Source organism: Stigmatopora nigra, unplaced genomic scaffold, assembly GCF_051989575.1.
Source record: "Stigmatopora nigra isolate UIUO_SnigA unplaced genomic scaffold, RoL_Snig_1.1 HiC_scaffold_33, whole genome shotgun sequence".
Taxonomy (NCBI): Eukaryota; Metazoa; Chordata; class Actinopteri; order Syngnathiformes; family Syngnathidae; genus Stigmatopora; species Stigmatopora nigra.
The window spans coordinates 25,433-96,171 of record NW_027551612.1 but is presented as its reverse complement, the minus strand read 5'-3'; the positions used below and the strand labels follow the sequence as shown (position 1 = coordinate 96,171).

Sequence of the window (70,739 nt, the reverse complement as noted above, 5' to 3'; positions counted from 1 at the left end):
TATTGTTAGGGGTTAGGGGTTATGTTTTGGGTTATGGTTATGGTTTGGGTTATGGTTATGGTTGGTTATGGTTGGGGTTATGGTTTAGGTTAGGGTTATTGTTAGGGGTTGGGGTTATGGTTTGGGTTAGGGTTATTGTTAGGGGTTAGGGGTTATGGTTTGGGTTATGGTTATGGTTGGGGTTATGGGTATGGTTTGGGTTAGGTTTTGGGTTAGGGTTATTGTTAGGGGTTGGGGTTATGGTTTGGGTTAGGGTTATTGTTAGGGGTTAGGGGTTATGGTTTGGATTATGGTTATTGTTAGGGGTTGGGGTTATGGTTTGGGTTAGGGTTATTGTTAGGGGTTATGGTTTGGGTTAGGGATATTGTTAGGGGTTAGGGGTTATGGTTTGGGTTAGGGTTAGGGTTATTGTTAGGGGTTGGGGTTAGGGTTTGGGTTATGGTTGGGGTTATGGTTGGTGTTATGGTTGGGGTTATCGGTTAGGGTTATGGTTATGGTTGGGGATATGGTTGGGGATATGGTTGGAGTTATGGCTATGGTTGGGAATATGGTTTTGGTTGGGGTTATGGTTATGGTTGGGAATCTGGTTATGGTTGGGGTTATGGTTTGGGTTAGGGTTCTTGTTAGGGGTTTGGGTTAGGGTTATTGTTAGGGGTTATGGTTTGGGTTATGGTTATGGTTATGGTTGGGGTTATGGTTATGGTTGGGGTTATGGTTGGGGTTATGGTTTAGGTTAGGGTTATTGTTAGGGGTTGGGGTTATGGTTTGGGTTAGGGTTATTGTTAGGGGTTGGGGGTTATGGTTTGGGTTAGGGTTATTGTTAGGGGTTGGGGGTTATGGTTTGGGTTATGGTTATTGTTAGGGGTTGGGGGTTATGGTTTGGGTTATGGTTATGGTTGGGGTTATGGCTATGGATGGGATTATGGTTTGGGTTAGGGTTCTTGTTAGGGGTTAGGGGTTATGGTTTGGGTTATGGTTATGGTTTAGGTTAGGGTTATTGTTAGGGGTTGGGGTTATGGTTTGGGCTAGGGTTATTGTAAGGGATTAGGGGTTATGGTTTGGGTTATGGTTATGATTGGGGTTATGGTTTGGGTTAGGGTTATTGTTAGGGGTTGGGGTTATGGTTTTGTTGAGGGTTATTGTTAGGGGTTAGGGGTTATGTTTTGGGTTATGGTTATGGTTTGGGTTATGGTTATGGTTGGGGTTATGGTTTAGGTTAGGGTTATTGTTAGGGGTTGGGGTTATGGTTTGGGTTAGGGTTATTGTTAGGGGTTAGGGGTTATGGTTTGGGTTATGGTTATGGTTGGGGTTATGGGTATGGTTTGGGTTAGGTTTTGGGTTAGGGTTATTGTTAGGGGTTGGGGTTATGGTTTGGGTTAGGGTTATTGTTAGGGGTTAGGGGTTATGGTTTGGGTTATGGTTATTGTTAGGGGTTGGGGATATGGTTTGGGTTAGGGTTATTGTTAGGGGTTATGGTTTGGGTTAGGGATATTGTTAGGGGTTAGGGGTTATGGTTTGGGTTAGGGTTAGGGTTATTGTTAGGGGTTGGGGTTAGGGTTTGGGTTATGGTTGGGGTTATGGTTGGTGTTACGGTTGTGGTTATCGGTTAGGGTTATGGTTATGGTTGGGGATATGGTTGGAGTTATGGCTATGGTTGGGAAAATGGTTTTGGTTGGGGTTATGGTTATGGTTGGGAATCTGGTTATGGTTGGGGTTATGGTTTGGGTTAGGGTTCTTGTTAGGGGTTTGGGTTAGGGTTATTGTTAGGGGTTATGGTTTGGGTTATGGTTGGGGTTATGGTTATGGTTGGGGTTATGGTTGGGGTTATGGTTTAGGTTAGGGTTATTGTTAGGGGTTGGGGTTATGGTTTGGGTTAGGGTTATTGTTAGGGATTTGGGTTATGGTTTGGGTTAGGGTTATTGTTAGGGGTTGTTGGTTATGGTTTGGGTTATGGTTATTGTTAGGGGTTGGGGGTTATGGTTTGGGTTATGGTTATGGTTGGGGTTATGGCTATGGATGGGATTATGGTTTGGGTTAGGGTTCTTGTTAGGGGTTAGGGGTTATGGTTTGGGTTATGGTTATGGTTTAGGTTAGGGTTATTGTTAGGGGTTGGGGTTATGGTTTGGGCTAGGGTTATTGTAAGGGATTAGGGGTTATGGTTTGGGTTATGGTTATGATTGGGGTTATGGTTTGGGTTAGGGTTATTGTTAGGGGTTGGGGTTATGGTTTTGTTGAGGGTTATTGTTAGGGGTTATGTTTTGGGTTATGGTTATGGTTTGGGTTATGGTTATGGTTTGGGTTATGGTTATGGTTGGGGTTATGGTTTAGGTTAGGGTTATTGTTAGGGGTTGGGGTTATGGTTTGGGTTAGGGTTATTGTTAGGGGTTAGGGGTTATGGTTTGGGTTATGGTTATGGTTGGGGTTATGGGTATGGTTTGGGTTAGGTTTTGGGTTAGGGTTATTGTTAGGGGTTGGGGTTATGGTTTGGGTTAGGGTTATTGTTAGGGGTTAGGGGTTATGGTTTGGGTTATGGTTATTGTTAGGGGTTGGGGTTATGGTTTGGGTTAGGGTTATTGTTAGGGGTTATGGTTTGGGTTAGGGATATTGTTAGGGGTTAGGGGTTATGGTTTGGGTTAGGGTTAGGGTTATTGTTAGGGGTTGGGGTTAGGGTTTGGGTTATGGTTGGGGTTATGGTTGGTGTTATGGCTGGGGTTATCGGTTAGGTTATGGTTATGGTTGGGGATATGGTTGGAGTTATGGCTATGGTTGGGAATATGGTTTTGGTTGGGGTTATGGTTATGGTTGGGAATCTGGTTATGGTTGGGGTTATGGTTTGGGTTAGGGTTATTGTTAGGGGTTATGGTTTGGGTTATGGTTATGGTTATGGTTATGGTTGGGGTTATGGTTATGGTTGGGGTTATGGTTGGGGTTATGGTTTAGGTTAGGGTTATTGTTAGGGGTTGGGGTTATGGTTTGGGTTAGGGTTATTGTTAGGGATTTGGGTTATGGTTTGGGTTAGGGTTATTGGTAGGGGTTAGGGGTTATGGTTATGGTTGGGGTTATGGTTTGGGTTAGGGCTATTGTTAGGGTTTAGGGGTTATGGTTTGGTTTACGGTTATGCTTAAGGTTATGTTTGGGGTTATGGTTAAGGTTAGGGTTATTGTTAGGGTTTAGGGGTTATGGTTTGGTTTGCGGTTATGGTTAAGATTATGGTTGGGGTTAAGGTTTGGGTTAGCGTTATTTTTAGGGGTTAGGGTTATTGTTGGGGTTATGGTTATGGATGGGATTATGGTTTGGGTTAGGGTTATTGTTAGGCATTTGGGTTATGGTTTGGGTTAGGGTTATTGGTAGGGGTTAGGGGTTATGGTTATGGTTGGGGTTATGGTTTAGGTTAGGGTTGTTGTTAGGGGTTGGGGTTATGGTTTGGGTTAGGGTTATTGTTAGGGGTTAGGGATTATGGTTTGGGTTATGGTTTGGGTTATGGTTTGGGTTATGGTTTGGGTTATGGTTTGGGTTATGGTTTGGGTTATGGTTTGGGTTATGGTTTGGGTTATGGTTTGGGTTATGGTTTGGGTTATGGTTTGGGTTATGGTTTGGGTTATGGTTTGGGTTATGGTTTGGGTTATGGTTTGGGTTATGGTTTGGGTTATGGTTTGGGTTATGGTTTGGGTTATGGTTTGGGTTATGGTTTGGGTTATGGTTTGGGTTATGGTTTGGGTTATGGTTTGGGTTATGGTTTGGGTTATGGTTTGGGTTATGGTTTGGGTTATGGTTTGGGTTATGGTTTGGGTTATGGTTTGGGTTATGGTTTGGGTTATGGTTTGGGTTATGGTTTGGGTTATGGTTTGGGTTATGGTTTGGGTTATGGTTTGGGTTATGGTTTGGGTTATGGTTTGGGTTATGGTTTGGGTTATGGTTTGGGTTATGGTTTGGGTTATGGTTTGGGTTATGGTTTGGGTTATGGTTTGGGTTATGGTTTGGGTTATGGTTTGGGTTATTGTTAGGGGTTGGGGGTTATGGTTGGGGTTATGGCTATGGATGGGATTATGGTTTGGGTTAGGGTTCTTGTTAGGGGTTATGGTTTAGGTTAGGGTTATTGTTAGGGGTTGGGGTTATGGTTTGGGTTAGGGTTATTGTAAGGGATTAGGGGTTATGGTTTGGGTTATGGTTATGATTGGGGTTATGGTTTGGGTTATGGTTATGATTGGGGTTATGGTTTGGGTTAGGGTTATTGTTAGGGGTTGGGGTTATGGTTTGGTTGAGGGTTATTGTTAGGGGTTAGGGGTTATGTTTTGGGTTATGATTATGGTTTGGGTTATGTTATGGTTGGGGTTATGGTTTAGGTTAGGGTTATTGTCAGGGGTTGGGGTTATGGTTTGGGTTAGGGTTATTGTTAGGGGTTAGGGGTTATGGTTTGGTTCTCTTATTTTCTCTTTCTCTTTTTTTCTCTTTCTCTCTTTTTCTCTTTATTTCTCTCTTTTTTCTCTTTTTTTTCTCTCTCTCTCCCCCCGACCGCCGCCTCTCTCTCTCCCTCCTCTTCTTCTCTCTCTCCCTCCTCTTCTTCTCTCTCTCCCTCCTCTTCTTCTCCTCTCTCTGTCTCTCCCTCCTCTTCTTCTCCTCTCTCTCTCTCTCTCTCTCTCTCCCTCCTCTCCTTCTCCTCTCTCTATCTTTCTCTTTCTTGTCGAGCTACCACTATATATTGTCAATTTTAAATGATAATATATATTGTTGTGCCTTGTATTTTTTTCAAAGTAAAAAGTACTGCAGCAACACGTTCTCAATCCATACCACTTTACAGGTTCTTTTGGGCGCCAACGCAAGTTGTCTCAAGATGCCGTCTTATGTAAGTTTCTTCTAATTGATTTGACTTTTAATTGACTATAACCCTAACCCTGAAACTAGTTTATTCGTAGGCAAGATTAATGACATAACCCGCAATTGGTCTTGAAAACCAAAATGCCTCCCATACGCTTTGATTTGAAAATTACTTCCCAGTAATATGATCTCCTGCTACCATCTTGTGGCCGTTTGGAAAAAGTGCACCCTGCAATTATTTTTTCCGACCCAAAAACCCTGCAATATTGTCCAGTAATGTGGCGCCCCAAAAGAGGTGACCCCCCACCCCCCACCACACACACAGTCGGTCATAAAAAGGCTTTCGGTTTATATGTGATAGATGGCACTTTTTTCCCCCATTTTCTCATCCAGAGTGGGACGAGTTGTCGTCAGACGAAGAATTTAAAGACCGGGACGATTCCCGGTAGGCGTGCCGGGAGGCCGTCTATCCGTCTGTTTTCCAGAGAAGTTGGAACCGACATCTCCCCCCTCCCCACAGGTCATTTTCCACTTTGACCAACAAGGTGAACCGAGCCCTGCCTGTCTTCAACAAGGTATTCACCTGGCGCGCCGAGGTCCTCTGGCAGCACGTGGTGAAGCTCCGCGCCCTGGCCGGCCACCTGGCCACCTTCCACCAGAAGGCCAAAGTAACCGGCGTGACGGCCATCGCCGGCCTGGCCCTGACGCCCTTCACCTTTGGGGCCTCGCTCATCGCCACGGCCGGAGGGATCAGATCAGCTTCCGCCAGCATCTCGGACAACGTCAATGTCTTCTCCTCCCCCCGGCCGCCCCCCTTCTCCTCCCCCCGACCGCTGCCCCCCCTCTCCCTCCTCTTCCCCCCCTCTCCCTCCTCTTCCCCCCCTCTCCCTCCTCTTCCCCCCCTCTCCCTCCTCTTCCCCCCCTCTCCCTCCTCTTCCCCCCTCTCCCTCCTCTTCCCCCCCTCTCCCACCTCTTCCCCTCCCTCTTCCCCTCCCTCTTCTTCCTCTTCCTCTTCTTCTTCTTCTTCTTCTTGTTCCTCTTCTTCTTCCTCTTCTTCTTCCTCTTCTTCTTCCTCTTCTTCTTCCGCTTGTTCTTCTTCCTCTTGTTCTTCTTCCTCTTCTTCTTCTTCTTCTTCTTCCTCTTCTTCTTCTTCTTCCTCTTCTTCTTCTTCTTCTTCTTCTTCTTCTTCCTCTTCTTCTTCCTCTTCTTCTTCCTCTTCTTCTTCCTCTTCTTCTTCCTCTTCTTCTTCCTCTTCTTCTTCTTCTTCTTCTTCTTCTTCTTCTTCTTCTTCTTCTTCTTCTTCTTCTTCTTCTTCTTCTTATTCTTCTTCTTCCTCTTCTTTCTCTCTCTCTTTTTTTCTCTTTCTCTCGCACTCGTTCTCGCGCTCGTTCTCGCGCTCGTTCTCGCGCTCGTTCTCGCGCTCGTTCTCGCGCTCGTTCTCGCTCTCAACCATAACTCTCGCGCCCGCCCGTTCGCTCTCGCGCTCGTTCTCGCGCTCGTTCTCGCTCTCAACCATAACTCTCGCGCCCGCCCGTTCGCTCTCGCGCCCGCCCGTTCGCTCTCGCACCCGCCCGTTCGCTCTCGCGCCCGCCCGTTCGCTCTCGCGCTCGTTCTCGCTCTCAACCATAACTCTCGCGCCCGCCCGTTCGCTCTCGCGCCCGCCCGTTCGCTCTCGCGCCCGCCCGTTCGCACTCGCGCCCGCTCGCTCTCGCGCCCGCTCGCTCTCGTTCGCGCTCGTTTGCTCTCGCGCTCTCTCTCTCTGTCGTTTGCTCCCGCGCTCTCTCTCTCTCTCGTTTGCTCCCACGCTCTCTCTCTCTCGTTTGCTCCCGCGCTCTCTCTCTCTCTCATTTGCTCTCTTGCTCTCTTGCTCTCTTGCTCTCTTGCTCTCTCGCTCTCTCTCGCTCTCTCTCGCTCTCTCTCGCTCTCTCTCAGCCGCCGCCTCTTTCCGTCTCGTCTCACTTACGCCCTTCCTTCCTTTCTTCTTCACAGGATACGGACAGTTTGATGGGGTGGTGGAATACAGTGAAACGTGAGTAATTGAAACTTAAATGTACAAGATGTTATTTTTTTCCATTTTGGAGCCAGCCAAGGCAAGGTTAGAGTCGGTAATTGGCAGATGCTCAGTCCATTTTTAACCGAGAGGGCCGGCCTGCCGGTCGTGTCTGGGACGTTTACTAGATAGTCGGTCATTAAAAGGCTTTCGGTTTATATGTGATAGATGGCACTTGTTTCCCTATTTTGTCATCCAGAGTGGGACGAGTTGTTGTCAGACGAAAAATCTAAAGACCAGGACGATTCCCGGTAGGCGTGCCAGGAGGCCGTCTATCCGTCTGTTTTCCAGGAAAGTTGGAACCGACATCTCCCCCCCCCCCTCCCCCCTCCCCACAGGTCCTTTGCCACTTTGGCCAACAAGGTGAAACGAGGCCTGCCTGTCTTCAACAAGGTATTCACCGGGCGTGCCGAGGTCCTCTGGCAGCACATGGTTATGGTTGTTTGGGTTATGGTTTGGGTTAGGGTTATTGTTAGGGGTTGGGGGTTATGGTTTGGGTTATGGTTATGGTTGGGGTTATGGCTATGGATGGGATTATGGTTTGGGTTAGGGTTATTGTTAGGGGTTGGGGGTTATGGTTTGGGTTATGGTTATGGTTGGGGTTATGGCTATGGATGGGATTATGGTTTGGGTTAGGGTTCTTGTTAGGGGTTATGGTTTAGGTTAGGGTTATTGTTAGGGGTTGGGGTTATGGTTTGGGTTAGGGTTATGTCAGGTTCATTAATAATTACCTTCGTCCGTAATTATCAATAACTGCAGGAAGACATCTTATTCAATTATTGACATTTAATTAAATAGAAATGGATACAACAGGTAAAAGCCTCCGGAAGGGAGAGTTACAGCAAGTGTCCCTTACAACTTCCGAACGTCTCCTCGAATAGACGTTTTCGTCCCATTCTTATGGTCACAAGTTACAGAGTTGTTGATCATTCCATCACGTATGAGTAAAAACAACATCTGGGACTACAATAACAATCAAAGTATTTTACTAATAACAAAAACAGGGACTAGACCTAACAACATTTAGATTAGAGTAATTATACAACCTCCTTGACCTAAGAATCATATAATATAATCATAATCATATAATCGTTACATACAGAAAAACCCGAAGTGTACGGTTACATAACGATAACAATATTCTTGTTATTGTCCGAATAGCCCTGTCCTCGTCACCAAGGGCCCACCAAATCTCAAGGACCCAGATTGGGTGGATTGTTTGTATAACCATCCTGGAACAGGCTGTCTAGGTTAAAGATGACTTGGTGTGACCTCAAGACTTTTGAAAAACAGAAAGAGAATGATTTAACAAAGTAATGAATTAATACAAAGAAAAGAAAGAGATTGATTTAATAAAGAAATGAATTAATATAACTATTATAATAATAAAACAGAATAAACCCAACATTCCCCCATTTTTATAATATGTATGTTATTAGTCATTTCTTAGTAATCACTAAATGGAAATGTCGGTGACTGCGATTTTATCCGCCTACTCCTTACTCCCATGGCTGGTCTGAAAGAGAAAAAACATAATTATATTCGTCCAATTGGTCCTCGGATTTACCGTACTCCTGGACCTCACTGCTTTCCCCAAACCGTCCCATAAGATACAACTCATGTACTTTAGAATTTGTAGGGGCAATTTCAGTAGTTATAAGTCGGCTTAGCAAGGAGCGCAAACAGGGGATACTACATCACCCACACAATGTTAGGATAGCGGTAATTGTGCCTATAGTCCAAATCTTTAGATTTTCCAAAGGTCTTATCCCACCAATCTGACAATGCGGACGTATCTACTCCAGAGTGCTCTTGCATATTGCGGTTCAGTGTTTGCAGGCCAGTAATGGCCCTGGTGAGAGATCCACTGGGTGACGCGTTGTTCGGTATGAAGGTGCAACATTGTTTTCCAAACATTGCACACACGCCCCCTGTTTCAAGGATCATATCCACCGCTATGCGATTCTGGAACGCCATCAGACTGGTAGCTGCCAGTTGTTCCTTCATGGCCACAAATCCCTGTTCAGTATAATTTCCAAGTTTTGAACATTGTAATGTAAGTAATTTATTCTATCCACATTTTTGTTTGGGGTGATTAGAAGGAAGATAGACTCCCAACCTGCTGCGATCTGATTAGCCAGCTTATACTCATCTGGTACGCCCCGGGGGATGCCAATCGCATCAATGTATGTTGGATCTCCTTCCCTCCATGCCTCTCGACGATGTCGGGAGGGTCGACCCTTCACCTCCGAATTATGAGCCGCCAATTGTATCTCCTCCACTGTGGATGGAAAAACAGACATCGGTAAGAGCAGTGAGACCAAAGTACCTAGTCCTGCCGCGTGTCGGCAGGAGTCGTATAATTTATCTACCACCCCGCCACCATAGGCCAGAACGTGGTATCAGGGGTGTAGTTTGTTTTAGAACGCCGGTACACCACGTCTCATTTATCGCCCCCAGCTTCAGACCATGCCCTGTAAGGTTTAAGCAGGTAAAATGATTAAACAGTGGAAAAATTGACTTCCTATTTACCGCGTAACAGGATAAACACTGCTTCAATATTTTTTCTTGCCAAGTAGGACACGTTTTTTCATTTGTAAAAACACTTTTCCCCAAATGAATGGTGATTGAGGGAGTTGTTAGATCCCATCGTATTTTCCCTTGTCTGGTAGGTTATCCTAATCCTTTGTAAGATGGTTTAGTCTCAATTGAAACCATATGGAGACGTCAAACCCAATATAAAAGAGTTCCCTATAGTTTTATGGTATTGCTTGCTGAGCAATAATCTTTTCAATTAATATTGGTGTTTCCCGTATCTTATTAAGTCAGAAAGTTTATCTTACCCGTCCCCTCAATGTTTCAATTGAGACCACCCTTTTACCAAAGTAGCTCCACATAGTGCTTGCCTTCTTTACACTCCATTAACAGCGCCCAATTATCCCCCGTTTGGGAAATCCCTGTTTCAGAAATAAATTTCACAGGTTAATATGTCAGTCCAAGCTTTCCAATCTTGACCAATTTCTGCAACAAGGCTTTTCCCAATCTTTAATTTTTTGCTGTTAATGTACCACACATATTTCCCACCATCTCTTTTTGTATGGCAACCGGGACGTCGCCGAGTCCAAATATATATTTTCAATGTGGAAATTTGATTTAGTAGGTAATGTTAATTAAATGTAAATGTGTATGTTTCTCGGTTTACCCTCCCGTAAGAAGGTGTATCCTCAATTGAAACGCCTCCGCCTTTTTCTCCAACTGGAGAAAACAACCCTACTGTGGAAAGGAATAGAATCACAATCATCATTAATCTCATTGCCCCAAAAGCAATAATTGTTTTCAACATGACTTTTTGTCTTTGTTTAGGGAGTTTTCCTCTTGAAACGTTTCAATTTAGACAACCTTCTTACTGTGGGAAAGGTGCATCCGTGTCCCCTTTCAGTAACAAGGACCCTCCCACTTTGCGTTGCTCCGATGTTTCTTCTTTTATGCTGCTTATCAGCATCCAGTCTTCAAGAATCACCGTCGCTTCGTCCGTTTCCTGTTGAGAAGCAAAATCTCCCTCTGATAGTCTAAATTTGGTGTGTGCGTTTTTTTTTTTCTCTGATAGATTCGCCTCATCATCCAATTGTCATTGTGTAGTGAATAATAACAATTTGTAAGGTCTACCAAACAGGACTTCATATAAGGTCCGCCAATTGTGGATGGTAGACAACTATTATTTTAACAAAATGGGAGCCATTATCACTATAAATAGTTTCTGGAATTCCATATCGTGGAATGATATCCATATGATCTAATAAAAATAAAATAAAATCTATATGTATTTTTTGAAATGGATATGTGGGTATGCATATAGATTTAAACCCTAAGCCTTGTAGTGCCGTTGTAGCAAGGCCACCTCCCCCTTGTCGAGACATAGGTCTTCCCTTGACTCAAGCCCAAATTATTTTCTTTATTGATCTTTTATTGATAGATTATGTCTCGGTGGTCTGCCAATCAAAAAACACAAAAAGACAAACTATCATTCACGCTCACACTCATAAACAGAAGAATTTAGTGTGTTCAACCAGTCTAGCATCCATAATTTCATTTTGTGGGAGTAAACTGGAGTACCCGGAGAAAATCCACAAATTCTCGAGGACGCCATGAATACCCCACATTCCGGAAAGTCTGGATCCACCCCGCATTCATTAGTAGATCCTTTAATATACACACCCCCACTCTAGCATTTTAACCGTTTGTAAAAAATTACCTTCAAGTTTCACACAAAGTTATATCCTTTTTAATGCTATCCGTTTACCTGTTTGTTCCCCGAATTGAGGTGGGAATAGTTTCATATCTAAAGTTTTTATTTTTTACAGCCGCCATGACCTAATGGCCCCCTATCATGTTTTTGGAAAATCCCAATTCCCTCTAATAGCATGCCAATCACCTTTTAGTGCGGCCATCCAATTTTGTTTCTACTTGTTTCAGGTGATAAGATAATCTCCCCCATTTGTAAAACAAATTCATCCACGCCTAATTTATACAACATGACGCCTATGGCCTTTATTACGTCGCCTTGACTCCAAATTCTATGAACCAAGATAACACGCCTAATTTGTAAGCGAATTTCGCCCATCCCATTTTGTTCATAGACAACCCATCTACCTAAAGCGTCACTTGTTTCAAAACATGAAAGGCCCCACTAGAATTCGTGCATCCAGCGCCAAATAGAGCCTATTTACACATTTGTCTCAAACTTGTTTTAGATATGGGGTCCCCAATTTCCCAAAATTTCCCAGAATTTATGTACTACCACATCCTGTCAAAAACCCAAAACGACTAACATAACCTGTTTCTAAGCCAGATTCTGGAATTTGGAGAATTTCTCCTTTCCCTCCCTTATCTAAGCTTGTTATTGTCACTCGTTATCACTGTAACATTCAGGCGTATTAACCCCATCGTTGCTAAAGTTCTAACCAATTTGCATGCCCTTAAAGCCGTAAAAGCAACGTTATTTGGTTGTATCAATTGACCAATGCTTATCCAATCCGTAATATCCTTAAAGTCATCAATATGACCTGTGACAAAGCATATTTCCTCCTGCCAGGACAACAGACAATGTTCTTTCAAGTGCACTTTGAAAAACATTCCATGTTACTCCATTCTTAGGGAAAATATGCTCATCCTAAATCAATTATTTTATTTACAATTCACCTAATTATTTGGATGAATGCCATGAATTTTATCATGCCACTATTGCATTGTAAATTTCCCATCTGATGTCGTTAATCAGCCAAATAATTCAATACCTACTATACTTTGTAAATCACCTCATATGATGTTTACTTAAGACACGAGTCATTTCCCATAGCCTGTTACCAAAACAAAAATCTTCAACAATTAAATGAGACAAATCAACCTTTTGTTAGACAATTCCTAATTACAAACTTTAATGTTTTAAAAACCTTATCGTCACCAATATACCATAATATTGTAAATTTTGTCATCCTGGCCTTTTATTCTTTTAAACAGCCAACCTCCTGGATTAAAGTATTTTGAATAATCAAAAAATTCTGAAATAGTATTAATATTATTTTATCCTCCAAAAGCTAGTTTCCTTTAACTAAGAGCCCTTTGAAATCCACAATTGCTCAAAAATGACTATTTTGGTCTATTACCCAAATCCAAAGCTTTTTACCAAATCAACCTTTTACTGAACAGATTTTTTCTATCCTCTTAATACATTTCATTTTAAAACCCAAAATATCAATGCGAAAGCATTCGCATAACCTTGCATTTCTTGCAGCCCATGTATTGTTCTTATTCTGAAAAGTCCAAACAGAAAACGCAATTAGCCGTTAACTATGACCTCCACTCTTGCTGCGAAAACAGCATTGTTATCTTATGTTTACAAACCAGCTTTTTCCCTGTGCCCAAATACAACGCTTTTTAGAGAAGACAACCATTAAAACGTCAAATTAACCCCTCTTCCGATATTTAACTACATCACAATATTTTTCCAAGACCCCATATATCCAGAATATGTATGCTGCAAGCACAACAATATGGCAAAAACCCATTTTCTGCCCTCAAGTTTGCTTCAGCACCCCCAAGGCCAATTATTATTATTATAATGTCTTCACGGAAGGGATCACAAAATTTTAGTCGTTTACACGGTCCGAACGCTCCCGAAAGCCCAACACAGTTAAATCGTCTGCTCCGCGGCCCACATGTTTCACTCCCATCTAATCAGCAGCCGCTGCACCAGAAACGCTTCCCCCGCAGTTGACACATTTTTTGGCAAGTCTAGAGCATAATAAAAACACAGGTGACATTCCCTGCTAAACATTTAAATGATCATTTTGTATATATTCTTTTGTCTTTTTAAACACCATCTTCCCGCTAGCGGACGGGATCAAAAACCAAGCTGCAATAAGCCATCACATTGCTGTAAATTGACAGTACATATAGGTTGTATTAACAAAGCACCACCAGCACTTGGAAATAACCATTCTAATTGTTGTTATACAAGCCCAAGCATCACAAAAAAACCCAATTTAATTGTAATCACAAAACGTCATACCTGGATTAACCAAATCAAATACCAGTGTCCCCATTAATTTTCTAGCTCCCTTTATTTTTTTTAAACTTCCTCCGCGCCCGTCACCTATCTCGGTAAATATTTTCCCCGTCAGCCGAGGAGGCCCCGGTATTTTTTCCTTACCAAACAGTACTTTCCCGCCGCCACGGTCTTAAATATATATCCCCGTTATCCGAGGGAGCCCCCACTATTTTCCCAAAATAGTATTTTTTAACTTCTCCCCGGCCTTATTTCGCCATTAGTGTCTGTGGAACAAGCTGTTACACTTTTATCCACTCACATATTATTTATATATGTATATTACCTCCATTAGTGTCTGTGGAACAAGCTGTTACACTTTTATCCACTCACATATTATTTATATATGTATATTACCTCTATGCATTAGTGCATATATTATCCTGCATTTTATGCATTTTAAGCTGGCCAGCAAACCCATATTTATTTATCCATAAATATAGCTGTGTAATATTTTTAAAGCGCTTTGTCTTTCCAATTTTTTCCAATCCTTACAAGTTAGACGTATTTTTTGGATCGTCATCCAAACCCGCCTTACAACACGTGTTTCCCATATTTTACTTTTTTGTAGTGAGTTCGTGTGCCTCACACAGTTAACTCTTACCAATTTTTTATTATTATTATTATCTATTCGACTGTATCGACTGTATCTCCTAGGCCTTTCCTAATTTTACTGCAGAAACCACACAAACAACATACAACGTATATTCGTGCCTACCCTATAGACACAGGACACTCCCCGGCCCCAATATTGTACCTCTAGTACAATATATTCGTGCCTACCCCTGAGACACAGGACACTTTCCAGCAAAGTGCCCCACCGTACCTGCCATTGACTAGTATAAACACAGGGTTTTATCGCCGTCACCCAGGACGCGAAACCAGCCCAACAATGGGCCTCACATACAATGTCCCTTTAACGCATTTGTAAACACCTTCACAACATGCAGACATTAATGTGGACTTACCCGAGATCCATCAGATGTCTCCCTCCAGCAGGAAAAGTCTTCAACCGCCGAGAATCCAGGCGCCCCCGTCGAAAAACTCCGGCCCACCAAGGGTTTTGAAGACGCCGTGCGCACGGTCACTTACCAGATGTCGAACAGCAGCGCCTGGGTTCTCGCTCCGGTATATTGACCTCCATGGCTCAGAAGGACCAAAATGTCAGGTTCATTAATAATTACCTTCGTCCGTAATTATCAATAACTGCAGGAAGACATCTTATTCAATTATTGACATTTAATTAAATAGAAATGGATACAACAGGTAAAAGCCTCCGGAAGGGAGAGTTACAGCAAGTGTCCCTTACAACTTCCGAACGTCTCCTCGAATAGACGTTTTCGTCCCATTCTTATGGTCACAAGTTACAGAGTTGTTGATCATTCCATCACGTATGAGTAAAAACAACATCTGGGACTACAATAACAATCAAAGTATTTTACTAATAACAAAAACAGGGACTAGACCTAACAACATTTAGATTAGAGTAATTATACAACCTCCTTGACCTAAGAATCATATAATATAATCATAATCATATAATCGTTACATACAGAAAAACCCGAAGTGTACGGTTACATAACGATAACAATATTCTTGTTATTGTCCGAATAGCCCTGTCCTCGTCACCAAGGGCCCACCAAATCTCAAGGACCCAGATTGGGTGGATTGTTTGTATAACCATCCTGGAACAGGCTGTCTAGGTTAAAGATGACTTGGTGTGACCTCAAGACTTTTGAAAAACAGAAAGAGAATGATTTAACAAAGTAATGAATTAATACAAAGAAAAGAAAGAGATTGATTTAATAAAGAAATGAATTAATATAACTATTATAATAATAAAACAGAATAAACCCAACAGGTTATTGTAAGGGATTAGGGGTTATGGTTTGGGTTATGGTTATGATTGGGGTTATGGTTTGGGTTAGGGTTATTGTTAGGGGTTGGGGTTATGGTTTGGTTGAGGGTTATTGTTAGGGGTTAGGGGTTATGTTTTGGGTTATGGTTTGGGTTATGGTTATGGTTGGGGTTATGGTTTGGGTTATGGTTTGGGTTATGGTTTGGGTTATGGTTTGGGTTATGGTTTGGGTTATGGTTTGGGTTATGGTTTGGGTTATGGTTTGGGTTATGGTTTGGGTTATGGTTTGGGTTATGGTTTGGGTTATGGTTTGGGTTATGGTTTGGGTTATGGTTTGGGTTATGGTTTGGGTTAGGGTTATTGTTAGGGGTTGGGGGTTATGGTTTGGGTTATGGTTATTGTTAGGGGTTGGGGGTTATGGTTTGGGTTATGGTTATGGTTGGGGTTATGGCTATGGATGGGATTATGGTTTGGGTTAGGGTTCTTGTTAGGGGTTAGGGGTTATGGTTTGGGTTATGGTTATGGTTTAGGTTAGGGTTATTGTTAGGGGTTGGGGTTATGGTTTGGGCTAGGGTTATTGTAAGGGATTAGGGGTTATGGTTTGGGTTATGGTTATGATTGGGGTTATGGTTTGGGTTAGGGTTATTGTTAGGGGTTGGGGTTATGGTTTTGTTGAGGGTTATTGTTAGGGGTTAGGGGTTATGTTTTGGGTCATGGTTATGGTTTGGGTTATGGTTATGGTTGGGGTTATGGTTTAGGTTAGGGTTATTGTTAGGGGTTGGGGTTATGGTTTGGGTTAGGGTTATTGTTAGGGGTTAGGGGTTATGGTTTGGGTTATGGTTATGGTTGGGGTTATGGGTATGGTTTGGGTTAGGTTTTGGGTTAGGGTTATTGTTAGGGGTTGGGGTTATGGTTTGGGTTAGGGTTATTGTTAGGGGTTAGGGGTTATGGTTTGGGTTATGGTTATTGTTAGGGGTTGGGGTTATGGTTTGGGTTAGGGTTATTGTTAGGGGTTATGGTTTGGGTTAGGGATATTGTTAGGGGTTAGGGGTTATGGTTTGGGTTAGGGTTAGGGTTATTGTTAGGGGTTGGGGTTAGGGTTTGGGTTATGGTTGGGGTTATGGTTGGTGTTATGGTTGGGGTTATCGGTTAGGGTTATGGTTATGGTTGGGGATACGGTTGGAGTTATGGCTATGGTTGGGAATATGGTTTTGGTTGGGGTTATGGTTATGGTTGGGAATCTGGTTATGGTTGGGGTTATGGTTTGGGTTAGGGTTCTTGTTAGGGGTTTGGGTTAGGGTTATTGTTAGGGGTTAGGGGTTATGGTTTGGGGTTAGGGTTAGGGTTAGGGGTTAGGGTTAGGGTTAGGGTTAGGGTTATGGTTTCTTTCTCTCTCTCTTTTTTTCTCTTTCTCTCGCACTCGTTCTCGCGCTCGTTCTCGCGCTCGTTCTCGCGCTCGTTCTCGCTCTCAACCATAACTCTCGCGCCCGCCCGTTCGCTCTCGCGCCCGCCCGTTCGCACTCGCGCCCGCTCGCTCTCGTGCCCGCTCGCTCTCGTTCGCGCTCGTTTGCTCTCGCGCTCTCTCTCTCTGTCGTTTGCTCCCGCGCTCTCTCTCTCTCTCGTTTGCTCCCACGCTCTCTCTCTCTCGTTTGCTCCCGCTCTCTCTCTCTCTCTCATTTGCTCTCTTGCTCTCTTGCTCTCTTGCTCTCTTGCTCTCTCGCTCTCTCTCGCTCTCTCTCGCTCTCTCTCGCTCTCTCTCAGCCGCCGCCTCTTTCCGTCTCGTCTCACTTACGCCCTTCCTTCCTTTCTTCTTCACAGGATACGGACAGTTTGATGGGGTGGTGGAATACAGTGAAACGTGAGTAATTGAAACTTAAATGTACAAGATGTTATTTTTTTCCATTTTGGAGCCAGCCAAGGCAAGGTTAGAGTCGGTAATTGGCAGATGCTCAGTCCATTTTTAACCGAGAGGGCCGGCCTGCCGGTCGTGTCTGGGACGTTTACCAGATAGTCGGTCATTAAAAGGCTTTCGGTTTATATGTGATAGATGGCACTTGTTTCCCTATTTTGTCATCCAGAGTGGGACGAGTTGTTGTCAGACGAAAAATCTAAAGACCAGGACGATTCCCGGTAGGCGTGCCAGGAGGCCATCTATCCGTCTGTTTTCCAGGAAAGTTGGAACCGACATCTCCCCCCCCTCCCCCCTCCCCACAGGTCCTTTGCCACTTTGGCCAACAAGGTGAACCGAGGCCTGCCTGTCTTCAACAAGGTATTCACCGGGCGTGCCGAGGTCCTCTGGCAGCACGTGGTTATGGTTGTTTGGGTTATGGTTTGGGTTAGGGTTATTGTTAGGGGTTGGGGGTTATGGTTTGGGTTATGGTTATGGTTGGGGTTATGGCTATGGATGGGATTATGGTTTGGGTTAGGGTTATTGTTAGGGGTTGGGGGTTATGGTTTGGGTTATGGTTATGGTTGGGGTTATGGCTATGGATGGGATTATGGTTTGGGTTAGGGTTCTTGTTAGGGGTTATGGTTTAGGTTAGGGTTATTGTTAGGGGTTGGGGTTATGGTTTGGGTTAGGGTTATTGTAAGGTATTAGGGGTTATGGTTTGGGTTATGGTTATGATTGGGGTTATGGTTTGGGTTAGGGTTATTGTTAGGGGTTGGGGTTATGGTTTGGTTGAGGGTTATTGTTAGGGGTTAGGGGTTATGGTTTGGGTTATGGTTATGGTTGGGGTTATGGTTTAGGTTAGGGTTATCGTTAGGGGTTAGGGGTTATGGTTTGGGTTATGGTTATGGTTGGGGTTATGGTTATGGTTTGGGTTAGGTTTTGGGTTAGGGTTATTGTTAGGGGTTGGGGTTATGGTTTGGGTTAGGGTTATTGTTAGGGGTTAGGGGTTATGGTTTGGGTTATGGTTATTGTTAGGGGTTGGGATTATGGTTTGGGTTAGGGTTATTGTTAGGGGTTATGGTTTGGGTTAGGGATATTGTTAGGGGTTATGGTTTGGGTTAGGGATATTGTTAGGGGTTAGGGGTTATGGTTTGGGTTAGGGTTATTGTTAGGGGTTGGGGTTATGGTTGGGGTTATGGTTGGTGTTATGGTTGGGGTTATCAGTTAGGGTTATGGTTATGGTTGGGGATATGGTTGGAGTTATGGCTATGGTTGGGAATATGGTTTTGGTTGGGGTTATGGTTATGGTTGGGAATCTGGTTATGGTTTGGGTTAGGGTTATGGTTTGGGTTAGGGTTATGGTTTGGGTTATGGTTTGGGTTATGGTTTGGGTTCGGGTTCGGGTTATGGTTTGGGTTAGGGTTATGGGTATGATATGGGTTATGGTTTGGGTTATGGTTTGGGTTATGGTTTGGGTTATGGTTTGGGTTATGGTTTGGGTTATGGTTTGGGTTATGGTTTGGGTTATGGTTTGGGTTATGGTTTGGGTTATGGTTTGGGTTATGGTTTGGGTTATGGTTTGGGTTATGGTTTGGGTTATGGTTTGGGTTATGGTTTGGGTTATGGTTTGGGTTATGGTTAACGGTGCGCCTGAAAATTCCCATTGCGGGGAAGCCCACCCCCAAGGTGTCCTGGAAGAAGGGCGAGGAGGAAGACTTGAGCGACGGCGGCCGCGTTTGCGCCGAATCCTCGGCGGTCAACACCACGCTTCTGATCAGGGATTGCCAGAGGAGCGACGCCTCCAAGTACACCGTCGCCCTGAGGAATAGCGCCGGCAGCAAGGAGTCCACCGTCTTTATCAGGTAACGGGTCGGAGGAAACTCCTCCTGGCCGCCACGCCTGTGCGCTGGCCTTGCGCTGGCCATTCGCTGACCACGGTCTGTCTTTCTTGCAGGGTGGTGGGTAAGCCCGGCATCCCCGTGGGACCGGTCAAGTTCAAGGACGTGACGGCCGACGGGGCCACGCTGAAGTGGGCCGCCCCCAAAGACGACGGGGGCTCGGAGATCACCAATTACATCCTGGAAAAGCGCGACTCAGTCACCAACATGTGGGTGACCGTCTCCTCGGCGGTGGACAAGAATGCCTTCAGGGTGACGGCTCTCCACGAGGGCACGGAATACGTCTTCCGCGTCTGTGCCGAGAACAAGTACGGCGTGGGCGAGGGACTCAAGTCGGAGCCCGTGGTGGCCAAACATCCCTTCGGTGAGTTCTTCTTTCCCTCGGCTCCCCTGAACTTGACTTTGAAGGCCGGCCCCTGAGAGCCTCTCTGTGTATTTTCTTCCTCCAGACTTGCCCGACGCCCCGCCTCCGCCGCAGGTCGTGAGCATGCGTCACGACTCGGCCTACCTGGCCTGGTCCGACCCCAGGAAGACCGGCGGCTCACCCATAACAGGTAGCGTGCCACCGGCAGAATTTGGGCCGGCTTGCGGCCTAGTGGCGCTCCTTTCTTTGGCAGCCCCTCCGTTGCTATTTGCGTTGATAGGTGGAAAATCTAGTCCTGCGTGGGTACCCACAACGTGACACCTAAATGCCATTTAATGGCGGGACTGTCGCATTGCGCCGCGTGGGTTGCCTCGGTAGGCTTGGCAGTTGTTTGTTTTAACCGAGTCATCTGAAAAATGCTAAACATACCATACGCTAACTGTACACGAGTAATGCCACAGATCACCTCGCGAGTATTTGCCGAGGGCCACGCCGCGGGTTGGCCCCCGGCCGTGCCGCACGTCGCCCGTCTGACCCTCTGACACGTTTCAACTGGTCGCACAGGGTATCACGTGGAGTTCAAGGAGCGGAACAGCATGTTGTGGAAGCGCTCCAGTCCCACCGCCCTGAGAATGAAGGAACACAAGGCCACGGGGCTGACCGAGGGCCTGGAGTACGAATTCAGGGTCACGGCCATCAACTTGGCCGGCATCGGCAGACCCAGTCCGCCCACCGAGCCCGCCGTGGCCCTGGATCCCATCGGTGAGTGAGCCCAGTCGGCCTAAACTGCCGCTATTGTCCTTCCGGCTAAACGCGTCGCCGTGTGTGTGTGTCCAGACGCTCCGGGCAAACCCCAACCCGTTAGCGTCACCAGAAGTGCGGTGACCCTCCAGTGGGCGGAGCCGCAGTTTGACGGCGGCCACAGGCTGACGGGCTACATCGTGGAGAGGCGGGACCTTCCTTCCAAGATCTGGGTGAAGAGCAACAGCGGCAACGTGGTGGAGCCCGCCTACACCGTCACCCAACTCCAAGAGGGCTGCAAATACGAATTCCGAATCCGGGCCAAGAACGCCGCCGGAGCCCTCAGACCGCCGTCCGAGCAGACGCATACCATCGTCTGCGTGGACGAATACGGTGAGTCGGACTGGCCAGCCGGCCGACCGGCACTCTCCGGACGGCGAATCGTGACCCCCTTTTTCCCTTCCCGTCCAAAACCGCCCCCACCATCCTCATCGACGCTCAGGTGAGGGAGGCCGGGGTGACGGTCAGAGCCGGCGAAACGGCGGTGATCACGGCCACCGGCATTCTGGGCAAGCCGCCGCCGGCCTCGCGCTGGTCCAAGGGAGGAAAGGACTTGAAGCCCTCCGAAGTGGTCCACATCGAGCAGACGGCCGACGACGGCGGCGGCGACATCCTCGGCTACGCCGTGGAGAAGAAGGAGAAGAAGGGCAGCAGGTGGCTCAGGGTCTCCAAGAAGTCGCTGACCGAGCTGAACTACGCCGTGACCGGCCTGACCGAAGGCTTGCAGTACGAGTTCCGCGTCTCGGCCGAGAACAAAGCCGGCTACGGGGAGCCCGGCGAGCCCTCGCTACCGGTCACCACCGTCGTCGCCACCTGTGAGTCGTAACCGAGGCCCGCCCGGCCGGGCAAAATGCCCAATGGAAAAATGTCCGCGCCGTCGCTAATCTTCCACTCCTCCCGGCGGCAGATGTTCCCGGTCCGCCCGTCAACCCCAGGGTGACGGACACCGGCCAGACCACGGCCACTCTCAATTGGGGAAAACCACTGGACAACGGCGGGCTCCACGTCACCGGCTACGTGATCGAGCACCGCAAAGAAGGCGCGGAGGAATGGATCAAGGACACGGCGCCCTCGTCCCCCCTGAGAATCACCGAGTTCGTGGTGCCCGGACTGGAAAACGCCGGCAGATACCACTTCCGGATTAGGGCCGTCAACCCCAAGGGTACGGGCCCAGCGGCCCAAACGGCGGAACTGGTGGAGGTGGCGGAGCGCGCCGCCCAGCCGGACCTGGAATTGGACGCCGAGCTGAGGCGCACCCTGGTGGTCAAGGTCGGATGCCCCGTGCGCCTCTTTGTGCCCATCGGGGGACGTCCCGCGCCACCGTGCCCCGCGCCGTCATCGACAGCACCGAGTCCTACACCATGCTGCTGATTCCCGAGAGCGTCCGGACGGACGCCGGCAGATACCAGCTGACCCTGGAGAACTCGGCGGGGAAGAAGAGCGGCGATATTCACGTCCGAGTGCTGGATTCGCCCGGGCCGCCGCTCAACCTCAAAGCGGCGGGCGTGGACAAGGAATCCATCGTCCTGGAGTGGGAGATGCCGCTGGTTGACGGCGGCACCAAGGTCACCAATTACATTATCGAGAAGAGGGAGTCCACACGCAAGGCCTTCGCCACCGTGGTGACCCACTGCCCCACCACCCGGGTCAGGATGGGCGATCTGGGCGAGGGCTGCGAGTACTACTTCCGCGTCTACGGCGAGAACGAGTACAGCGTGGGCGAAGGCGCCGAGACCCCCGATCCAATCCGCGCCTCGCAGGCGCCGGGCCCCCCGGCGAGCATCGTGCCCGTGGACGTGACCAAGAACTCGGTCAGCCTGGCCTGGACCAAACCCAAGCACGACGGAGGCAGCCGGCTGACGGGCTACGTCCTGGAAGCCCAGAAGAGGGGCACCGATCAGTGGGCCCACGTCAGCAGCCTGAGAGGCATGGACTTTACCGTCAAGAACCTCAACGAGAAGGAGGAATACACCTTCCGCGTGATGGCCGTCAACTACTCGGGCAGGAGCGCCCCCCGCAAGAGCAAGCCCGTGCTCGTCCGGGATTCCTCCTCCCCGCCCGACCTGGACCTGCGCGCCCTCTGCCAGGCCACCGTGGTGGCTCGGGCCGGAGAGGACATCAGGGTGGAGATTCCCGTGGCCGGACGCCCCAGGCCGGCCGTCAGCTGGCAGAAGGACGGCGGCGCCCTGAAGCTGACCCAGAGGACCAACGTGGAGCGCACCCCGACCACCGTGGTCCTCAGCGTCAAGGAATGCACCAGGGCCGACAGCGGCACCTACGCCGTGACGGCCAAGAACCTGGCGGGTACCGTCAGCGACGACGTGTGGATCAGAGTGCACGACGTCCCGGGCCCGCCCAAGGGACCCGTGCTCATCACGGAAATCTCTCGCACCTACTGCGTCTTCGCCTGGGACGCGCCGGAAAACGACGGCGGCGTCCCCATCAACAACTACGTGCTGGAGATCCGAGACACCGCCACGCAGACTTGGAGCGAGCTGACCTCCGCCGCCATCCGCACCACCTTCAAGGCCACCCGCCTGACCACGGGCTCGGAGTACCAGTTCCGGGTCAGGGCCAAAAACCGCTACGGCGTGGGCCCGGCCATAACCTCCGAGTCGGTGGTGGCCGCCTACCCCTTCAAAGTTCCGGGACCGCCCGGCACGCCCCGGGTGGTGGCCTTCACCAAGGACTCCATAACCGTCGGCTGGAACGAGCCCGTGTCCGACGGCGGGGACCAAGTGGCCGGCTACCACGTGGAGAGGAAGGAGCGGAGCAGCATCACGTGGCAGAGAATCAGCCTGGGTCTGGTCAAAGGGAACCTCCTCAAGTCCAGCGGCCTGGAGGACGGCGCCGCCTACGAGTTCCGCGTCATGGCGGAGAACAAGGCCGGCATCGGCAAGGCCAGCAAGGCCTCGGAGCCCATCGTGGCCCTGGACCCGGTGGACCCCCCGGGCGCGCCCGTGCCCACCTCGGTCACCGACAACGCCGTCACCGTGTCCTGGACCAAGCCCGAGTACGACGGCGGATTCAAGATCACCGGCTACACGGTGGAGAGGCGAGAACTGCCCGCCGGTCGCTGGACGAAGGCCAACTTCACCAACGTCACGGAGAGCGCCTTCACCGTCAGCGGACTGACCCGCGACGCGCTCTACCAGTTCCGCGTGACGGCGAGGAACTCTGCCGGAGCCGTGAGCGCCCCGTCGGAGCCCTCGGAGCCCGTGGCCTGCAAGGACGACGGGGTGGAGCCGCGCATCATGGTGGACGCCGTCTTCAAGGACGTGCTCCTGGTCAAGGCCGGGGAGTCCTTCAAGCTGGACGCCGACGTAGCCGGGCGACCCGCCCCCCGCCTGACTTGGACCAAGAACCAAAAGGAAGTGGAGAACACCTTCAAGCTGGACGTCAAGCACGGCGAGCTGACCTCCACGCTGACCAACAAGGACTCTGTCCGGGCCGACGGAGGAGAATTCCTCTTGACGGCCGCCAACGCCGGCGGCTTCTGCAAGCACGTCTTCAGGGTCAAAGTACTGGACAGGCCCGGCCCGCCGCTGGGACCCCTGGCCGACGACCCGTACCGGGTCCCCGACGCGCCCCGGAACCCGCTGGTGGCCGCCACCGCCGAGGATTCCATGCTGGTGAGCTGGCAGGCGCCCGAGAGCGACGGCGGGGCGCCCGTCGACAACTATCACGTGGAGAGGAAAGACCGGCAGGGCCTGCGCTGGGTCAAGTGCAACAAGAGGAAGGTGAAAGACCTGCAGTTCAAGGCCACGGGCCTGGTGGCCGGACACGAATACGAATTCCGGATCAGTGCGGAGAACGCCGCCGGCGTGGGCCCGTCCAGCCCCTCCAGCCCTCTGTACAAGGCCAGCGACGCCCTGTACAAACCGGGGCCCCCCTGCAACCCCAGAGTTCTGGACACCACCAGCTCGTCCATCACCGTGGCCTGGAACAAGCCCGCCTACGACGGCGGCTCCGACATCACCGGTTACGTGGTGGAGTGCTGCGTCCCCGCCGCCGGCAAAGAGGAGGAGGCGGAGGATTGGCGAATCGCCACGCCCAAGGAGGGACTACTGGCCACCTCCTTCACCCTGATCAATCTGACGGAGGACGCCGAGTACAAGATCAACATCTCGGCCGTCAACGGCGAGGGGATGGGCCAGGCGGCCGGCGTGCCCGGCCGGCCCAGGGCCGAGGACCGACTCCTCCCGCCGGAGCTGGACTTGGACGCCGAGCTGTGCAAGACGCTCACCCTCCGCGCCCGCTGCACCCTGCGACTCTTTGTTCCCATCAGGGGACGGCCGGCCCCGCGAGCCAAGTGGACCAAGGGAGACGACGAGCAGGCGGTGGAGAGGGCCACCGTGGACACCTACACCTCGGTGGTGGTGGGAAACGTCAACCGTTGGGACAGCGGCAAGTATAACCTGACGCTGGAGAACAGCTCTGGCTCCAAAGCCGTCTCGGTGCAAGTCAGGGTACTGGACACTCCCGGCGCTCCGCTGGACCTGAAGATCGCCGGCGTGACCTGTCGATCCGTGACGCTGAGCTGGGAAGCGCCGGCCAGCGACGGCGGCTCCGAGATCAAGAACTACATCGTGGAGAAGCGCGAATCCACCCGGAAGGCTTACGCCACCGTCAGCGCCACCTGCCACCGCACCACCTTTACGGTGGAGCCGCTCCTGGAAGGCTGCAACTACTATTTCCGGGTCTTGGCCCAGAACCAGTACGGCGTGGGCCCGCCCGTGGAGACGGGCGAATCGGTCAAAGTGTCGGAGAGACCCCAACCTCCCGGCAAGATAAGCCTGAAGGACGTCACCGAGAACAGCGTCACGCTCACCTGGGAAAAGCCCCAGCACGACGGCGGCAGCCGGGTGGGCTGCTACGTGGTGGAGCTGCAACCCAGGGGCGCCGACAAGTGGACGCAGGCCGTCGTCGTCAAGGAAACGGAAGCCACCGTGGGCGCCCTGGCCACCGGCCAGGAATACACTTTCCGCGTGGCGGCCAGGAACGACCAAGGCACCGGCGACCCCCGTCAGATCGGCGTCCCCGTGAAGGAGCTGGTGATGGCGCAGGTCGTCAAGACGCCCTTCCACACCTTCAGCGTGTTGGCGGGCCAAGACCTGACCCTGGAGCTTCCCTACGTGGCCCGGCCCAAGGCGGACGTCTCCTGGCACCGAGGCGGCCAACCGCTCAAGAGGACCACCCGCGTCAACTTTGCCGCTTCGGAAACCTTGCTGACCCTCGCCATCAAGGAGGCCCGCGGGGAGGATTTCGGAGAGTACCGGGTGGCCCTGGTCAACACGGCGGGCCGGGCCACCGCGCAGGTCGCCGTGGTGGTGCTGGACAAGCCCGGTCGGCCGCTGGGTCCCATCCGGGTGGAGGAGGTCACCTCGGACAGCGTGACCGCCTAGGGACCGCCGGAGTACGACGGCGGTTGCACCATCAACAACTACACCGCGGAGAAGAGAGACACCTCCACCACCAATTGGACCCTGGTGTCCGCCAACCTGGCCAGGTGCAAAGTGAAAGCCTGTCGCCTGAAAGCCGGCGCCGAATACCAGTTCCGGATCACGGCGGAAAACCGCTACGGCAAAGGACCGGCCCTCCAGTCCGAGTGCATCGTGGCCCAGTACCCGTACAAAGTCCCGGGCCCCCCGGGAACTCCCAGCGTGGCCTCCTCCACCAAAGACAGCATGGTGGTGACCTGGAACGAACCGGTCAGCGACGGAGGCAGCGCCGTTTTGGGCTACCATCTGGAGCGCAAGGAGAGAACCAGCATCCTCTGGGTCAAACTCAACAAATTGCTCATCAAGGAGCAAAGCTCGAAGATCTCCGGCCTGGAGGCGGGAATGGAATACGAGTTCAGAGTCTACGCCGAGAACATAGTGGGCGTGGGCAAAGTCAGCAAAGTCTCCGAGGGCCAGGTGGCCAGAGACCCCTGCGACCCCCCGGGCGCGCCCGAGGCCACCGAGATCACCGGCCATTCGGTCCGCATCGCCTGGACCAAGCCCGAGTACGACGGCGGCGCCAAGATCACCGGCTACACGGTGGAAAAGAAGGAGCTTCCCGAAGGACGCTGGTCCAAAGCCAACTTCACCAACGTCACGGAGACGGAGTACGCCGCCACGGGACTGCTTCCGGACGGCCGCTACGAGTTCCGAGTCATCGCCAGAAACGCCGCCGGGGTCGCCAGTCTCCCCTCCTACAGCAGCGGCCCCATCACCGCCAGAGATGACATCCGGCCCCCCCGCGTCAGCATGGACCCCCAGTACACTCAGACCCTGGTGGTGAAGGCGGGGGAGAGCTTCAAGATCGACGCCGACGTTCACGGAAAGCCCCCGCCCTCCATCGCCTGGCTGAAGGACCGGCAGGAAGTGGCCGACACCCCGCGCCGAGAGATCAGGAACACGGCCACCCGCGCCTGCCTGGCCGTCAAAGAAGCCCGACTCCACGACGGAGGCCTTTATACTCTCTTGCTGAAAAACCCGGGGGGTGAAAAGGCCACCCCGGTCAAGATGGTGGTCCTGGACAGACCGGGACAGGCGCAGGGCCCCCTGGCCGTGACGGACATCCTCAAGGACCGTTGCCGCCTCACGTGGCGGGAGCCGCTCCAGGACGGCGGCAGCAAGATTAGCCACTACGTGGTGGAGAGGAGAGAGAGCAGCCGGCTGGTCTGGACGGTGGTGGAGTCCGACGTGGCCGACACCTGGTTGGACGTTGCCAAGCTCCTGGAGGGCAACGAGTACGTCTTCCGAGTGCACGCCGTCAACGAGTTCGGCGCCGGCGCGCCGCTCCTGTCCGAGCCGGCCACCATCAGAGACCCCAACATGGTCCCCGGATCGCCCAGAGCTTTGGAGGTCTCGGAGGTGAAGAAGGATTCCTTGCTCCTGACCTGGGAGGCCCCCACTGACCACGGAGGCACTCCCATCACCACCTACGTCATCGAAAAGCACCGGCGGGGCGCAGACGGAAGCCACCGAGGCGTCGGCCCCCGAGGAGGACTGGGTCATGTGCACGCCGGCCACCGGTGTCAAGAAGACCAAATTTGAGGTGGCCCAGCTGACGGAGAATCGGGCTTACCACTTCAGAGTGTGCGCCAGCAACAAGGTCGGACTCGGCGAGGCCGCCCAGGTGACCGGGGCGGTGGTGGCCCAAGAGAGGCAGGAGCAACCCGACCTGGACATCGATCCGGAACTGCGGAAGACCGTGAGCGTCCGGGCCGGACTCACGCTCCGACTTTTCATCCCCGTCCGGGGAAGACCGGCCCCCGCCGTCCGGTGGGACAAGGACGAGGCGCCGCTGAAGGACAGGGCTCAAGTGGAAGTGACCGGCAGCTACACGGCGCTGACCATGGACCACGCGAGCAGGACGGACAGCGGCAAATACACGGTCACGGCGGTCAACGCCAGCGGAAGCAAGTCGGCCGGCGTGGCGGTGCGGGTACTGGATACGCCCGGCGCACCCGTCAACTTGAGCGTGAAGGAAATCACCAGCCAGTCGGTGACGCTGGCCTGGGACGCGCCTCTCTTGGACGGCGGCTCCAAGGTCAAGAACTACATTGTGGAAAAGAGGGAGAGCACGCGCAAAACCTACGCCGCCGTGGACACCAATTGCCACGCGCTCTGCTGCAAGATCGAGCCGCTGCAGGAGGGCTGCTGTTACTACTTCCGCGTCCTGGCGGAGAACGCCCACGGCGTGGGCCCGCCCCGCCGCCACCCTGGACCCGCTCAAGGTCTCGGAGGTGCCTCAGGCCCCCAGGAGCCTGAGCGTGACGGACCAGACTGACACTAGCGTGTCTCTGGCCTGGGAACGTCCTGAATACGACGGCGGCAGCCGGGTGGCCCAGTACCTGTTGGAGGTTCAGCTCAAGGGTCAGGAGAAGTGGTCCGGCGTCAACACCTACAAGGGCACGGCCGCCACCGTTTCCAATCTCAACCCGGGAGAGGAGTACCTCTTCCGAGTCACGGCCATCAACGACAAGGGCAAGAGCCAGCCCCGGGTCCTGTCCGGCCACGTCGCCGCCAAGAACTTGGTGTTCCAGCCCGACGTGCGACCGGCTTTCAGCAGCTACAGCGTCCACGTGGGCAAAGACCTCCGGGTCCGAGTACCCGTCTTCGGGCGGCCCAAGCCCACCGTGGCGTGGACCAAGAATGGCGCGCCCCTCAAGTTCACCACCAGAGTCAACATTCACAACGAGCAGAGCCACACCAGTCTGAGCATCAAGGAGGCGGCGGGCGACGACGGAGGCATGTACGGCATCCGGGCCACCAATCCGGCCGGCGAGAAGGAGGCCACGCTGGAGATCGTGGTACTGGACAAACCCGGCCCGCCCACCGGCCCCGTCAAGTTCGACGAGATCACCACGCAGAGCGTGACGCTGTCCTGGGCTCCGCCCCAGCGCGACGGCGGTTGCCAGATTTCCAACTACATCGTGCAGAAGAGAGAGACCGTCGGCACCACTTGGGAAAACGTCAACGCCAACTACGCCAGGACCACCATCAAGGTGCCCAGGCTGAAGGCCGGAGCCGAACACCAGTTCAGGATCGTGGCGCAGAACCGCCACGGCAAGAGTCACGGCCTGGACTCGCCCGCCGTGGTGGCTCGGTACCCCTACAGGGAAGCCGGGCCGCCGGGCACGCCCTTCGTCACTTCGCTCTCCAGAGACCACCAGGTGGTGGAGTGGCACGAGCCCATCTCGGACGGGGGCACTCCCGTCCTGGGCTACCACCTGGAGAGGAAGGAGCGGAACAGCATCCTGTGGGTGCGGATCAACAAGACGCTCATCCGCCAGACGGACTACAAGAGCCACCCTCTGGAGGAAGGCGTGGAGTACGAATACCGGGTCTACGCCGAAAACATTGTCGGCGTGGGACGCTGCAGCAAGCTCTCGGAGGGCCGCGTGGCCAGGGACCCCTGCGACCCCCCCGGCATCCCCCGGGCCGTCCACGTGACCAAAGACGCCATCGTCATCCGCTGGACCAAGCCCGAATACGACGGCGGCAGCAACGTCACCGGCTACCTGGTGGAAAGGTGCGACCTGCCCGAGGGCCGTTGGGTGAGGGCCAACTTCACCAACGTGATGGAGACCCAATTCACCGCCACGGGCCTCAGCGAGAACTCCCAGTACGACTTCAGGGTGGCGGCCAAGAACGCCGCCGGCACCGTCAGCAAGCCGTCGTACAACAGCGGGCCGATCACGGCCGGCGACGGCACCGAGGCGCCCACATTCTCCGTGGACCCCGCCTTCGCCAAGGCCGTGGTCCTGAACGCCGGCGAGACCTTCAAGCTGGACGCCGACGTGGGTGGCAAGCCCCCGCCGGCCATGCGCTGGTTCAGGGGCGAAGTGCCGCTGGAAAATACCCTCAGGCTGGACATCAAGAACACGGAGAGTCGCGCCCTGATCCTGGTCAAAGACGCGGCCAGGGAGGACAGCGGCACCTACACGCTCCAGTTGACCAACCAGGCCGGCAGCCAAAGCGCGCACTTCCAAGTCTCCGTCTTGGACCGGCCCGGTCCTTGCCGGGGGACCCCTTCACGTGGCCGGCGTGGCCGAGGATCGCTGCTCGCTGGCTTGGCGTCCGCCTTCCTCCGACGGGGGTTGTCCCGTCACCCATTACGTCATCGAGAGGAGAGAGACCAGCCGTCTGGCCTGGACGGTGTTTTCTCCCGCCTGCACGGCCACCTGCTACAAGGTCACCAACCTGCTGGAGGGCAACGAATACATTTTCCGCGTGACGGCAGTCAACCGGCACGGCGCCGGCGGCCCCCTGGAGTCCGAGCCCGTGCTCTGCAAGACTCCCTTCGTACTCCCCGGTCCGCCTCACGTGGAGGACGTGGCCGACATCACTCGCGACGGCATGACCGTCAGGTGGAGCCCCCCGGAATCCGACGGCGGCAGCCAGACCTCAAACTACGTGGTGGAGAAGAAGGACAGGGCGGGCGTCAAGTGGACCAGGTGCAACCGCCAGAAGGTCACAGACCTCTCCTTCAGAGCCACCGGCCTGAGCGCCGGCCACGACTACGAGTTCCGGGTGAGCGCCGAGAACGCGGTGGGCTCGGGAGAGCCGTCCCTGCCGACCTCCTACTACAAGGCGGCCGATCCCAAGTACAGGCCGGGCTCCCCCGCCTACGTGAGTGTGGTGGACTCCACGGCCAGCTCCATCACCGTCTCCTGGGGCAAGCCGCCGTCGGACGGGGGCAGCCCCGTCCAGGGCTACCTGGTGGAGGTCTGCGAGGCCGAGACGGAGCAATGGACCATGGTCACCCCCCTGACCGGCCTGCGTCTCAACAAATACCAGATCCCCCGGCTGAAAGAGGGCCAGGAATATCGAATTCAAGTGTGCGCCCTCAACAAGGTCGGCGTGGGCGAGCCGGCCGTCCTCCCGGGAACCGCCAGAGCGGAAGAGAGGCTGGAGGCGCCTCAGATCCACCTGGACTCCGAGCTGCGCAAGGGAATATCCGTGAAGGCCGGCGGCTCGTTCAGGATACACGTTCCCTTCAGGGGCAGGCCCGCCCCCGAGGTGAAGTGGTCCAAGGACCAGGGCACCCCCACCGAAAAGGCGGTGGTGGAAAAGGGCCCCACCTTCACCCAGCTCTCCGTGGACTCCTGCGACAAGCCGGGGGGGCCCCGCTCAACCTGGCGGTGAAAGACGTGAGGAAGGACTCGGTCACCCTGGTCTGGGAGGCGCCGCCCAACGACGGGGGTTCCAAAGTCAAGAGCTACGTGGTGGACAAGCGGGAATCCACCCGCAAGGCCTACGCCAACGTCTCGGCCAAGTGCGCAAAGACCACCTTCAAGGTAGAGAACCTGACGGAAGGCGCCTCCTACTACTTCAGGGTCATGGCCGAGAACGAGTACGGCGTGGGCCAGGCGGCGGAGACCAAGACGGCGTCCAAGGCTTCCGAGGTACCGCTCCCCGTCGGCAACGTCTCCTTGGTGGACGTGACCAAAGTCAGCGTCTCCTTGGCCTGGGACAAACCCGAGCACGACGGGGGCAGTCGCATTGCCGGCTACCTGCTGGAGATGCAGCCCAAGGGTACGGACAAGTGGGGCGTCGCCGCCAACACCAAGACCTGCGAGGGCACGGCGACCGGCCTCACCGCCGGCACCGAATACCTCTTCCGCGTCCTGGCCTACAACGAGAAGGGCAAGAGTGAGCCCAGGGCGGTGGCGGCGCCCGTGGTGGCCGCCGACGTCAACCTGGAGCCCGGCGTGGCCGTGCCCTTCGACACCTACAGCGTGCCGGCCGGAAAAGACCTGACCCTGAGCTTCCCCGTCCTGGGCAGGCCCAAACCACGAATCGGCTGGACCAAGGACGGCCAGCTCCTCAAAGTCACATCCAGGGTCCACGTGCTCAACACTCCCGCCACCACCGGCATTCAGATCAGCCAGGCGTGCAAGGAGGACTTTGGCCAGTACACCGTCACGGCCAGCAACGACGCGGGCACCCTGAGCCGGAAGCTGGCCGTCATTATCCTGGACAAGCCGGGCCCGCCCGGCGGTCCGCTCCGGATCGGGGAGGTCGGCGACACCTTCGTCCACCTCTCGTGGGAGCCCCCCGTCTACAAGGGGGGTTGCCAGGTCAAGCATTACATTGTGGAAAAGAGAGAGACCACGGGCAACACCTGGCAGCCGGTGGCCACGCAGCTGGCCCGCACCGCTCTCAAAGTGAGCAAGCTCGAGACCGGCGGCGAGTACCAGTTTAGGGTGGTGGCGGAGAACCGATACGGAAGAGGCGCCCCTCTGGACTCCAAGGCGGTGACGGTCCAGTACCCCTACAAGCCGCCGGGCCCCCCGGGGACACCTTTCGTCAAGTCCGCCACCAAAGAGATGATGGTGGTGGAATGGAAGGAGCCGGTCAACGACGGCGGGAGCGCCGTCAGCGGCTACCACCTGGAGAGCAAAGAGCGCAGCAGCAACTTGTGGAACAAGCTGAACAAGACCCCCATCGCCGACACCCTCTTCAAGATCTGCAACCTGGAAGAAGGCGTCGGATACGAGTTCCGGGTCTCGGCCCAAAATATCATGGGCGTGGGCCGGTGCAGCAAAGTCTCCGAGTCCTTCGTGGCCCGCGACCCCTGCGACCTCCCCGGCGCGCCCCAGGCCCTGAGCGTCTCCAAAGACCACATCCGGATTGGCTGGACCAAGCCCCGGTACGACGGCGGCAGCAAAGTCAACGGCTACATCGTGGAGAAGAGAGAGCCCGACTCCCCCGATGCCCGCTGGGTGCGGGAGAACTTCACCAATATCGCCGAGACCCAATACCACGCGGGCGGTCTGACGGAGAACCGGCGATACGAGTTCAGGGTGGTGGCCCGCAACGCCGCCGGCGTCTTCAGCCCGCCCTCCGACAGCTCGGGGGCCATCACCGCTACCGACGAGGTGGAGCCGCCCGGGGCCTCCATGGACCCCAAGTACCGGGACGTCATCGTGGTCAACGCCGGAGAGAATCTCACCATGGACGCCGACCTCCACGGCAAGCCGCTCCCCGACGCCGTCTGGCTCAAGGGAGGCAAGGAGCTGGGCGCGGCGCCGCGCGTCCAGATCAAGAATACCGCCAAACGCGCCGCCGTCACCATCAAGGATGTGACCAAATGGGACGGCGGCCAATACCAGCTGCTACTGAAAAACCTGGGGGGCAGCAAGAGCTTCCCCGTCACGCTCAAAGTGCTGAACAAGCCGGGCCAACCCACGGGCCCCCTGAGGGTGACGGCCATCACGGCCGACGGCTGCGACGTGGCCTGGTCGGAGCCCGCCCTGGACGGCGGCGCCCCCATCCACCACTACCTCCTGGAGAAGCGGGAGACCAGCATTTTGTCCTGGACGCTGGCCGCCGACGACATCGGCCGTCTCTGCCACCGATTGAGCAACCTGCTGGCGGGCAACGAGTACCTGCTGCGAGTCAGGGCCGTCAACAAGTACGGCACGGGCGACTACCTGGCGGGCGAGCCCTTCGTGGCCCGCAGCCCGTACAAGCCCCCGGGCCCCCCCGGCACGCCGGAGGCCGGCCAGATCACCAAGGATTCCATGCTGCTTTCGTGGGCCGTCCCGGAACAGACCGGCGGGGCCGACATCCTGGGCTACCACCTGGAGAAACGCGACCGAGACGGCGTGCGCTGGACCAAGTGCAACAGACAAAAACTGACCCAAACGCTCTTCACGGCCACGGGACTGAGCGCCCGTCACTTTTACGAGTTCCGGGTGGCGGCCGAGAACCGGGCCGGGGTGGGAGAGCCCAGCGAGCCGTCGCTCTTCTACAGAGCCTGCGACGCCACCCAGCCCCCCGGACCCCCTCGCCACCCCAAAGTGACGGACTACTCCAAGTCGTCCGTCTCGCTCTCCTGGTCCAAACCCGACTCTGACGGCGGGGCCTACGTCAAGGGCTACGTGGTGGAGATGCGCCAGTACGTGCCCCCGCCGGAGTCGCCGGAGGAGGAGGTGGAAGTGGCCCCGGCGGTGGACGGCGGCTCCAAAATCACCAACTACGTGGTGGAGTAGCGGGAGTCGGTCCGCAAGGCCTACACCACCGTGGCCAGCAACTGCACGGCCAACGGCTTCAAGATCCAAGAGCTGCCCGAGGGGGGCGTCTTCTACTTCCGCGTCTGCGCCGTCAACCAGTACGGCCAGGGTCCCTCGGCCGAGACCGAGGAGGTCAAGGTGTCCCAGGTGCACCTCCCGCCCACCAACGTCGCCCTCAGCGACGTGACCAAGAGCAGTGTGTCGCTCTCGTGGGACAAGTGCGCCCACGACGGCGGCAGTAAAGTCATCTGCTACAACGTGGAATTCAAGCCCAAGGGCGGCGACAAGTGGGGCACGGCCTGCACGGTCAAGGGCACGGAGGCCACCGTTCCCAACCTCACCGCCGAGCAGAGCTACCTCTTCAGGGTGCTGGCCATCAACGAGAAGGGAAAGAGTCAACCCATGGAGCTGGGCTTGCCCGTCCTGGTCAGGGAAGCGGCCATCCCGCCCTCCGTCTCTCCGCCCTTCACCGCTTACAGCGTGAAGGCCGGAGACGACTTGACCGTGGAGGTTCCCTTCGGCGGCAGACCCAAGCCCGCCGTCTCGTGGAAGAGGGACGGCCTCCCCGTCAAGCAGACCACCTCGCTGACGGTGGTGAACGGGGCCTCCTCCTCCAAGATCGTCCTGATCAAGGCCGGCCGGGAGCACGTGGGCGAGTACCAGATCACCGTGGCCAACGGCGCGGGAACGGCCGACTCCCACCTGCAGCTGGTCGTCCTGGACAAGCCCAGCCCGCCCACCGGCGTGAGGTTGGACGCCGTGACCTCCGACAGCATCTCGCTCTCCTGGTCTCCGCCGGAATATGACGGCGGCTGCTGCGTGAGCAACTACGTGGTGCAGAAGCGAGATACCAACACGCAAGACTGGCAGATGGCGGCGGGCGACGTGGCCCGGACGGCCTACAAGGCTGTGCGCCTGGTGCACGGCGCGGAGTACCAGTTCCGCATCTACGCGGTCAACCGCTACGGCAAGAGCGCGCACGTGGACTCCCCCGCCATTACCGCTCGCTACCACTTCAAGCAACCCGGACCGCCTTCCACGCCCGCCGTGAAGCTGGCCACCAAGTCTCACATGCTGGTCACCTGGAACGAACCCGTCTACGACGGCGGCAGTCCCGTCCTGGGCTACCACCTGGAGCGCAAGGAGCGCGCCAGCATCCTCTGGACCAAGATGAACAGGGGAATGATCCGGGACTCGGAATACAAGGTGGGCGGGGTGGAGGAGGGTGCCGTCTACGAGTACCGCGTCTACGCCCAAAACATTGCCGGCATCGGCAAGGTCAGCAAGGCCTCAGAGCCCGTGGCGGCGCGGGACCCCTGCGATCCCCCCGGCGCCCCCGTGGTCACCTCCGTGGGCAAAAGCTCCGTCTCCCTGTCTTGGGACAAGCCCCAGTACGACAGCGGCGCCAAGGTGTCCGGTTACGTGGTGGAGAGCAGGGAGCTCCCGGAGGGCCGCTGGACCAGGTGCAACTTCACCAACGTGCCCGAGACCCACTATCGGGTGACGGGCCTGACGGAGAACGCCCAGTACCACTTCCGCGTGGTGGCCAAGAACGCGGCCGGCCTGCTGAGCCCGCCCTCCGACCACACGGGACCCGTGGCCGTCAAGGACGACGTGGAGCTGCCCCGCATCGTGATGGACGTCAAGTACCGGGAGACCGTGTCGGTCAAGGCCGGCGAGACCCTGAAGATTCAGGCCGACGTGGCCGGCCGCCCCGCCCCCGTGCTGGCCTGGTGCAAGGACGGCTTCCCCGAGCCAGAATCCAGATCCTTTCCACCGACACGGCCACCTCGGTGACGGTGAAGGACTGCGTCCGGGGAGATTCGGGCCGCTACGTCCTCACGCTGCAGAACATCGCCGGCAAGGTCAGCACGCCCATCCATTGCGTGGTCCTGGACAAACCGGGGCCCCCCGCCGGGCCGCTGCAGGTGACGGATCTGACGGCCCAGGGATGCACGCTGTCCTGGGGTCCGCCCCAAGAAGCCGGCGGCGCCAACATCACGCGCTACGTGCTGGAGAAGCGCGAGACCAGCCGCCTGGCCTGGACGCTCATGAAGGACGACGTGACCAAAACCTATCACGCCGTGACGGGACTGCTCAAGGGCAACGAGTACGTCTTCAGGGTCTCGGCCGTCAACAAACACGGGATCGGCGAGACCTTGGAGAGCCACGCCGTCAAGGTGGCCGATCCGTACTCCCCGGCCGGCGCGCCGCTCGACGTCGACGTCACCGACGTCGCCGGAGATTCCATGAGGCTGGTGTGGCGCCCGCCGGCCAGCGACGGCGGCAGCCCCGTCGCCGGCTACGTGGTGGAGCGCCGGGAGAAGACGGCCATGCGCTGGATCCGCGTCAACCGGGATCTCATCGCCGACTGCCGCGCCTCGGTCACCAAGCTGCGCCGGGGTTGCGAGTACGACTTCAGGGTCTACGCCGAGAACGCCGCCGGTCTGAGCCCGCCCAGCGAACTGTCCGCCTCCTTCCGAGCCCTGGCCCCCTTGACGGTTCCCGCCGCACCCTCCAAGCCCAAGATTGTTCACTCTACCCGGGACAGCGTGTCCATCGTTTGGAAAGCGCCCGCCGACAGTGGCGGCGCCCCCGTCCTGGGATACGCCGTGGAATACAGGGACTACGTAGGCAAGCTGGCCAAAGAGGGGGAAGGATATGAAGAGGAGGAAGAGGAGGAAGAGGAGGAAGAGCCGCAGAGATGGCTGGAAGCCATGGCGCTCACCAAGAGCTTGGAGATGACAGTCACCGGCCTAAAAAACGCCGCCCAATATGAATTCTGCGTCAAAGCCATCAACAAAATGGGAAGCAGCGTGCGCAGCCGGCGCTCGGACGCCGCCGCCGCCACCACCGAGAGGACGGCGCCACCCACGTTCGACGTCGACGTGGAGACGCGCAAGGTCCTGGTGGTGAAGCGCGGCCTGGCCTTCACCCTCAAGGTTCCCTTCAAGGGTCAACCCGTTCCCTCGGCCGTATGGTCCAAGGAGGGCACCGACCTGAAGGCCAGGGGAACCGCGGAGGCCAGCGACTCCGACGCTTCGCTGACCATCGAAAACCCGGGCAGGAACGACTCCGGAGAGTACCGCCTGACCATCGCCTCCGACTTGGGAGAGGCCACGTTACCGCTGAGCGTCAAGGTGCTGGACTCCCCGGGCCCCCCGCTCAACGTCAAGGTTTCGGCGGTCACTCGGCCGCTCTCACGTGGGAAGCCCCCGACAACGACGGCGGCGACGCCGTCAAGGCCTACCACGTGGAGAAGCGCGAGGCCAGCAAGAAGGCCTGGGTTTCCGTGACCACCAACTGCCACGCCCCGGCCTGCAAAGTAGAGGACCTGCTGGAAGGGGCCGTCTATTACTTCAGAGTAATGGGGGAGAATGAGTATGGAGTGGGCGTACCTCAGGAAGTGAAGGCCGGCACCAAGATCACAGGTAAGCTCCCGTCCGAGGCCCCAATTCGGCCAAATCCGGCCAAATCCGGCCAAATCCGGCCAAATCCGGCCAAATCCGGCCCACTCACTCCTCAATTGTCTTTGCAGAGGTGCCCAGTCCGCCCGCCAAATTGGGAGTGGCCGACGTCACCAGGGACAGCGTGACCATCGCCTGGACGCGGCCAGAGTACGACGGCGGCAGCCGAGTCAAGGCCTACCTGCTGGACGCCCTGGAGAAGGGCCAGACCAAATGGGTCAAGTGCGCCACGGTGAAGACCACCAGCCACACCGTCAAAAGCCTGCGGGAAGGCGCCGAGTACTTCTTCAGAGTGCGAGCCGAGAACCACGCCGGTCTGAGCGAGGCCAAAGAGATGATTGTACCCGTCCTCGTCAAAGAAATTCTGGGTAATTCCCCGGCCCGCCGTCTCCGCCGCCGAGTTCATCGGTCCCGTCAAATGTCACCGCCAGAGTCTTCTCTCTGAACCCGCTACGGGGCTTGTTCTACCCGGCCCCGCTGAGCCGACTTTTGCTTGAATTTTGACAGAGGCTCCAGAGTTCGACCTGAAGAACTACCCCAAAAATACCGTCTACGTGAGAGCCGGATCCGACCTGACCTTTGACATCCCGCTGAGCGGCAAGCCCATGCCAAAAGTCAGCGTGTCCAAGAACAACGTGCCGGTCAAGGGATCCAAGAGACTCTCCGCCCGGGTCACCCCCGACAGCCTGAGCGTCAGCCTGGAGCAAAGCGTCGCCGGCGATGCCGGGAAGTACCAACTGAGCGCCAGCAATGCGGGCGGCGCCAGCCAGATCTCGGTGAACGTGGTGGTGCTGGATAGGCCCGGACCACCCCTGGGGCCCGTGGAAATCCTGGAGGTGGGAGAGACTACGGCGCACCTGAAATGGACTCCTCCGGAGTACGACGGCGGGAGTCCCGTCACCAACTACGTGCTCCTGAAACGGGAAACCAGCACCCCCACCTGGACAGAGGTGTCGGCCAACGTGGCGCGGAGCCAGATCAGAGCCACCAAGCTGACCAGGGGAGAGGAGTATCAGTTCCGAGTCAGGGCCCAGAACCGTTACGGTCTCAGCGAGCACCTCGACAGCAAGCCGGTGACGATCCGGCTTCCTTTCGGTGAGTCGCCGGGCGGATTTTGTTTTCTCCGACCCCCCCCCCCCCCCCACCCCCCCCCCCCCCACCCCACGCCCTTTCCCAAAGCCACCGCCAACTGACTTGTGGCTCTGCGCTTTGAATTCCAGTGGCTCCGGGGCCTCCGTCCACCCCCTGGGTTAGTTTTGTCTGTCGAGACAACCTGACCGTCTGCTGGAACGAACCGGTCAACGACGGCGGCAACGCCGTGACGGGCTACCACCTTCACATGAAGGAAAGGAGCAGCATCCTCTGGCAGAAGATCAACAAAAGCGCCATAGCCGGGAACCAGATGCGGGTCAGCAACATCTGCCCGGGTCTCATCTACGAGTTCAAGGTCACGGCAGAAAACGCCGCCGGGGTGGGCAAAATGAGCAAGACCTCGGAAGAGGTTCTGGCTATCGACGCGTGCGGTGAGTAGCCCTTCTTCTCTGTCACCTATTCGCCGCCACCACGTCGCCTCGCCGCCACCCTAATTGAAAAGCAAGTATAATGATTATCTTTGTACTGGCTCTTGACTAATTCATTTCAGTTCACTTTGAAGAGCCAGTACAAAGATAATCATTTTACCTGCTTTTTAATATTAAACACATTATCAATAAGCAGCCATTCTAAAAATGAGTTCATTCTTTGACTTTTAGCTTTTTGGGATGCATTACTGGTCCCCGCTGGACTTTTTTTCTTCTCCTTGGATTTCTTCTGTCCTGAATGCCCTTGTTATTCCTCAATGAATGTTAACTGTAAGGGGCCGCCTGTGGCCCGCGGGCCGAGGTCGAAAACCCCCCGCACAAACACGACCGGGGGCGGGGCCAGCGCGTCGCTGGCGCGACGTCCGCTCGGCCAACCAACCGGCCTAACCTAATGGCGACGCGCCTTTGTGTCCGCCACAGAGCCCCCCGCAAATGTCCGCGTCAGCGAAGTCACCAAGAACTCGGTGCGCCTGACCTGGCAGAGGCCGCCGTACGACGGCGGCAGTAAGATCAGCGGCTACAGCGTGGAGAGGAGGGATGCGGCCAGCGGAAGGTGGGTGAAGGCCAACTTCACCAACATCCCGGAGATGGGCTTCACGGCGTCCGGGCTGACTCAGGACGAGACCTACGAGTTCAGGGTGTACGCCAAAAACGCCGTGGGCTCCGTCAGCAACCCTTCTCTGATCGCCGGCCCGGTCACTTGCGTGGACGCCCGCGGTGAGTGCTCCTTCCGTCCCCCTCCGGCTCTCGTGGGTTTCGCCACCGGGCGGGGCCGTCATCCGCCTGCTCTGTCGCGCAGGCGCCCCGGCCATCGACCTGCCTCCCGAGTACCTGGACGTGGTTCGCTACAGAGCCGGAACCTCGGTTAAGATCCGAGTGGGAATCCTCGCCGTGCCACTGCCCGGCATCGAGTGGCTGAAGAACGGAAGGGAGCTGGTGGCCTCTTCGTCCTTGTGCGTGGAGAGCACAACGGACTCCTCGGCCATTTTGATCAAGGACGCCACGCGCCAACACACCGGCTCTTATGAGATCAAAATCAAGAACACACTGGGCTCAGCTAGCGCCACCATCGCCATGGAGATCCTGGGTAGGTGCATTTTTTTCTTCTTTTGCGGTCGCCTCTGAATAGTTGTTTTGGTTTTTAACGCCAAGCCCACTTGACTCAGACAAACCCGGACCGCCGAGCGGAAGCATCGGCTTCAACCTCGTCACGGCAGACCGGATCGCCTTCCGCTGGGAGCCCGTGTGCGAGGCCGACCTGGGAGGCTCCCAGGTGACGCACTACGTCGTGGAGAGGCGCGAAACCAGCAGAGTGGTCTGGGCGACCGTCTCGGAGGATCACCGGCAGACGTACATCTCGGTGGGCAAACTGGTGCGGGGAAACGAATACGTCTTCCGCGTCATGGCCGTCAACAAGTACGGCGTGGGAGCCCCGCTGGAGTCGGAGCCCGTGGTGGCAAAGAATGCTTTCGGTAAGCTCGGGGAGCACCGGGGCCTTTCCGCCCGGAGCCTTTCCGCCGGGAGCCATTCCGCCCGTCGGGTGCCTTCGGGCAACCTTCTCACCTCTGGTTTCTGCCCGTCTCCCTCCGCCAGTCACCCCGGGGCAGCCGCACACTCCCGAAGTCAGCCTCATTACCAAGACCACCATGGTGGTGGAGTGGGAAAGTCCGGGCGTAGACGGCGGTAGCGCGGTGACCGGCTACTACCTGGAGCGGCGTGACAAGAAAAGTCTGCGCTGGTTGCGCGTTTACAAGGAGCCCATTCCCGACAACAAAAAGACCGTCTACCACCTCACCCAAGGGAACCGGTACCAGTACCGCGTCTGCGCCATCAACAGGGCCGGAGAAGGCCCCTTCTCGGAAGAATCCGACTTTTACGAGGCCGCCGATCCCATCGGTGAGTCGTCCGGGTCACCGCTTTGGGGAAGGCGCCACAGAGTCGGGCGCCACCGAGTCGGGCGCCCTCGCCGACCACTTCTCTCGTTTTTTCCAGAATGCCCCGACGAGCCTCGCAAGCTGAAGGTGCTGGATTCCACCAAGACCTCCATCACTTTGGCCTGGTCCCAGCCCGAATGGGACGGGGGCAGCCAAGTGACCGGCTACGTGGTGGAGAAGCTGGTGGAAGGAGAGGAGGACTGGGCCACGCTCACGTCCAAAGGAGAGGTCAAGACCACCGAGTACACCGTCCACGACTTGAAGCCGGACGTCAACTACTTCTTCCGAGTTTCTGCCGCCAACTGCGCCGGCCGCGGGGAAGCCCTGCAGATGAGCGAGCCCGTCCAGGCTAAAGATATCCTGGGTAGGTGTGACTCCACGCTTCACCCTTTCTTCTGGAAGGGAAAAGCGGACGTGGCAAATTGACCGGCTGTCTCCCTTCCACAGAGGAAGCTCAGATCGACTCCGACGTGGCCACGAGGACCCACTACATCGTGAAGGCCGGCAAGGACGTGGAGCTCTCGGTTCCGCTGAAGGGACGACCTTCGCCCTCCGCTTCCTGGAGCAAAGGAGACTCGCGCATCGACGACGACCCCTCCTACGAATTCCACCACTCGGACACAGCCACCGTCCTGGTTTTGCGGCGGGTCACCAAGCTGGACACCGGCAAATATAGCGTCAAGATCCAGAACGGCGTGGGGGAGCCCAAGACCCTGAGCTTGTGGGTGAAGGTCCAGGACACCCCGTCTCAGTGCAGGAACCTGAGGCTGAAAGACGTGACCCGCGGAAGAGTCACCCTGTGCTGGGACAGCCCCTCGCTGGACGGGGGCGCCGAAATCACCAACTACATCGTAGAAAAGAGGGACTCCTCCAAGAGATCCTACTCGGCGGTGAACGGCAAATGCACGGAGACCAGCTGCGGCGTGGAGGACCTCTCGGAGAAGACGTCCTACTTCTTCCGCGTCCTGGCCGAGAACGAGAACGGCGTGGGCGAAGCCTGCGAGACTCCGGAGCCGGTGAAGGCCACGGAATGCCCCGGCCCCGTCAGACAGGTCTCCGTGAGGGACTCCTCCAAGACCTCGGTCACCCTGCAGTGGCTGAAGCCCGACCACGACGGCGGCAGCATCATCTCCGACTACGTGGTGGAGAGGAAAGCCGCCGGCGGCGAGGACTGGTCGCTGGGAGGGACCAGTCGCCACTGCCACTTTGAGGTCCCCAAACTCAAGGAGCACTCGGAGGTGTTCTTCAGAGTGGCCGCTCGAAACGAGAAGGGTCAGGGCGACTATGTGAAGACGGGGCCCGTCAAGGTGGCGGACTACGTCATCACTCCCGAGGCCAGCCTGGCCGAGTACCCGGACGGGAGGATCTGCGTCCGCCTGGGACACAACGTCCACCTGGAGCTGCCGTACCGGGGCAAACCGAAGCCCTCGCTGTCCTGGCTGAAGGACAACCTTCCCCTGAAGGAGAGCGAGCGGGTCCGCTTCAAGAAGACCGACGACAAAGCCACCCTCACCATAAAGCGGGTGAAGAAAGAGAACGAGGGCAAGTACACCCTGACGCTGGACAACGTGATCAGCAGAAAGTCCTTCCACGTCCACGTCCTGACCCTGGGTCCCCCGTCCAAGCCCCTCGGGCCCCTCCGCCTGGACGAGGTCAGGGCGGAGAGCGTGCTGATCTCCTAGGACCGGCCCAACGACGACGGCGGCGGAGACATCGCTTGCTACACGGTGGAGAAGCGGGACGCCTCTCGCCCCGACTGGAAGATGGCCTGCTCGGCCGTGCGGGACACGCAATTCAGAGTGCCCAACCTGATCAAGGGGCTCCAGTATCAGTTCCGAGTGTGCGCGGAAAACCGATACGGCGCCAGCGAAGCCTTGCTCTCTCAGCTGGTCCTGGCCAAGCACCAGTTCAGGCCCCCGGGCCCGCCCGGCAAGCCCCTGGTCTACAACGTCACCAACGACGGCATGACCGTCCGCTGGGAGAGGCCCAGCTACGACGGCGGCACGCCCGTCCAGGGCTTCCACCTGGAGAAGAGGGAAAAGAACAGCATCCTGTGGCAGAAGGTCAACGCGGCGCCCATCAAGGACAACGACTACAGGGTCCCGGATCTCATCGAAGGCCTGGAGTACTCCTTCCGGGTCTGCGCGCAGAACGACGCCGGCTGCGGCCGGGCCGGTGACGCCAGCGAGCCCGTCATGGCCGTCAGTCCCGTCGGTGAGTTTGGACCGCCGCCGTGCGCCCGTCCGGTGGCGCGTCGTTACTCCGGAAAAAAGGCCTTTTGTCAGCCCCCGGAAAAAAAGCAAAAATAATAATTCGAGGCCCGCGTTGTGTTTGTCAGATCCTCCCGGCCAGCCGGACTACACTGACGTGACGGCTAACTCCATCACCCTCAAGTGGGAGGCGCCCAAACGTGACGGGGGGAGCAAGGTCACCGCCTACACCGTGGAGAAACGCCAGGGCGAGGGTCGCTGGTTCAAGGCCAACTTGAGCGACGTCCACGACTGCCAGCACACGGTGACCGGCCTGACGCTCAACGAGCGCTATGAGTTCAGGGTCGTGGCCAGAAACGCCATGGGGGTGGTCAGCCCCCCTTCCAACTCGTCCGGTTTGATCGTGGTCCGAAGCGAGAACGGTAAGTGGCACGCAGAAGCCGGCTAAAAGACTGATAATGATCAAACCGTCACGGCCTCATCCCCCCCCCCCCACCAGCTGCGCCTCACATCGAGTTTGGCCCAGAATATTTTGAGGGTTTGACGGTGACGGCGGGCGACAACATCAGGGTGAAGGTGGCCATCGGCGGACGGCCCGTTCCCAAGGTGGTCTGGTACCGAGACGGCGTGGAAATCACCAAGAAGATGATGGACATCATCACCGTGGCCGGGCACAGCACTCTTTTCATCGGAGACGCCGACCGCACTCACCGCGGGCTCTACGCCGTGGAGGCCACCAACGGCTCCGGCAGCAAAAAGGAGGATCTCCTCATTAAAGTGCAAGGTACGAGGGAGCGGGCTCGGGGACGCTCTCCTTCTCCCCGCCGTCTTTTCGCCCCACTAACCCCGAACCGGATTGTCCGACGCAGACACGCCGGGAGAACCGGTGGGACCCATCGCCTTCAGCGACATCTCCGAGGGCAGGTGCCGCCTGTCGTGGAATCCGCCGGAGAACGACGGCTGCTCGGAAATTTCCCATTACGTGATCGAGAAGCGCGAAACCTCCAAGATCTCCTGGGCGCTGGTGTCCGACAGCTGTCGCGAGTGCAGCTTCACCGCCACCAAACTCATGAAGATCAACGAGTGAGTACCAGTTCAGAGTGTCCGCCGTCAACAAGTTTGGGCTGGGCAGACCTTTGGAATCCTGCCCCGTGGTCGCACAGCTGCAATACAGTAAGTCGCGTCGCCCCACCGACGAGGACATTTGAATTGAGTTGCGTTGAATTGAATGGAGCGAGCGGCGTCCAGTCCGATGCTTTTGTCGTCACCGTACATGTCTAATGAGATTTCGGACCTTCACCACAAAGTCTTGACTTGTCTCCCTTCGTTGGCTATCCCTCCTCAGCCACCACCGATTCTCCGGGCACTCCCGACGCCACCGGGGTGACGGGAGAAAGCATCGCTTTGGCCTGGACTCCTCCCACGTCGGACGGAGGAAGCCCCATCCGCCACTACGTTGTGGAAAAACGAGAGAAGAAGACCGTCCGCTTCTACAAGGTGCTCTCTAGGAAGCCCATCACGGAATGTGCCCACACGGTGCTTCACCTGGCCGAGAATACCGAGTACGAGTTCCGGGTCACGGCGGTCAACGACGCCGGCGTGGGAGAGCCCAGCAACGTCTCCCTGCCCATCAAAGCCGTGGAGCCCAAAGACATCCCGTGCGCTCCGTCCGTGGTCTGCGTGTCGGACTCCACCCACTCCTCCATCAGTCTGGAATGGAGCAGGCCCGCCGACGACGGAGGCTCCGACATCCTGGGCTACGCCATTGACGTGCAGGAGGGCCCGGAAGCCGACTGGACCAGAGCCAACCCCGAGCTGGTCCCGGACACCAAGTATACGGCCACCGGGCTACGTGGCGGGGTGGACTACAAGTTCCGCGTGGCGGCCGTGAATCAAGTGGGGAGGGGCGAGGACGCCGTCACCCCGGAACCGGCCCGGGCCGTCGAGAGACTGGCGCCGCCCCAGGTGGATATTGACGCCAGCTTCAAGCAGACGCACATTGTCAAGGCCGGCGGCGCCGTCAAGCTAAGCCTCCACTTCAGGGGCAAGCCCGTCCCCCTCGCCACTTGGCAGAAAGAGGAAGGGGAACTGGGCGTCGCGGCGGAGGTCACCAGTGGCGAGGGAAGCAGTACTCTCCATCTGGAAAAGTGTACCAGAAATGATTCGGGCAAATACACCGTCAACCTGGAGAACAGCAGCGGCGGCCAGGCCATGACTTTCACCGTCAAAGTCCTGAACACCCCCGGCCCTCCTCGGGCTCTAGCCTTCCGAGAGGTCTCCAGGGGTTCGGTCACCCTGGCCTGGGAGCCTCCGCTCAACGACGGAGGCGCCCGCGTCCACCACGATATCGTGGAGAGACGGGAGGCCACCCGCCGCACTTGGCAGCAGTCGGGGGGCAAGTGCGCCCAGAATGTCCTGAAGATCCAGGACCTCCTGGAGGGCGTGCCCTACTTCTTCCGGGTCTCGGCGGAGAACCAGCACGGCGTGGGCGAGGCGCTGGAGATCACCGATCCCGTGGTGGCCACGGCCGAGCCGGCGCCACCAAAGAGGTTGGACGTGGTGGACACCACCGACAGCTCCTTGTCGCTGAGCTGGCCCAAGCCGGAGCACGACGGCGGAAGCCGCATCCAGTTCTACGTGGTGGAGGCCCGGCCCCGGGGGACGGACAAGTGGGTCCCGGTCGGCAACACCAAGAACCTCTCCTACGTAATGGACAAGCTCAACAAGGGCGACGAGTATCACGTCCGCGTGAGGGCAAAGAACCAGTCGGGCCTGAGCGTGCCCAGGGAGACGCCGGCCCCGGTGACGGTCAAGGAGCCTCACGTCCCGCCGGCGGCCGACCTCAGCGAGATCACCAACCAGCTGATCACCTGCAGATCCGGCAGCACCTTCACCATCCGAGTGCCCATTTCCGGCAGACCCGCTCCCAAGGCGGCCTGGCGGCTGGAGGAGATGAGGCTGAAGAACACGGACCGAGTCTCCATCGGGGTGACCAAAGACTGGGCCAGCATATCCGTCAAGGAGGCCGTGAGGGGCGACGGTGGCAAATATCACCTGACCCTGGAGAACGTGGCCGGAAGCCGGACCTTCACCATCGACGTGAACGTCATGGGCAAACCCGCCGCGCCGTCGGGCCCCGTCGCCGTCTCGGCCATCACTTCGGAATCCTGCGTGGTCAGCTGGGAGGCGCCGGAGGATGACGGCGGTACGGACGTCACCAACTACATAGTGGAGAAGCGGGAATCGGGTTCCACCGCCTGGCAGCTGATCAACTCCAGCGTGAAGCGGACGTCTCTGGACATCGCCCATCTCACCAAGTACATGCAGTACACCTTCAGAGTCTCTGCCGAGAACAGATTTGGCGTCAGCAAGCCCGCCGAGTCGGAGACCATCGTGGCCGAGCACCCGTTCGGTGAGTAGAGCCCAGCCGAGCGATCATTCTTCCGCGGCAGAAGCCCCGCCCGGTGGTAACGTGCCGTCTAGACTCTTTGCAGCGCCGCCCGGGCCCCCGACCAGGCCGACCGTGTCCAACGTTTCCGCCAACGCCGTGACCTTGAAGTGGGAGGAGCCCTATCACGACGGCGGCAGCAGAGTCACCGGCTACTGGATTGAGAAGAAAGAGAGGAACAATATTCTCTGGGTGAGGCAGAACAAGATCCCATGCTTGAGTGCTTCTACCGGGCGGAGGAACTGGTAGACGGTCTGGAGTACCAGTTCCGAGTCTACGCCATGAACGGCGCTGGTCTGAGTAAAGCCAGCGAAGCCTCCAAAGGAGCGGTCACCCAAAATCCCGTCGGTGAGTATCGCCTTACCGGAGCGGGGCTCCGCCGGTGGGGCCGGCGTCAGCTGACGCCGGCCAAACTGCTCTCTTCCCAGATCCCCCGAGTAAGCCGGAGGTGACAAAAGTCACCAGGACCACGGTGTCGCTCAAATGGTCGGCTCCACTCAATGACGGCGGCAGTCCCATCGTGGGCTACGTTATCGAACGGAAGCCGTACACCCTCACGGGCGAGGGCCGCTGGCTCAAGTGTAACTACACAAATGTGACCGACACCTTCTACACCGTGACCGCTCTGGGAGAGGGAGAAGCCTACGAGTTCAGAGTCATTGCCAAGAACTCCAACCAGGTCTTCAGCAGCCCGTCCCAGTCCACGGGCTCGGTGCAGTGCATGACCGACTTTGGTGAGCGATCCTTTCCAGCAGAGTGGCCCATCGCCGGGGACACTCTATCTAACCCGCCTCCACGGTTCGGCCCCCATTATCCCGACAGAACCCCCGAAGGCTCAGCTGGACGGAAAACTCCTCTCTGAAGTGGTTCTGGTCAGAGCGGGATCCGATCTGGTCCTGGACGCCGCGGTGGGCGGCAGACCCGAGCCCAAGGCTTCCTGGTCCAAGGGCAACAGGGAGCTGGACCTGTGCGAGAAGTACCACTTGCATTACACGCCCCAGCGGGCCACGGCCGTGGTCAAGTTCTGCGACAGGGACGACAGCGGCAAGTATATTCTCACCGTGAGGAATGCCAGCGGGACCAAGACTGCCGAGGTCAACGTCAAGGTGCTAGGTGAGCGGGGGCCCCCCTCGCCACTCCTCGTCCAATTCCCGCCGGGGCCGCCAGGTGACCGGCGGCGCCGCCGCGTCCCTTCTTTGCAGACACTCCGGGGGTATGCCAAGGCGGCATCCAGATCGGCGGGCTGACCGAGGAGTCGTGCACCCTGAGCTGGGAGCCTCCCCTGGAAGACGGGGGCGACGAGGTCTCTCACTACCTGGTGGAGAGGAGAGACACCAACAGACTGACCTGGGTCTTCATGAACGCCGAGTGCAAGGAGCTGACCTGCGCCATCAGAGGCCTGTTCAAGAACACCGAATACTTGTTCAGAGTGCGTGCGATCAACAAGTACGGCGCCGGAGTCCCGCTTGTCTCGGAGCCCATGCTGGCCAGAAACACCTTCAGTGAGTTCCCCCGTCCGTCCCAGCTCCGTCATACGCTCCGGGGGGCGAGCGAGCGACACTCGCCTTCCCACCGGAGCCCTCTTTCCCACCCGGGCCTCGAACAAAGCTCTCTTTTTTTCTCCAGCCGTGCCGAGTCCACCCGGCGCCCCAGAGATCCTGGCGTCCGGAAAAGACTTTGCCAGCGTGGAGTGGCTGAAGCCCGAGAGCGACGGCGGCAGCCCGTTGACCCACTACCTGCTGGAGAGACGGGAGAAGAAGAGCGCCCGCTGGGTGAAGGTGAACAGGAGCGGAGCACACTTGGACACCTCGCTGAAAGTCTCCGGTCTGACGGAAGGGAGCGTCTACCAGTTCAGAGTGACGGCCATCAACAAGGCCGGAGAGAGCCAACCCAGCGAGCTTTCTCTCTACGTCGTGTGCAGAGTGCCGACGTGTGAGTACCCCACCGGGGAGTCGTCTGGGACCCCCTTAGGTCCGACGCCGCCATCCTTTTGGTCATCCCGGCGTTTCCATCTCTTGACCACCGCTGCTCTTTTCCGGTTTAAAGGCACCCCCTCCCCGCCTTCGGCGCCTCGTATCACCGACACGAACGGCGACAGCATCGCCTTGGCCTGGTCTCGTCCCGCCGAAGACGGAGGGGCCGACGTCTTGGGCTACCTGCTGGAGATGCAGGAGTCCGGAACGGAGGAGTGGACCAGGGCCCACCAGAAAACGCTGCGCACCTCCGAGCACACGGTGACCGGACTTTGCTCGGGGAAGAAGTATCGCTTCAGAGCGGCCGGCGTCAACATCAACGGCGCCGGAGACTTCAGCGAGCACAGCGCCGAGACCGAGCCGGCCGAGAGGATCGGTACGTGGCCCGTCCGGGCCGGGGAAGAAAGGCCTCGGAACGACCGGAAGTGGGACGCCGTTAGATACCGGCGTTCCATTTGCCGTGACGCCAAGTAGTCGAGTAGCTGGCTCAACTGACCTCATTTGACCTCCGCCCAACAGAAACGCCCGACTTTGACCTGCCCGACGACTTGAAAAAGACCGTCTGCCTGCGTGCCGGCGGCTCCCTCCGCCTCTCTGTTAACGTTAGCGGGCGTCCCGCGCCGACCGTGGCCTGGACCAAGCCGGGCGTCGATCTGAACAACCGGGGCTTCGTGGAGGTCACGCGCAAGTCCACCACGCTCATCGTGGACAAGGTCCACCACTACGACGCGGGCAAATACACGCTGGTCGCCGAGAACTCTGCCGGGAAGCGGGAAGTCTTTGTGGTGGTCAAAGTCTACGGTGAGCCATCGCCGTCCCTCGTCCGAATGCCGTCGTGGCCGTCCCGGCACTCCTCGGCCGACGACAAACTCTGAATCCTTCCAGACACGCCGGGACCGACGGGAGCCATCCAGGTCAAGGAATTGACCAGAGAAGCCGCCACCATCACCTGGGAAGCGCCCACCGTGGACGGCGGGGCGCCCGTCAACAACTACATCATCGAGAGGCGCGAGGCATCCATGAGGGCCTACAAGACGGTGACCTCCAAGTGCAGCAAGACCTGCTTCAAAATCCAAGGCCTGCTGGAGGGCACGCTGTACTACTTCCGAGTCCTCCCGGAAAACATATACGGCGTGGGCGAGCCTCGCGAGACCCCGGACGTGGTCCTGGTTTGCGAGGTCCCTCACCCGCCGGCAAAACTGGAGGTGACGGACGTGACCAAGAGCAGCGTTTCCTTGGCCTGGGAGAAGCCCGAGCACGACGGGGGCAGCAGAGTGACCGCCTACGTCCTGGAGGCCTGCCAGTTTGGCGGCGACAAATGGATGAAGGTGGCCTCGCTGAAGATGACCGACTTTGAGCACACGGTGGAGAAGCTGAACGAGAAGGAGCAGTACTCCTTCCGAATCAAAGCCGTCAACAGCCGAGGTGCCAGCCAGGCCAAGGAGCTGGTGGCGCCCGTGACCGTGCAAGAGCAAAGAGGTGAGCGCTGGGGTGAACCCCAAATCTTTACTGGCTCTCTGCAGTCCTTGGCCTTTTTTTTGTAATCCTTTGATTTGTCTCTGCCAGTCATGCCCGCAGTGGATTTCAGCAGCCTCCCCCAGAAGAGCATTCACGTGCTGGCCGGCAAGACGCTGGAGCTCCACCTGCCCATCGTCGGCAGGCCTCCCCCGTCCTGCCTCTGGTTCCTCGGTGAGGACAGGATCAAAATCTCCGAGCGTGTCAAGATCCAGAGCGGCGGCAAGTTTTCCAAACTCACCGTCTCGGACGTAACCATCGACGACACCGGCGACTACGCCCTGGAGCTGAAGAACGCCGTCGGGGTCACCACCGAGGTCGTCCGAGTTGTCGTCCTCTGTAAGGAAAGCTTTCTTCATTTGTCGTAACCCGAGCCGGACGTGGCGCCGGCTTTGGGACGAGCGGGTGGCTTGGAACTGACGGAATATCCTCCCTTCTCAGCCAAACCCGACCAACCCCAAGGAGCCATCCGATTGGACGAGATCGACGCCACCTCCGTCACCTGTAGCTGGGATCCCCCTCTCAGGGACGGCGGGGCTCCCGTCAGCGGCTACGTGGTGGAGCAGCGAGATGCCCACCGACCGGGCTGGGTGCCCATTTGTGGGTCGGTCAGCCGACCCACCTTCAAATTTCACAACCTGATCGAGGGAGACGAGTACGTCTTCCGCGCGGCCGCCTTCAATGGCTACGGCGTGGGGGATTTCTCGCAGTCTGACATCGTCACCTGCAAGAGCTTGACAAGTAAGTGCTCCGACACCCCTTTTGGGAGGGGGCAGGCTCACGGTAGCCCGTTCACCCACCTGACACCGACCGGTAGACAGCAGGGCTGTGGAGAGAAAAATGCGTCCTTATGGTACCACGTGCGTCGTGCGTAACCCCCTTAACCCGCTGCCCTCCAAGCTAGGCGTGGACAGAAGCCAACCCGCTGTCCATCTTCAACAGATGTTTCCGGATCTCCCGGACGACCCACCGTCTTTGACGTTTCACGCGACGGAATGACCGTGGCGTGGAACCCGCCGGAAGAGGACGGCGGACTGGAGGTTTCCGGTTATATCATTGAGCGCAAAGAAGTCAGGTCTGACAGATGGGTGCGAGCCAACAGGAATCCCATCACCATGACCAGATACCGCTCGACAGAGTTAACTGAAAGTCTGGAGTACGAGCACAGAATTCTGGCCGTCAACGCCCGCGGAATAAGCAAACCGAGTTTGCCTTCCAAACCGGCGGTGGCAGCGGATCCCATTGGTGAGAGCCCAAATCCCCCCCGTCTCATTGAAAGAATCTGGTGGGAGTCGGTAAAAAAAAGAAGGATTTTGCACTCCAAAAATGTGAGGTTTTTTTTTGTTTCCTCGGTCAGATCCACCCGGTTGTCCGCAGAACCCTCGGATTACAGAAACCACCAAGTCGTCCGTATCGTTGGCCTGGAGTCCCCCCGATGACGAGGGAGACGCAAAAGTGGACGGCTACCTGATCGAGATGCAGAAGGCGGGCACCGTGGCTTGGCTCAAATGCAACACCACTCCGTCTCTGATTTGCGAGTACACTTTGTCCAACATGCCGCAAGGAGAGCAGTTCAAATTCCGAGTGCTGGCCTGCAACGCCGGCGGTTGCGGCGAGGCCGCCGAAGTACCCGGGACCGTCTCGGTCACCGAGATGTCGGGTGAGCCGGCGCGCCGGGCACCGTCCGAACGCCTGGTCTTCGGACAGCTGGGCCAAAAGTCTCACGCCTTGTTTTGCTCCCACAGAACCTCCCGATTATGAACTGGAGCTGAAATACAAGGATGTGTACGTGGTTCGCCACGGCGGCGTGGTCCGGCTCTCCCTCCCCGTCAAGGGAAAACCTCCCCCGAATTGCTCGTGGTCCAAGGACGGCGCGGTCGTGTCCAACAGGGCCATGGTGGCGCACACCGAGGACACCAGCGAACTGGTGATCAAAGGGGCCGAGAGGACCGACTCGGGTGTTTACGAGCTCCTCCTCCAGAACCAAGTGGGCAAGAAGAAGGCCCAAATTAAGGTCAACGTCATCGGCCGCCCCGGCGCCGCCGAAGGACCGTTGACCTACGAGGAAATCCAGGCAAACTCGGTGAAATTGTCCTGGGGGGTGCCCGGCGACAACGGCGGCGCCGAGATACTGGGCTACATCGTGGAACGGAGGGAGGTGTGCAGGAACGCCTGGTACACCGTGGACGGCAGGGTGACCGATACTCAGCTAGTGGTCAAAGGCCTGAAGGAGGGGACAGAATACCACTTCAAGGTTACCGCCGAGAACACTTACGGCATCGGTCCCTCTCTCAAGTCGGCGCAGCCGCTGGTTCCCCGGACTCCGCTCTGTAAGTATAGAGTAGAAGTGAATCACCGTGAGTCCCGTGAGTCGTTGACGTCTGCTCTGCCAAACAGGCCCGCCGGAACCCTCCGGCGCTCCGCCCGAGATCATGGATTTCACCAAGAACTCGGTGGCACTGGCCTGGTCCCGACCAAAGGACGACGGGGGTTCTCGCGTCACGGGTTACTACTTGGAGTACAAGGAGGTGGCCTCCGAGCAATGGCGCCGTCACTCCGCCAGGATTCTCTCCACCATGTTCACGCTGTCCGGACTCACAGAGGACGTGGACTATCATTTCCGCGTGGTCGCCCTCAACGATATCGGCGAGAGCGAGGCCGGACCCGCCTCCGATTCCGTCGTGTGCAAAGATCCCTTCGGTGAGTACCGCTCCCACGTGCCAAGTGGCGGACTAAGCCTAGAGCACGTCCGCTAGAATGTATTACAAAATGTTTTTTTTTTTTGTTTGTTTTTTTGCAGATAAGCCGAGCCAGCCGGGCGAAATTGATACGACGCAAGTGACCAACAACACCATAAGCATTCACTGGCAAGCTCCAGAATGTGACGGTGGGAAGGAGGTCCTGGGATACTGGCTGGAATGTAGGAAGTCCACCGAAAGTAGCTAGCAGAAATGCAACAAGCAGAGGCTGAAAGAACAGGAGTTCACCATGCGCGGTCTGTCCGAAGCCACCGAATACGAGTTCAGAGTGTATGCCGAGAACGAGACGGGAATGAGCAGACCACGACGAAGCGCCGCTTGCGTCAAGACCAAACTGAGCGGTGCGTATAATAACCCCCGCGGCGGAGACGGCGCCGTGGGCAGGCGTCACGACAACGAGCTGACAGTTAACATTCGGTTTCGGCCCCCCCCTCCCCCCCGTCCGCATGGCCCGCACAGGTGAAACCAAACCCAGTCTCAGAAAGGAAATGGACGAAGTCACCGAAAAACTGGGCCAGCCCGCCGTCATGAAGTGCCAGATTATCGGCAGGCCCATGCCCGAGATCCGGTGGTACCACGCGGGCAAGGAGATTGCCGAGTCGCGCAAATACGAGATGAGCTCCGACGGCCGCAACCACTCCCTTTCCATCACGACCGACCGACAGGAGGACGAGGGAGCGTACACCTGCAAGGCCAGCAATGATGCCGGAGAAGCGGAAAGCACGGGAACGCTGGTCTTGGAAGCGGCTGCGGCCTTCAGCGCCGACCACCCGCTCAAGAGCACCTACTACGCCGGTCTGGGAACGACCCTTCGCATCCACGCCGCCTACGTTGGCCGCCCCGTGCCCAAGATTACGTGGCTCCACGAAGCCAAGACCCTGGAGGACTCGGACGACATTAGCATCGAGAGCACCGAGCATTACACCCACCTGGTCATCAAGAACGTGCAGCGCAGAGTCCACGGAGGAAAATACAGGATCCGACTGCACAACCACTTTGGCCGGGCCGACGCCGCCTTCGACGTGGAAATCCACGGTACGTGGCCGCCGTTACATTCCAGAGTCGCCCTGGTTGCATTCCAGAGTGGCCGCCGCTGACCACGCCGATTGCGTTTGTCGCGCAGACAAGCCTGACGCGCCCCAGGGTCCCATCGTTCTGGAGGCCCTCCTGAAGAACTCGGTGATCATCGGCTGGAAGGTCCCCAAGGACGACGGGGGTTGCACTGTCACCAACTACATCGTGGAGAAGCGCCAAGACAGGGAAGGAAGCCAGTGGGAGTTGGTGTCCTCCTCGGTGAACGGCACGTCTTGCCGGGTGCCCAACCTTACTGACAGCTGCCAGTATTTCTTCCGGGTCTATGCCCAGAATCGCTATGGCAACAGCAACCCCCTGGAACTGGCCTCGCCTATTGTCATCAAGACCCAATTGGGTGCGTTCGCGTCGGGCAAAAGGAAAATAGTTTCAAAAAAAAAAAAAAAAAAAAAAAAAAAGCCAGGACAAACCGTGGCCTGTTTGACTGACCAACGGCTGTCGTTTTTCCACAGAGAAACCATCTGCGCCTCTGGCAGTGGTGGTTTCTGCCATCACCAAGGACTCTGCGTGCTTTCCTGGAAGCCTCCGCTCAGCGACGGCGGCTCCAAAATCAAGAGCTATTGCCTGGAGAAGAAGCAAAAGAAGGACAAGAAGGAATGGGGCGAATGGACGCCCGTGACCACGGGCGAGATCAAACAGACGGTCTTCTCCGTCAAGCATTTGTCGGAGGGCGCCGAGTACGTGTTCCGGGTCAAGTGCGAGAACCTCGGGGGACAGAGTGACTACAGCGAGGAGAGTGGCGCCATCGTGCCGGCCACGGCCGTCGACGTCCGCGCGCCCGCTTTCAAGGAGGAGCTGAGGAACATGAGCGTGAAGTACAAGAGCAACGCCACGCTGGTCTGCAAGATCACGGGACAACCCAACCCCGTGATCAAATGGTTCCGACGAGGAAAGGAGATGTGTTCGGATGGAACCAAGATCAAGATCCAGGAATTCAAGGGAGGTTACCACCAATTGGTCGTCGCCCAAGCTGACGAGGAGGACTCCACCGTCTACCAGATCAGGGCCACTAACCAAGGAGGGTCCATTTGCGCTACCGTCTCTCTGGATGTCGAAGGTAAGCACACCAGTCACTAGTGCATTCTGTTTCTCTCTCTCTCTCTCTGTCTCTCTCTCTCTCTCTGTCTCTCTCTCTGTCTCTCTCTCTCTCTGTCTCTCTCTCTCTCTCTCTCTCTGTCTCTCTCTCTCTCTCTCTCTCTCTCTCTCTCTCTCTTTCTCTCTCTCTCTGTCTACACCTTTCCCCGGCGGTCTCCGGCCAATGCTTCTTGGCCCGGCGCGTTGTTCTCCTCGCATTGACCGCCTCTTTTTTCTCTGTGAGCAGTTCCTGCTAAGATCAACCTCCCCAAGAACCTGAAGGACAAAGAAGCTATTCCTGCCCTGCGAGGAGAGATGGTCAACATCAAGATACCTTTCGGAGGCAAACCGGATCCGGTCATCACCTGGCAGAAGGGGCAAGATCTCATCGACAGCAACGGCCACTACCAAGTCATCGTCACGCGATCCTTCACTTCTCTGCTCTTCCCCAACGGCGTGGAGAAGAAGGACGCCGGCTTTTACATCGTCTGCGCCAAGAACCGATTTGGAATCGATCAGCAGACGGTGGAGCTGGATGTGGCGGATGTGCCCGACGCCCCCAGGGGCGTCCAAGCCAGCGACGTCTCCAGAGACTCGGTGACCCTGAACTGGGTGGCTCCGGCCAACGACGGCGGCAGCAAGGTCGTCAGCTACGTCATCGAGAAGTGCCCCACCACCTCGGAGCGGTGGGAGCGCGTGGCTCAATCTCGCGACACCCGCTACACGGTGGTGGGCCTCTTCGGAGGGACCGGCTACCAGTTCAGGGTCATCGCCGAGAACAAGTTTGGACAGAGCGCGCCGTCCGAGGCCGGCGGCCCCGTCGTGACCAAGGAGGACAAATCCAGGGTGCTGCTGTACGACAGGGAGGTGGACGAGGCGGGGCACGTTCCCGGGGGCAAAGCGCCGCACTCGGACGCAAAGAACCTGCACGGCAAATTCGCCATCGCCGAAGAGCTGGGGAGGGGTCAGTTTGCCATCGTCCACCGTTGCGTGAGCGTCGGCTCCGACAAGACCTACATGGCCAAATTCGTCAAGGTCCGGGGTGCCGATCAGGCCCTGGTCAAGAAGGAAATTGCCACGCTCAACCTGGCCAGGCACGCCAACTTCCTCCTCCTCCACGAGTCCTTTGAGAGCCCCGAGGAGCTGGTGATGATCTATGACTTTGTCTCGGGCGCGGACATCTTCGAGCGCCTCCACGCCGCCGACTTTGAGCTCAACGAGCGAGAAATTGCCAATTACCTGCGGCAGATTTGCTCGGCCCTGCACTTCCTGCACGCTCAGAGCTACGGGCATTTCGACGTCCGCCCCGAGAACGTGGTGTACGAGACCAGAAGCGGCAGCCGCGTCAAAATCATCGAGTTGGGCCAGTCCAGGCACCTGACGCCCGGAGAGCAGATCAAGATCCAGTACACCACCGCCGAGTACGCCGCCCCCGAGATCCACCGTGGCGATGCCGTGAGCGCCGTCACCGACATGTGGTCGGTGGGCGTCCTGGCCTACGTGCTCCTCTGCGGGCTCAACCCCTTTGCGGCCGAGACCCACCAGCAGATGATCGACAACATTTCCAACGCCGCCTACGGTTACGACGACGAATCCTTCCAGCGAGTCAGCGTGGAAGCCATGGACTTTACGTACCGCCTGATGACCAAAGAGCGCAAGCACCGCATGACCTCCGCCGAGGCGCTGGCGCACCCGTGGCTCTCCGCCCCTCCGGAAAGTCTGAGCGGGAGAAGCATCCCCAGCGACAGACACGGGCGGTACTACCGGGCCGCCGCCAAGAAGGAATGGAGCACGGTGGTTTCGGCGGCCCGTGTGGCCAGCGGTGGCTCGGTCAGATCCCAACGCGGAGTGCTGGTGGCCAAGGTGAAGATCGCCCCCTTCGAGCACGGACCGGTGGGAGGCCAGCTGGGCCACCGGGCGGCCGCCGAGGGCGACGACGTCAAGTTCGTCTGCAACATCGACAACTACGACGGCGCCACCGAAGTCACTTGGTACTGCGGCGTCAGGCAGCTGGAAGCCGGCGACAAGTACGCCGTCCACTACGAGGACGGCACGGCCACCCTGGCCGTAGCCGGCGTGACCAGGGCCGACGACGGCACGTACAGGTGCAAGGTGGTCAACGAGTACGGCGAAGACAGCGTCTACGGCGAGCTGTTTGTGGACGGCGTCCGCTCCTACCGCCGCTTCTTCACCGCCCGCGCCGTCAAGAGGACCAAGCGGCGAATGGACGCGGCCCGAATGCTTCAGAAGCCGCCCGAGTTCACCCTGCCCCTTGTCAACCACCGGGCCCACGTGGGCGAGGACGTGCGCTTCAGCGTGACCGTCACCGTGCACCCCGAGCCCCGTGTGACCTGGCACAAGTCGGGCCAGAGGCTGATCCCGGGAGAGGACGACAAAAAGTACACCTTCCTCAGCGACAAGGGCCTGTACCAGCTCATCGTCCGCGCGGCGGACCACGACGACGACGGCGAATACAGCGTGACGGCCCGCAACAAGTACGGGGACGACAGCTGCAAGGCCCATCTCACCGTGGTCCCTCGGCCCAAACCGGCCGACCTCACCCTCAGGCCCATGTTCAAGCGTCTCCTGGCCAACGTGGAGTGCAAGGAAGGCCAGGACGTTCGCTTCGAGATCCGGGTGTCGGGTCGCCCCGCACTCAAGTGGGAAAAGGACGGCGCGCCCGTGGCCTTCGGCCCGTCAATCCAACTGGTCCACGAAGGCTTGGATTACTTCATTCTACACGTGAGGGACACTCTGCCCGAAGACTCGGGCCTGTACAGGGTGACCGCCACCAATTCGGCCGGATCGGCCAGTTGCCAGGCCACGCTTCGGGTGGAACGGGTCGCTCGCGTTAAGAGGGACGACGAGAGCGCACCGAGGCAGGATCCGGGCTGGGCTCAAAAGGAAGCGCTGGACAAGAAGGTGCGGCTTCATCAGATTTTGACCGACACCGTGGTCCTCCCTCTGCCGCCGGCCGCGCCGCAGGCGGTCAGGGAGGCGGCCACCGCCTACAAGCCCGCCGTGGCTACTAAGAAGAGCGAAAAGACCCAGGCCCAGGTGAAGCTGGAGAAAGCGGAGAGAAAGAAACGGGCCGACGAGAAGAGACTGCGCATGCCCTACGACGTGCCGGCGCCGCGGCCCCTCGACCCGCTGCCGCTGGAAGAGGACATGGAGATCAAACACTTCCGCCCTCTCTCCGACATGAAGTGGTACAGGAAACTCAGGGACCAGTACGAGTTCCCCGAGCCCCTGGAGAAAGTCCAACGCAAGAGGATGAAGCCGATTCGTCTCTCCAGGTGGGAGCGCTTCTACGAGGTGCCCGTGAGGATCAAAGACCAGTACAAGCCAAAGTGGCGCATCCCCTCGGCCACCCGGGACGACCTGGAGACGGTCAGGCCCTCCAGGCGCCGCACGCCTTCCCCAGGAACCGACTTCTACCGCCGAGTGCGAAGAAGGTCGCTGGGCGACCTGTCGGACGAGGAGCTGCTGCTGCTGCCGGTCGGCCAATATCGGTCCGTCAAGAGGACGGAGGAGGAGCGCCTTCGCCTGGAGGCGGGAGAGCCGGAGCTCGGCTACTCGGCCTCCCCGCCCGGCCTGAGCCCCGTGCGCTTCCGAGCGTCGTCGCCCGTCAGGGTGCGCGCCGTCGTCGACCGGGAGACGGAAGCCGGCCCCAGCTACCAATCCTACCGAATTCCTTCCAAATACGAAGCCGGCCCCAGCTTCCTCGACCTGCGTCAGCGCCACGACAAGGCCACGTACAAGCCTCCCGGACAGAAGCAGAGAGTGTACGAAGACAGAGAGGATCAGGAGCTACTCCGACCTCACGCCACCGCCCACAGAATCACCACCTACAAGAGCCAACTCAAGCGAATGGAGTTGGAGGAGAAGAGCCAAAGTTTTCAAAAGGACACCCGCCGCGTGGCGGCGGCGGCGTCGGCGGCGGCAAGAGCTTCGGAGGCAAGAGCTTCGGAGGCCACCTGGTCCGAGCACGTGCCGTTTCACGCCGCCGAATATATCCCCAAAGTTGTCAAGAAGCTCCCCGAGGCGGAGAGCGAAACTCCCCGCTGGGAAAAGCCGCCGCTCAGGTCTGAGCGGAGATGCGTCCAGCCAACGCCGGAGTCTCCTTTCAGCCTGGACCACGTCCCGCGCATGGGCATCCGCTTGCGCTCTCAGCGCGTGGCCGCCGGTTCCGACGCCCGTTTCACCCTCAACGTCCAAGCCAAACCGGAGCCCAGAGTCAAGTGGTTTCACGACGGCAAAGATGTGGTGCCGGGCGCCAAATACCGCATCGCCAACTCGGGCGGACTGCTGACGCTCCAGATCAACGACTGCGTGACCACAGACGCCGGCACCTACTCGGTGGTGTGCGGAAACATCAAAGGGGAGATCTCCGACAGCGCCACTTTGGACGTGGTGGAGAGATACGCCGCCTTCTCTTGCGCCCGCGGGGACGAGGAGCCGCCGTCATGCCGTCCCGCCGATCCCACCCGACCGGACGCCTACCACATCTCGTCGACGACCGCCGAGGAATCGCCGGCCCAATCCGTGGGGGTGGTGGAGAGAGCGCGGCCCGCCCAAATCCTGAACACGCCGCAGTCTCTGAGTGTCGAGGAGGGAGATCCCGCCAGATTCACCTGCGACCTGGACGGTGACCCGGCTCCTTCCGTGGCGTGGCTTCGCGGGGGGGTGGAGCTGGGGTCCTCTGCCCGTCACCGTGTCGTCTCCACGCGGTACGGCTCCTCCCTTGAGATCTTGTCCGTGCTGGTGTCCGACCAAGGAAGTTATACTTTAATGGCAGTAAATCCCGCCGGTAAGCAGGAAGCCCATTTTACTCTGACTGTTGGAAAATCCCAGTCCCGGCAAAAAGTGACGGCCTTCCCGAGAGTCGCCTCTCCCGAAGCCGAGTGCCCCGAACCTGTCGAGAGCGGGCGCCCGATGGAGTCTCTCTCCTCTCCTGAACCGGTCAAGACGCCGCAGCGGATCAAGTCCCCCGAACCGGTCCAAACGCCGCAACGGATCAAGTCCCCCGAACCGGTCCAAACGCCGACACGGATCAAGTCCCCCAAACCCGTCAAAACGCCGACACGGATCAAGTCCCCCGAACCCGTCAAAACGCCGACACGCATCAAGTCCCCCGAACCCGTCAAAACGCCGACACGCATCAAGTCCCCCGAACCTGTCAAAACGCCGACACGGATCAAGTCCCCCGAACCCGTCAAAACGCCGACACGCATCAAGTCCCCCGAACCGGTCAAAAGCCCGCAAAGGATGAAGTCCCCGGAGGCCGTCAAGTCACCTGGCGCCAAATCTCCGCCGCCGCCTTCCGTTGGTGAAATCAAATCATTGAAAGGAGCGGCATCGGGGTTAGGGTTCAAGGACAACTCGGGCGTGAGTATTTTCCTTTTTCTGCGCTCCAACGTTGCCAGTCGCCTCCTCCCCATTCTTCACGTGGCCCCGGTCCTTCGCAGGTTTCGGCCACATCCGACTTGACCACGAGCCGCACCGACGAGGCCTACTCTGTGGAGATACGCGGAGCGACGGCAGCGGACAGCGGAAAATGCACCGTGGAGGCCAGAAACCAGCTGGGTCAGTATTCGTCCACTTCCGCTTTCAACTTCCTCGGTAAGTAGTTACAATTGTGACGCCGCGGAAAACGTACCCGCCGGCAAACGTGCTGTTCCCATTCCCGCAGGCCATGCAGAAGAAGCCACCCAAGAGACGACACACCTGGAACAAAAAGCCGAAGCTTTCTCAACCTCTTCCGTCCAGGTGAAGACCACGGCCATGCGCTCCACCACTTTTAGCTCCACCGAGACAAAGAGCGTGCGCGTGGAAGCCTCCTCTTCTATCTCGCAGAGCCAGCGTGCAGCCGAAGGGGAGACCCGGCGCAGCACGCGTACGCCCCCTTTCCAATGAGTCGGACTTGGCATCGACGGCAATCAACATTCGTGTCCGGTCGATGCAGGAGCGGAACGGGGAGGGGGGAAAAAGAGAGAGAGAGAGAGAGAGAAAAAAAAAAAAGAAAATTGTATTACAACTGGGAGGAACCAAAGAATTGACGCCAACTTAGCTTCTTGTAAATAGGAACTTTTTGTACCAAATTTGACATTCATGGAGTGACATTCACATTCATGGATTGACATTCACATTCATGGATTGACATTAGTCCATCGTCCAACTAGCGTCTCGAATTGTTTTGGAACACGACGACACTTTTGCAGTTCCGTGTACATAATGTATATAGCCGGATCGGACGGTTATGCCAAATGTCTGCCTTGTTATTTCTAGCAAGAATATGAAGTGAAAGAGTGAACGCAAATGCGCTTCAGCGGGGGAAAGTCCCACACGGAACGAATACCCCGGCAAGCGTGGAAACCAAATCCCTGCGCCTCAACGCTACGTTGATGTCTAAGATGGCCTCGGCGGGTGGAGCGTCTCCCCGCCAAAGTTCAATCACCGGTGAAAGCAACCTCTGCTTTTTTTGACTCGTGTCGCCATTACCGTTTCCCGCCAAGGCGAGACCCCCAGCGCCACTTGCGTCACCCTCACGTGAGAGGCCTCGGCGGATCTCACTCTTGCTTTGGCTCGGAGCGACCATTCATTTTGTGACCAGCGGAGCGCTGCTCTTTCCCCTTGACATAGTGGCGCCGCTCACGCCCGCAATGGTCCCCGGGGCCTTTCCCCAGCCTGGTTGCCCGACTATATCTGGGGCCAGTAGTGGCGTACCCTCTCGGAGGATCTGGCTCGTTAGCGTGTTTGTGTGTGTGTGTGTGTAGCTTTCAGTCGGCATTGCCTCGTGCGCCTGCCGGCGGAAGCTTTTTTTTCTTCTTCTTTTCTTTACTTGGTCCTCCTTGAGTGTTTGTTTGTCGTTTTGTTTTAATAAAGCATGATTTCAGCACCACACATTCTCTGGCCTGTTTTCTGACCAAAATACTGTGAATCACTTCTGGGTGGCGCTGTCAGGAGCGCCCAGTTTTGTCCCTCCTTGTTGGGTCCGAAATAACAGATCAACGCAATTACCAACCGTGCACCAAGGAAAAACGAGGCAGAGACTGTGTTATATTTTAAAGGCACCGGCCGGCTGAAGAGAGGTCGAGGCGCGAGGTGGTATCTCGCGCTCGGCTCAGTGGTTCTCTCGTATCTTTTCGAGGTGGAGGATGCCTTTATTGAATTTCAGCATGATGTCACGGAAAAGTACAGAAGTTGAGATTATAGGCATCATGGAAAAATACAACAGTTCAACACTGAGGCGAGTTGAGAAGATATTATAGACATCATGGAAGAGCATAAGATTAGGACAGAGATTATAGACGGGGTGTTCTTTAGAAATGCACATTATATTAAGACTCCTGTTTTAAGCAACTTCACACTCCTGGCCTGCAACGACACCAAGGAGGTCACCTCGGAGCAGGCCGCGGCGTCCTTGTCATCGGGCTCCTCTGCGTCCGGCGACGGCAACTGGACGGCCGAGGCCAAAGTCACGCTCACACCTTTCATCAACGGAGGTACGTGTGCGCCACAACACCATGTCCAGAAACCGTTACCTGCACTTTTTTTGATCAAATCATCTTTGTGTCATGAGAAAAAGCCAAGGTGGAGCCCATCTATTCGCCACGCTCATCTGTTGCTCACACGATCGTCACTGTCCCGTGTTCCCGTTAGTTTGAAGAAGTTGGTGTCAGAGAGCTGTCCTTTAACAAAGGAGGGTCTCTGACAGGGCCCCAGGGGAAACAAGTCCCAGAATATATGACAGGCTGATGATTGGCTCCAGAAGGAGGGTTTGGACATTTTATATGAAGTGCTAAATGTATACTAGAGTGATTGTTAAAAAAATATATCCACTCTCACCAGTCTGCATACCTTTCCCATTACTTACTCTGAAAATGTACATTGTTTATTATATCACCCAAGTCTTGTATACGTTCTATACATTCCACACTTATCTTGAGACCCATTATTCCTTCTTCCTAGCTGCACAAGAAACCGCAAAGATCTCAAGGCCTAGGTACTAAATCATGTTAATTAAAAGACGAGCAAGCTTTAAAAAAATCTTAATATAAAAATTCCTTTGTAACTGAAACCCACCCACACATTTTCAAATTCATGCCCACTATGAGAGAGAGAGAGTTAGCATACAAAACGTCCATTTATTTATGTATCTTTTACAGCGATTTTGAAGTGTGTTACTGTCAACTCAATCTTTAAACTCTTCAATTTATAAACAAGCAACCAAAATGTTCGGAGGTCGAGACTATAGAGATAAAATTAAACTCACTAAATGTTTTCGCTAATCATTATAATTATACTTGTTTACGAGGGGCAATGTTCTGATACTACTTGCACGTTAAATGTTATAGCCCCTACGGCCTCCGGAGTACAACCTGTATAAAATCTCGCGAGAGACTAAATAGTTCCCGCCTTTGAAGGCGGGCGCAATGACGTCACTTCCTTTTTTCGCCATGTGACTCGCAAGCAGCACAAGTTAGTGAGCTACAAATGTTTGTCCAGCTCCAAATGTTTGTCGGAAGAATTTGGACAGTGTTCATCCGTAAAAGGACGTGAGTACATTCTATCATAATAATTCTAAAGTTGGCTATTTGTATCTCTGTGTTGTACATGCGCCGCAGTTGCAATGTTGCCCGAAGCATGGGCGTGGTAGTTATTGTATTGACGACATGGCGTCCATGTCTAGTCGGCGTTTGGCTTTGAAGTATGGTAATTATCTCCTTGCAATTGATTTTTCTCTCTTTATTGCGTTTAGTGGGACGTTCTTTCGGCTTTAGTAGCATTTTAACTGGTAACCTTTTTTTGGTAGGCGTGATTGATGTCGAATTTGCCGAAGTACAACTGTGAATCTGGATAAAATCTCGCGAGAAACTAAATAGTTCCCGCATTTGAAGGCGGACACAATGACGTCACTTCCTTTTTTCGCCATGTGACTCGCGAGGAGCACGATGTTAGCGAGCTCCAAATGTTTGTCTGAAGAATTTGGACTGTGTTCATCCGTAAAAGGACGTGAGTACATTCTATCATAATAACTCTAAAGTTGGCTATTTGTATCTCTGTGTTGTACATGCGCCGCAGTTGCAATGTTGCCCAACTCGTCGGCGTAGTAGTTACTGTGTTGACCACATGGCCGCCATGTCTGGTCGGTGTCTGGCTTTCTCCTCGCAATTGATTTTCTCTTTATTTTGTTGTGTTTAGTGGGACGTTCATTCGGGTTTAGTAGCATTTTAACCTGTAACTTTTTTGATAGGCGTGTTTGACGTCGAAATTGGCGATTCAAATGTTAGCATTCCGGACGTGAGGCTTTTGTTCAAAATGGCGACTATTAAAAAAAGTTCATTCGTTCGTTCCTCTAATCTGCAATTTATTAACAAAGTAACACAGGTCTAGTGGGTTAATATTACTAAAATGTATTTAATAGTAGTGCTAAAATTATACAGATTTCGAAGGGGGAAGAGAGAGAGATATACGGACAGAGAAATGAGGGGGTAATTTATTCCCACCCTCTGAAAAACAAAAGACAGGATATTGGATTGGAAAAAACGTTTTATTTCTTCTAATTCGACATTTATTTTCAAAGTAACACAACAATAGTAGTTCAATATTACCAAAATGTGTTTACTATGAAGACCTGAATAATAGTAGGCACCAGAATAATAGTAGGCAGTGGAAAATTCCAAAAATAATGAATATTAGTAGTAGTAGTATTCCGGTGCCTACTATTATGAATTCATTTGGAATTTTCCACTCCCGACTATTATTCCAGTGCCTACTATTATTCGGGTCTTCATAGTCAAAGTAGTACAAAAATTATACAGATTTCGAAGGGGGCTGGACGTTAATTCTTTCCCACCCTCTGGGAAAAAACAACAACAGGATATTGGATTGGAAAAATGTATTCTAATCCACCATCTATTGACAATGTAACACAAAACTAGTGGTTTAATGTTATTAAAATGCGTTTTATAGTAGTCCAGATTTTTGAAGGGGGAGAGAGAGAGAGAGAGAGAGAGAGAGAGAGAGAGATATGGACCCCAACCCACATCAACATGCTCGTTTCAAAACATTTTTTGAATAAACTTGGAAAATAAGTTTCACCTAACCTTACACTAAACAAAATTCTAATTGTGTTCTGCATTTTTATATCTTTTCCCCGGCCGACCGTGTTGGCTGTTTATCCCGCTTCCAACCTGATTTTCACCATCGATGGGCTGTTTGCTTTCATATTCCCTTCAAAATATTCTGAAAATGATGCACACAAATGTCCTCACAATGGGATAACGCACGACCACTTGCCAACGATAAGTAATATATATTCCTCGTAATAGAGATCGCTACGCCGTTTGCGCTGAGTGACGGGGGGAAAAACACTGTTCTACACGAAAGAGATGCAGCAAAAAAGACTAGTGCGCTATAATCATAAACGGCTACATGTCTTGCTTTCGCGTATCTCGAAATTGGTCTTGTATCTAGAGATTATTTGCTCGAAATTTTACTCGTATCTCCACTTGCTCGTATGTCGAGCTACCACTATATATTGTCAATTTTAAATGATAATATATATTGTTGTGCCTTGTATTTTTTTCAAAGTAAAAAGTACTCAGGCAACACGTTCTCAATCCATACCACTTTACAGGTTCTTCTGGGCGCCAACGCAAGTTGTCTCAAGATGTCGTCTTATGTAAGTTTCTTCTAATTGATTTGACTTTTAATTGACTATAACCCTAACCCTGAAACTAGTTTATTTGTAGGCAAGATTAATGACATAACCCGCAATTGGTCTTGAAAACGAAAATGCCTCCCATACGCTTTGATTTAAAAAATATTTCCCATTAATATGGTCTCTTCCTGCCATCTTGTGGCTGTTTTGAAGAAGTTTACCATACAATTATTTTCCCGACCAAAAACTCAGCCACACCGTCTTTGATTTTGAAAAATACTTCCCAGTAATATGATCTCTTGCTGCCATCTTGTGGCCGTTTGGAAAAAGTGCACCCTGCAATTATTTTTTTCCGACCCAAAAACCCTGCAATATTGTCCAGTAATGTGGCGCCCCAAAAGAGGTGACCCCCCACCACACACACACAGTCGGTCATTAAAAGGCTTTTGGTTTATAGGTGATAGATGGCACTTTTTTCCCCCATTTTGTCATCCAGAGTGGGACGAGTTGTCGTCAGACGAAGAATTTAAAGACCGGGACGATTCCCGGTAGGCGTGCCGGGAGGCCGTCTATCCATCTGTTTTCCAGGGAAGTTGGAACCAACATCTCCCCCCTCCCCACAGGTCATTTGCCACTTTGATCAACAAGGTGAACCGAGCCCTGCCTGTCTTCAACAAGGTATTCACCGGGCGTGCCGAGGTCCTCTGGCAGCACGTGGTGAAGCTCCGAGCCCTGGCCGGCCACCTGGCCACCTTCCACCAGAAGGCCAAAGTAGCCGGCGTGACGGCCATCGCCGGCCTCGCCCTGGCGCCCTTCACCTTTGGGGCCTCGCTCATCGCCACGGCCGGAGGGGTCAGACCGGCTTCCGCCAGCATCTCGGCCAACGTCAATATCCCCGACCGCCCCCTTTCTCCTCCCCCCGACCGCCGCCTCTTCCCTCTACACCCCCCTCTCCCTCCTCTTCCCCTCCCCCCTCTCCCTCCTCTTCCCGTCCCTCCTCTTCTTCCTCTTCCCCTCCCTCCTCTTCCCCTCCCCCTCTTCTTCCTCTTCCTCCTCTTTCTTTCTCTCTCGCTCTGTTTTTTTCTCTTCGCTCGCTCGCTCGCTCGCTCTCTCGCTCGCTCTCTCGCTCGCTCTCTCGCTCGCTCTCTCGCTCGCTCTCTCGCTCGCTCTCTCGCTCTCTCTCTCGCTCTCTCTCTCGCTCGCTCTCTCGCTCGCGCTCTGTTTTTTTCTCTCTCTCGCGCTCGCTCGTTCGCTCTCTTGCGCTCGCTCGTTCGCTCTCTTGCGCTCGCTCGTTCGCTCTCTTGCGCACTCTGTCTCGCGCTCTCTAGCGCCCCCTGTCTCGCGCTCTCTAGCGCCCTGTCTCGCGCTCTCTAGCGCCCTGTCTCGCGCTCTCTAGCGCCCTCTGTCTCGCCCTCTGTCTAGCGCACTCTGTCTCGCCCTCTGTCTCGCCCTCTGTCTAGCGCCCTCTGTCTCGCCCTCTGTCTAGCGCCCTCTGTCTCGCGCTCTCTAGCGCCCTCTGTCTCGCGCTCTCTCGCGCTCTCTCGCGCTCTCTAGCGCCCTCTCGCGCCCTCTGTTTCGCGCTCTCTAGCGCCCTCTGTCTCGCGCTCTCTAGCGCCCCCTGTCTCGCGCTCTCTAGCGCTCTCTAGCGCCCTCTGTCTCGCGCTCTCTAGCGCCCTTTGTCTCGCGCTCTCTAGCGCCCTCTGTCTCGCGCTCTCTAGCGCCCTCTGTCTCGCGCTCTCTAGCGCCCTCTGTCTCGCGCTCTCTAGTGCCCTCTGTCTCGCGCTCTCTAGCGCCCTCTGTCTCGCGCTCTCTAGCGCCCTCTGTCTCGCGCTCTCTAGCGCCCTCTTGTCTCGCGCTCTCTAGCGCCCTCTTGTCTCGCGCTCTCTAGCGCCCTCTTGTCTCGCGCTCTCTAGCGCCCTCTTGTCTCGCGCTCTCTAGCGCCCTCTTGTCTCGCGCTCTCTAGCGCCCTCTTGTCTCGCGCTCTCTAGCGCCCTCTTGTCTCGCGCTCTCTAGCGCCCTCTTGTCTCGCGCTCTCTAGCGCCCTCTTGTCTCGCGCTCTCTAGCGCCCTCTGTCTCGCGCTCTCTAGCGCCCTCTGTCTCGCGCTCTCTAGCGCCCTCTGTCTCGCGCTCTCTAGCGCCCTCTGTCTCGCGCTCTCTAGCGCCTTCTGTCTCGCGCTCTCTAGCGCCCTCTGTCTCGCGCTCTCTAGCGCCCTCTGTCTCGCGCTCTCTAGCGCCCTCTTGTCTCGCGCTCTCTAGCGCCCTCTTGTCTCGCGCTCTCTGTCTCGCGCTCTCTGTCTCGCGCTCTCTGTCTCGCGCTCTCTGTCTCGCGCTCTCTGTCTCGCGCTCTCTGTCTCGCGCTCTCTGTCTCGCGCTCTCTGTCTTGCGCTCTCTGTCTCGCGCTCTCTGTCTCGCCCTCTGTCTTGCGCTCTCTAGCGCCCTCTGTCTCGCGCTCTCTAGCGCCCTCTGTCTCGCGCTCTCTAGCGCCCTCTGTCTCGCGCTCTCTAGCGCCCTCTTGTCTCGCGCTCTCTAGCGCCCTCTTGTCTCGCGCTCTCTGTCTCGCGCTCTCTGTCTCGCGCTCTCTGTCTCGCGCTCTCTGTCTCGCGCTCTCTGTCTCGCGCTCTCTGTCTCGCGCTCTCTGTCTCGCGCTCTCTGTCTCGCCCTCTGTCTCGCGCTCTCTGTCTCGCCCTGTCTCGCGCCCTCTGTCTCGCGCCCTCTGTCTCGCGCCCTCTGTCTCGCGCCCTCTGTCTCGCGCCCTCTGTCTCGCGCCCTCTGTCTCGCGCTCTCTGTCTCGCGCTCTCTGTCTCGCGCTCTCTGTCTCGCGCTCTCTGTCTCGCGCTCTCTGTCTCGCGCTCTCTGTCTCGCGCTCTCTGTCTCGCGCTCTCTGTCTCGCGCCCTCTGTCTCGCGCCCTCTGTCTCGCGCCCTCTGTCTCGCGCCCTCTGTCTCGCGCCCTCTGTCTCGCGCCCTCTGTCTCGCGCCCTCTGTCTCGCGCCCTCTGTCTCGCGCCCTCTGTCTCGCGCCCTCTGTCTCGCGCCCTCTGTCTCGCGCCCTCTGTCTCGCGCCCTCTGTCTCGCGCCCTCTGTCTCGCGCCCTCTGTCTCGCGCCCTCTGTCTCGCCCTCTCTGTCTCGCGCCCTCTGTCTCGCCCTCTCTGTCTCGCCCTCTCTGTCTCGCCCTCTCTGTCTCGCCCTCTCTGTCTCGCCCTCTCTGTCTCGCCCTCTCTGTCTCGCCCTCTCTGTCTCGCCCTCTCTGTCTCGCCCTCTCTGTCTCGCCCTCTCTGTCTCGCGCTCTCTGGCGCCCTCTGTCTCGCGCTCTCTGGCGCCCTCTAGCGCTCTCTGGCGCCCTCTGTCTCGCGCCCTCTAGCGCCCTCTAGCGTCCTCTAGCGTCCTCTGTCCCGCGCCCTCTAGCGCCCCCTGTCCCGCGCTCTCTAGCGCCCCCTGTCCCGCGCTCTCTAGCGCCCCCTGTCCCGCGCACTCTAGCGCCCTCTGTCTCGCGCTCTCTAGCGCCTTCTGTCTCGCGCGCTCTAGCGCCTTCTGTCTCGCGCGCTCTAGCGCCCTCTGTCTCGCGCGCTCTAGCGCCCTCTGTCTCGCGCTCTCTAGCGCCCTCTGTCTCGCGCTCTCTAGCGCCCTCTGTCTCGCGCTCTCTAGCGCCCTCTGTCTCGCGCTCTCTAGCGCCCTTTGTCTCGCGCTCTCTAGCGCCCTTCTGTCTCGCGCCCTCTGTCTCGCGCCATCTAGCGCCCTCTGTCTCGCGCCATCTAGCGCCCTCTGTCTCGCGCCGTCTAGCGCCCTCTGTCTCGCGCCCTCTAGCGCCCTCTGTTTCGCGCCCTCTAGCGCCCTCTGTTTCGCGCCCTCTAGCGCCCTCTGTCTCGCGCCCTCTGTCTCGCGCCCTCTGTCTCGCGCCCTCTGTCTCGCGCCCTCTGTCTCGCGCCCTCTGTCTCGCGCCCTCTGTCTCGCGCCCTCTGTCTCGCGCCCTCTGTCTCGCGCCCTCTGTCTCGCGCCCTCTGTCTCGCGCCCTCTGTCTCGCGCCCTCTGTCTCGCGCCCTCTGTCTCGCGCCCTCTGTCTCGCGCCCTCTGTCTCGCGCCCTCTGTCTCGCGCCCTCTGTCTCGCGCCCTCTGTCTCGCGCCCTCTGTCTCGCGCCCTCTTGTCTCGCGCCCTCTTGTCTCGCGCCCTCTTGTCTCGCGCCCTCTTGTCTCGCGCCCTCTTGTCTCGCGCCCTCTTGTCTCGCGCCCTCTTGTCTCGCGCCCTCTTGTCTCGCGCCCTCTTGTCTCGCGCCCTCTTGTCTCGCGCCCTCTTGTCTCGCGCCCTCTTGTCTCGCGCCCTCTTGTCTCGCGCCCTCTTGTCTCGCGCCCTCTTGTCTCGCGCCCTCTTGTCTCGCGCCCTCTTGTCTCGCGCCCTCTTGTCTCGCGCCCTCTTGTCTCGCGCCCTCTTGTCTCGCGCCCTCTTGTCTCGCGCCCTCTTGTCTCGCGCCCTCTTGTCTCGCGCCCTCTTGTCTCGCGCCCTCTTGTCTCGCGCCCTCTTGTCTCGCGCCCTCTTGTCTCGCGCCCTCTTGTCTCGCGCCCTCTTGTCTCGCGCCCTCTTGTCTCGCGCCCCCTTGCGCCCTCTGTCTCGCGCCCCCTTGCGCCCTCTGTCTCGCGCCCCCTTGCGCCCTCTGTCTCGCGCTCTCTAGCGCCCTCTGTCTCGCGCTCTCTAGCGCCCTCTGTCTCGCGCCCTCTAGCGCCCTCTGTCTCGCGCCCTCTAGCGCCCTCTGTCTCGCGCCCTCTAGCGCCCTCTGTCTCGCGCTCTCTAGCGCTCTCTAGCGCTCTCTGTCTCGCGCCCTCTGTCTCGCGCCCTCTGTCTAGCGCCCTCTGTCTAGCGCCCTCTAGCGCCCTCTGTCTCGCGCCCTCTGTCTCGCGCCCTCTGTCTCGCGCCCTCTAGCGCCCTCTGTCTAGCGCCCTCTAGCGCCCTCTGTCTAGCGCCCTCTAGTGCCCTCTGTCTAGCGCCCTCTGTCTAGCGCCCTCTGTCTAGCGCCCTCTGTCTAGCGCCCTCTGTCTAGCGCCCTCTGTCTAGCGCCCTCTGTCTAGCGCCCTCTGTCTAGCGCCCTCTGTCTAGCGCCCTCTGTCTAGCGCCCTCTGTCTAGCGCCCTCTGTCTCGCGCCCTCTGTCTCGCGCCCTCTGTCTAGCGCCCTCTGTCTAGCGCCCTCTGTCTAGCGCCCTCCGTCTAGCGCCCTCTGTCTCGCGCCCTCCGTCCAGCGC

General features: G+C 56.8%; 1 pseudogene; it reads left to right on the top strand.

Moving 5' to 3' along the window:
- Positions 1-18,856: 18,856 nt before the first annotated feature.
- Positions 18,857-61,679, top strand: LOC144192951 (titin-like; annotated as a pseudogene).
- Positions 61,680-70,739: the final 9,060 nt, after the last annotated feature.